The sequence below is a fragment of the Phocoena sinus genome, chromosome 15 (genome assembly GCF_008692025.1).
Source record: "Phocoena sinus isolate mPhoSin1 chromosome 15, mPhoSin1.pri, whole genome shotgun sequence".
Lineage (NCBI taxonomy): Eukaryota > Metazoa > Chordata > Mammalia > Artiodactyla > Phocoenidae > Phocoena > Phocoena sinus.
The window spans coordinates 25,700,593-25,772,681 of record NC_045777.1 but is presented as its reverse complement, the minus strand read 5'-3'; the positions used below and the strand labels follow the sequence as shown (position 1 = coordinate 25,772,681).

The 72,089-nt window shown below is 42.8% G+C and overlaps 2 protein-coding genes across 2 annotated transcripts in view; one reads left to right on the top strand and one right to left on the bottom strand.

The window, feature by feature from the left end:
- LOC116739657 overlaps nt 1–5,857 on the top strand; it is an 8,603-nt gene extending 2,746 nt beyond the window's left edge. Inside the window, 6 exon segments of the mRNA XM_032604195.1 lie at nt 3–219; nt 2,435–2,539; nt 3,571–3,702; nt 4,510–4,594; nt 4,708–4,771; nt 5,215–5,857. Coding sequence (XP_032460086.1) covers nt 3–219; nt 2,435–2,539; nt 3,571–3,702; nt 4,510–4,594; nt 4,708–4,771; nt 5,215–5,333 — 722 coding nt within the window. The 3' untranslated portion in view covers nt 5,334–5,857.
- Nucleotides 5,858–24,412: 18,555 nt separating this feature from the next.
- CDK5RAP1 (CDK5 regulatory subunit associated protein 1) lies at nt 24,413–67,995 on the bottom strand. Its single transcript, XM_032604192.1, is given in 14 exon segments — nt 24,413–24,678; nt 29,180–29,320; nt 42,793–42,942; nt 45,188–45,318; nt 51,122–51,177; nt 51,878–51,975; nt 53,245–53,475; nt 58,146–58,266; nt 60,075–60,285; nt 62,204–62,304; nt 63,332–63,366; nt 63,984–64,087; nt 66,774–66,888; nt 66,891–67,995. Coding segments are annotated over 14 exon segments (1,620 nt in total). The 5' UTR covers nt 66,936–67,995; the 3' UTR covers nt 24,413–24,597.
- Nucleotides 67,996–72,089: the final 4,094 nt, after the last annotated feature.

Below are 72,089 nucleotides of genomic sequence, written 5' to 3'. Positions count from 1 at the left end.
AGACATTTCAGGCCTGCTCTCGAAACACCATGTCCTGGACCGTGTGGCCAGGATCCCTGTGATGGGGGTCACAAGTGAAGGAGTCACCATCCTGGACCACCTGCCCTTCGTAAGAGAAGGCCTCTCCAAAGAGAGCAGTGGGCTTGATCTGTTGCTGGTCTGGGACCTGCTCTCGGGGCAGAGCTTCCCCCTGCTGGGGGAGCTGCTCCAGTTGGGTGGGTGAGTGGCCTTCTGGCTTTTCTTCCCCCTCAGAAACAGTGTTCTCACCTTGTTGGTGGGTAGGAGGCCCCAGCGTCGTTGGAGCTTTTCTCCAGCCTGGAAAGCCCTCAGCAAGTACATTTTTATTGTCCCTAAACCTCTTGAAGCCACTTGAAATCCTCCAAGGAACAAAGCAGAGTCTCAATCAGGGATCTTAGCCTGGCAGCCCTCCAACCCTCCACATTCAGCTTATACCTGGGTATTGCAAACTCCCATAGTATTTTTTTAATATTTTAGTGACTTGCCAATATATAAAAATCTGGAGTGTTTTAATAAAAATCCAGATTTTCTGATTGTATTAGTTCGCTAGGACTGCCATAACAAAATACCACAAACTGAGTGGCTTAAACAACAGAAATTCAGGAGACTAGAATTCTGAGATCAAGGCGTTTTCCATGTCTCTCCCCTAGCTTCTGGAGGGTTGCTGGCAGTCTGGTTTTCCTTGGCTTGTAGAATCATCACCTGATCTCTGCCTTCCTCTTCACTTGGCAATCTCCCTGGTTGTGTGTCTCTGTCTGTGTTCAAATTTCTCCTTTTTAGAAGGACACCAGTCACATTAGGCTAGGGGCCCACTCTACTCCAGTACGATCTCATCTTAACTACATCTGCAACAACCCTATTTCCAAATCAGTTCACATTATAAGGTGGGGATTAGGAACTCAATATATGAATTGGGGGACTTCCCTGGTGGTCCAGCGGGAAACACTCCATGCTCCCAGTGCAGGGGGCCTGGGTTCGATCCCTGGTCGGGAAACCAGATCCCGCATGTATGCTGCAACTAAGCAACTAAGAGTCTGCATGCTGCAACTAAAAAGCCTGCATGCCGCAACTAAAGACCCCGTGTGCCATAACTAAGACCCAATGTGGCCAAAATAAATAAATAAATATATATATATATATATATATATATATATATATATATATGAATTGGGGGGGTGGAAGGCAGACACAATTCAACCCCTAATAGCAACTCTCTCTATAACAAAGATCTGGCCACACCTGGCCTGACCTCCCACGTGGCAATCATTGGTGTAGGATCTGTAGTCCCTAAGTCAGTCCCCAGACACCCCCTCCTCCACTCCCTTTACGTTACCTGCTTTGCCCTGAAGGCAAATGAGTTGGAGACTTCTGGCAAAATAAGTACCAACATAAATGAATAATATTTATGTAGGTTGGGGCAGGGGTTCCTGCAAGGTCAACTGTGTAGCCACAGGTAGGCCTCCGAATCCATCCCCCAGAATGAGGAGGGAGAGCCAGATGGGTCCTAAGATGATAGAGTCCAGAAGAAGTTTTCTGACGGGGGTGAAATGAAATGAAAAGCTAGGGCCTGGGGTGGGTAGGGGTGCTTCCCAGAGAGGCCTGGGAGGAGGGTGCTGGGCCCACACCTGCCCCAGCCCATCCTAAGGCCTAGGACTAGCCACCACTCACCCCTGCCTGTGCATTTGCACCACCTCTACTCACCCATCCTGGCACAGGGCATCAGCTTGGGAGGGCCGTAGGAAAAACCCCACATGGTCCAAGTCATTCTTCAAAAACCTCTGGAAGGTGCCATGGTGGAGGCAGGCATACAGCCTTTGGGGAGCCCAACCCATCCAGGTCTTCCTCCAGCACTGGAACTTGTTGCTGCCCACTCCAGTGGGCACCAGGTAAGTCACCAGCTTGTATCTAATGTTCAAAAAGTACATAAAACTCTGGGTTCCTCTTAGCTCAGGGAGATGCGAGGACCTGAGGCCATCACGGGGAGCAGAAGTTTCATGTCCTCCTTCTTGGATGCTCAGCAGGGCAGGTGGTCCCTGAGTGGAAGGCGGTGGGATCACCAGCCGTCTTGCTCTCTCTGACTCCTGCCTGCTTGCGTCTTTTTTGCAGAACCCTTATATTTTAATTCAGACCTGTTTAATATGCATGGACAGGTCCTCCACTGTATTCTCCTCATTTTGTAGAGGGTGACACTGACGCCTGGAGAAGGAAAGGGACTTTCCCAGGTCTTCAAGGCTTAGAGGCTGTAACTAGAGCCCAGTGTTCTGCAGCTGGGCTGAAGGGTCAGGGAAGGGGTTGTCCCAAAGCAGCCCCCACCCCTCCTGGGGTCTGCCCCTATTCTAGCCAATACAGACACACTCCACAGAGATACAGGGGCCTTACCAGGCCATACAAACAACACCCCCCAACCCACTCACAGGTTGCTCACAGAAGATGCCAAAGGCCCTGATGTCACCCTACAAATCCTGAGTGACAGCTTGCTGCAAGTCACATTGCGAAGCAAACTGTACCTCTCGCTCTAGAGGTGAGTGTGTGCTCTGGGGGCTTCCTCTCCACCTCCCTCGGTTCCAGGCAGCCATGCAAGGCTAGCAAAATTCTGCTGCCTATGTCACCAAAAGGGTTACAATAATCCTTTCCACTTGGGCATGTTTCAAAGTCACTTTTTTGTGATGGGGAAACTGAAGCACCAAGTAGGAGAGGGACCTGCCCAGGATCACACAGTGAAATCTGCAGCAGAGGCTGAGATAAAACCCTCTGACTTCCATGTCTGGGGACATGTGCCCCATCTGAATAAAAGGCAGATACTTTCATGGGATGATCCAAGGAGGGTCTGGTTCAAGCTCACCTTGGGGTCCACCACGCCTGGACGCCAATCCCACTTACCATCCAGGCAACTTGAGTAAGGGTGTCTGTCCTCTGGGCCTCATCCACAAAGTGTTATGATCCAGTCCCCTACTGCCCTTGGCTGTTGTAAGAGTTCACTGCTAATCTAAGAGCTCAGACCGCTCACTAAACTGTGGAAGATGATGCCAACCTGGGGTTGTAAACACAACAGCCAATAAAGGGAGTGATTTGCACATGAAACAGGAATATTCTTACATGCCCCTTAGGAATATGCCCACTCTCTTTTTTTGTGTGTGTGAAAGATGGCATTCTTTGTCTAGCTTCCCTTTTTAATAGAAAATGAGCATAAAGAAATATTTTCTTCACCCGGATGTGGGCACAGAGAAATATTTCTCTGCTATACAATAAACATATCATCACCCTTATAATGATGTGCAGTAAAAATGCAGCTTGACCCCTGGCCTGGTGGGGACTGCAGCAAACAGGAGAGGATATGGCCCATCTCCAGGTCACATCAGCCGCCTGTGAGGATGCTGGCCGAGAGTTTCCAGATCTTTTAGGTTTTCCAAAGTTTGAACCCTGTATTTTTAATGAACTCTTCCAGTTTTTCATTTGAGCCCTCCAGACAACTGCAGGCCCCACCAGCCTGTGACTTCTGGACTCAGTCATGGGCTGCGGCTTGGAGCCTGCCCAGACATGCTGCCCCTACAGGATCCTGTGGTTCAAAGTCACCAAGAACATCTGCATCGGGGTACAGCTGGAGCAGACGGGGAACAAGACCAATGTGGCCTTTGAGGAGTGCCACACCCCACCAGGATACCTGAGCACTGAGGTTCTGGAGCAGTGAGTACCTATCCCCCACCACTCCTGCACCCAGCCCTTCACTGAGACTCTCCCCAGAGAGTCTCAGTCTTAGGCTGCCTCTCCCCAGCCTAAGCTGTCTAGAGTGACCAAGGGTGTCAGGGACAGGGTCATCTCCAAGACCACCAGCTGTACACACCACCCATCAGTATCTCCTGCCTTCACATTGAATGTTATGGCCAAAGTGTGCATCCACGCAGGTCAAATCTTGGCTTGGCTGCTTACTAACACCAGGAGCCCTGGTCAAGCTATTTGGCTTCCAGAAGCCTCAGTTTTCTCACCAATAAACAGGATCACAGAACTCAGCCAGCATGGGGTGGTTGTGGGGAAGAGATGAGCTAACTCCTGTGAGCTACTTAGCACAGAACCTGCCGCATAAAGTGGCCATTGCTTATGATTCTTAATATACCTAACAAAAAAGCCACCTCCTCCAGGAAGCCTTCCATTAACTTCCACTCTGGGATTTGAAAATCCCAGAGACCTTTATTAGAGAGAGAAATAAAGCAAGAGAGGCATAAAGGGACAATCAGGAAGAAATAAAGTGGAGGAGGACAAAGTCTAGAAGAGAGAAAGCAAGAAAGCAAGAATGGAAAACAACAGAAAAGGAAAGGGGAGAAAGAGGAGAGAGGAGAGGAGAGGGACACCAGGCGGGCAAGGAAGCAGCCACCCTGAGCTTCCCTGTTCACAGGTCCACTGGGGCTTTCCTCAGCCCTGCCCTGGACTCCCCTCTCTGGCCTCAGTCTCCCCTTCCATGGTGTCTCAGACCCCACCTGCTCTCCCCGCCTCTAGGATGGACCCCCTCTGGGTGAACAAAGCTCTGGGTTTAGTGACAGATGTCCTGGATGAGGCATTGCCCTTCCTCCTACAGAAGATAGTAAGTTGCTCATTCCCCCCGCCCCACCCCCTGAGAGAGGGGTGTGACCCCATGGGACAGCCCCTTGATCTTGCCCTGACCTCAACAATGACCCCCTCATGCCTTCCCTCCAGGGGTGTCCCCTGGCCACAGCCCTGCTCAACTCGCTGCTGGAAGACCTGTTACACATCACTCTGTGCTCGTAGCTCCCAGGCAAGGAAGGGGCTTATCTGCTGTCCCCCTACTGTGTGCCAGGAACTCTTCTAGGCTCTGGAAATATGATGGGAAATAAAACAGGCAAAGCTTTCCCTCGGGGAGCCTACTTCCTAGAGGAGGGGGAAAAGGGCATTATGCCTTATGACCTTGGTAAATCATTTCCCCCCCCGAGCCTCAGTTTCCCAGTCTGTAAAATGGAATTAATCACAGGCTCACAGAATGGACTGTAGTGATAATACATAAAACCTGGCACAGAGTTATGGCTCAATAAATGCTCATTGTTACAAGAAGCTGAGCCCCAGCCCACAATGAACTTAAAGCTAAGCAGAGAGGGAGAAGAAATTTCTCGCTGCTTCAGTGCCTCTCCATGCCCTTCCCTCCAACCCCCAGGGAGGCTGAGCCCCAGTTCCATTTCCTCATTGCAGCCCCAGCCATCTCCGGCCCGGAAGATTTCCAGCACTATGTCACCAGCACAGAATTCACGGAGGAGGCCATCCTGATGAAAGTCCAGGTGAGCAGCCCCTGGCCAGGGCAGACCCTCTGAGGATGTCCACTGGTCTGGGGGAGAATGGGCACAGAGGAAAATGAGGTGCGGCTTCTCTGGATAGGAGGCAGAGGAGAAGGACCAAGCAAAGGAAGTGGTGGGCAAAAGAGGAGGAGAGAGGGGAAGGGAGAAGAAAGGGCAGACCAGGCAGGCCCCACCCTCCGGAGCTCACACTGAGCCTGGGAAGTCCCGCTCAACCCTGGAAAGGTGGAGAGGCCACGGGGCTGTATGTCCCACAAGTGAAAATTAGGCTCCAACAAAAGGGCAGGTGGGGTGGCTCAGGAACGGCAGGACCGTGTGTAACACCCAGCTGGAAGGGACCCCTCAGATGGGGAAACCGAGGCCCAGAGAAGGGATGAGGCTGGCTGCCCCTCTCCTCCATGGGATGGTAGCAGGTGAGTCAGGAGGACAGGAGGATTTGAGTGGATAGGAAGGAGGCACTGTTAACAAAGTCACGGAGAAAAGAATGGGGTTACATGAGGGAGAAGCAAGGAAGCGTAGCTGATGGGTTCAAAACCCAGCTCCACCTCTTACCATGTATAGGCTCTTGAGAAAGTCACTTCACTCCTCTGGGCCTCAGCTTCCTTATCTATCAAATGGTTTCCATCTCATGGTGCTGTTGTGAGGTCAAAATGAGATTGTGCCTGTAAGTGTTCAGCGCTGTGTCTGGCACATACATAGTGAACCCTCCATAGGTTAGCTGTAACCAGTTTTTGCCTGAGGAGACTGTTCCCTCTGAATTTCTCCTACCTCCTTCATTTTTCTAAAGCTTATGACCCCTGCAGCCCAGGCCAGAGAGCCCCAAGGCCTGACCACCTAGCCCCCAAGCCCCTCCCAAAGTTAGCCCCGGGCAGCCTGGCAGACCTGGTCTTTTCACTGGAAACCTACAATGACATCCTGTCCTGCCTCTACACCAGCAAGGAGATACATGTGAACCTCCAGGACCCCACGGTGAGTGTTTGAGAAAAGGAAGTACATTACTGCTCTACTTTTCACATGAAACCAAGGCCCAGGTGGCATAAGTGCCTTCCTGGGTGGGCCTAGGTAAGTCACTTCCTCTCTCTGGACCTCACCTGGAGAACTCTTATTCAGCTTTCAGAACCCAGTATAGAAGTTCCTTCTTCTGGAAAGACTTCCTTGAACACCCCTTTGTTGTTCCTCTCTTCATAACATTTATGCTGCAAACATGTATTGAAGGCCTACTGTGTGCCATGCCCTGTGCACACAGGGTCCCTGCCCTTTCACAGATCAAAGTCTACTGGAGGAATAGAAACTGAACAAGAAAACAGATAAATAAAATAATGTATCTTATTTATAATAAGCAGAGCAATGGATCAGCAAGTGTGTGATGGAGGTGAGAGAGCTACCCTGGACACTGTAGTCAGTGAATACATCTCTGAGGAGATGGCCTGAATGGTGGCAAGGAGGCACACACACACACACAGACACACACACACACACAGAAGTCAACGGGAAGAGCAAGTTCCCAGAGTCGATGAGGGCATCACATGAAGGAGAAATACAGATAGATCACTGCTCAGAAGCCCCCAGCAGCTCCTCATCGTGCTCTGAATAAAGTCCAGTCTCCTCTCCGCAGCCCCAGGGCCTCGTGAGATCTGGCTCCTGCCCACCTCTCTAGCTCTGTCTCTTCACCCACTATGCTCCAGCCACACAGGATGGGCTGGTGCTCACCTCGGGACCTTTGCACATGCTGTCTCCCTGCCTGGAACACTCTTCTCTCCACTGTTGGTCTCTGTGCAAATGTCATCACCTCAGAGAGCTGCTCCCTGACCACCACATGTAAATATCTAAAGTAAGCTTTTTCTCTCTCCCTCACCCAAAACCCTCTCTCTCTTTTTACTCTGTTCCCTTCGAAATACTGATCTCACTGTGTATATGAGTATGAGTAAAGTTATATATGGGAAGTTGTATATATACATATACACACATATGTATATTTGTGTGTGTTCATTTATTTAACTTTGTGTGTTCACTGTCTCTCCAGTTTGGGGACGGGGACTATGAACAGTATACTCTCTGAAGGGTACACAGGGTGTGCTCAGTAAACATTGAAATATGAAATCCCAAGATCTATATCTGGAAGAGATCTAATGTTATTGCTCCATTATTAACATGGGGAAACCAAGGCCCAGATAGGGAAAGTGACTTTCCCAAGTCACCCAGCAGGTAGGATCAGGACTGGAGCCAGGGCTCCTGCCTCCCCATACTGTTCCCTCCTTTCCACACAGGTGTGGCAGCTCTGAGACTAGAAGTGAATCCTGTGATTTCATGTCTACAGAAATTCTTACACCAGTGGATGAGGGTACATGTGCAAGGGTGTTCTTTGCAGCTTCACTTGTTACAGGGTGAAAAATAAAGTTAACCTATGTGTCCATCAATAGGGAATTGGTAAAATAAGTCAGGTAATGGCTATATAAGGTGGAATTCTATGCTGCTGTTTAAAAGAAAGGGGTTGTTCTATATGTACTGATGTTGAGAGGAACAAACAAGGTGCAGGACCATCTGGTTAGAATGTTCCCATCTATTCATTCTTCTATGTGTGTAGAAAACAGTCTGTCAGGATATACTCCAAAATGTCAATAGTGGTTACCCCTGAGAATAGGATTTAGGAGAAAAGGGGAAGAAGTGTTGGGATGGACTTTCATTTTTACTGTATACATTTTATAGTGTCTTCTATAATAATTTACGACTTTCAAAAATCAATGGATTGGGGGCTTCCCTGGTGGCGCAGTGGTTGAGAGTCTGCCTGCCGATGCAGGGGACACGGGTTCATGCCCTGGTCCGGGAAGATCCCACATGCCACGGAGCGGCTGGGCCCGTGAGCCATGGCCACTGAGCCTGCGCGTCCGGAGCCTGTGCTCCGCAATGGGAGAGGCCACAACAGTGAGAGGCCCACGTACCGCAAAAAAAAAAAAAAAAAAAAAATCAATGGATTGGGGCTTCCCTGGTGGCGCAGTGGCTGAGAGTCCACCTGCCAATGCAGGGGACGCGGGTTCGTGCCCCGGTCTGGGAAGATCCCACATGCGGCAGAGCAGCTGGGCCCGTGAGCCATGGCCACTGAGCCTGCGCGTCCGGAGCCTGTGCTCCGCAACAGGAGAGGCCACGACAGTGAGAGGCCTGCGTACCGCCAAGAAAAAAAAAAAAACACCTATGAAAGGTCATAATCCTAATGCCAACCAAGACAACTGTGGCTCAGCTGGGCCTATTAAGACCTCTTCACACAGAGGTCATTAAGAATTCGTCCCTGCCTTATGACCTACAACTGTGATCCCAGCCAAGCCTTGGACAACCTTGAAAGGGCCCTCTCCTTCAAGAGTCAGCAGGTCAAATCACTTAGAGCTTGGGAACAAAAACTGTCCTTGTGCCCAGCCTGGGAAACCACATCTGCATGAAACACCTTCCCATGGATCCTGGATTAGCAGAATTCAAAGGCTGCCCCACCTCCTAAAGCTAAAGGACAGAGACACAAAGAACTGGGAGGTCCCAAGGGCCGTCAGAGGTTGCATCCCTGATGTGCCCCTTCCCGACCTCTGGAGTTGGGTTCATTCTCTGGGTCCAAAGAATCAATGGATGCACTGAAATCAAAGTTCACCCACCAACAGGTGTCACAAATTTCACCTAAAAGATGATTCCATTTCCCTCAAATGTCCAAGAAAAATAAGACCCAGGACAGCTGAGTTTTGTCTTCTGCTTATCATCATGTATAGGTTCTACTTAGGTTCTGCCCTCTGGAAAAGGTCAATGTCATTTGTTCTATGCATCTAACATTCCAGCCAATTCCAAAATGGGACCTTGGGCAACTGAAACTGTAGCTGAGGTTCACAGTATGAGAGCAATGAAGTTGGGGAGGGCCCTGCAGCAAAATGCTGAGCCTGAAGGCAGGGACCCAACCCAATCCCCACCCCAGCCCCTACACCCCCACTTCAGGCATTAACCATCCCATCAGTCAAAATCGCCTCCCTCTCCCACACTCTTGCATTGTAAAGCTGTGGGAATACCACAGCATGACCATAACAGGACGTACAAAATCACAAAACATAGAGTGGTAGGAACCTAACAGAGGACTGGGCATTCTCTAAATTATAGGAAAAACCTGAGGCCCAGAGAATAGGCTCTAGAATTTGGGGAGCCATTAAATGAGACAATAAGTGAGAAGGAGCCTGGGCTAGAGACTGGAAAATCCTGAATACAGATGAGCACCACAGCAGGCTACTGACACCATTCAAGCCTCATTCCTGAGGCAATTAGGGAAAGGAAAAGGGGCTGAACAAATCATGTAACAACCATGTTTAAAATCCCCCAGGCCTGCATTCATGCTCTTGCCTGCCTGAGACACTGTGTACTTTCCAATCCTCCTGCACCCATTTGGTTCCTTCATATCACACACATCTGATACAAAATGTCACTTGACATGGAGGCCATCCCTGAACACCCTGTCCAAAGGGACCCCATACCCTCTCCCTCAGATCCCCGCTCTAGTATTGGTCACTCAATGCTGAGTGCCAACTATGACCAAGGCATGACACGCACCACGGAGTGAATCTCCCAGGCTTCAACCATAACACCTAAAAGCCTGCCATAGGGGTCGGCCATGTATTCACTTCCATTAAGTCTAATGTACAATCCCTGTGAGGCATTACAACGATGACCATTTCTCGACCAGTAGGACGTGCCCAGCACAGGTCTAGACACTCAACGGACAATACATAAGAAAGCAGAAAGTACCGACTCACCCGCCCAGGGAATGCAAATCTAGGCCATGAGGAGAGGCAAGGTTTTGGACCCACTTCTGTGAATCCATCTGTATTAAACATCCTGAGTATAGATATATTTAAGTACAAAGAAATACAGATATTAATGATGGGGAAAGAAAAAAAAACTAGAAAAGAACAAAAAGGAAATATCTGAGTCAAGCATGAGATCATTAGAAAATTCTCAAAAAATGTAATGGTGTACAAAAATGCTTATGAAGGTACTGTTAATTTTTCAAAAGCAAAATAAAAATTACATTAGGTCTATGCAAACAAAAAAAAAAAATAAAGGAGAAATACCAGTGCCGTCACTCAGAATCTCTTTTCCCTTCTTCATACTTCTCTGAACTTTTCCTGCCATGTGGGGTCTGTATTTTATAAACAGAGAGCAAAATGCGTATGAAAGGAAGAGGAAATTATTCAATGGAGGCCAGAATTCCACAGATAAGATGAGCCTTGCTTGAGCTTGCTTGAGAAGAAAGTCATTCTAAGGTTGGGAGAACTGTGAGTTACGTACAAACATGCATACACACACATGTTACTTGAAGCACTACTTAAATGGAGGAATTCACCTGAAAAATTAAGATGTGTGGCTTCTCTTGGAAAATCAGAGGTCTGGGGGACCGAGCCGTCTGCTTCAGGGCTAATCAGCTGGAGAGAGCAGTGCTTCCTCCTCTCTAAGAGGCTCCTCTCTCCGTCTCCACAAACCCTGCCACTCCCCCACAGTCCTGCAACATGGAGGATGGGAGGTCAACTGCCCTTTGCCTTCATGCTCATTCACTGGGGTGCTCACATGGGGCCACCTCACTCCTCAACATCAGAGCCAGGCCTCCAAAGACACTGAAATTGATGGTAGTCTCACATGATAACAGGGATTTTTCTCTCGTTCTCTCTCTAGACCCACTTTAACCAAAATATATCCCCTGTGCCTGGAAGTCCCCTTCCTCCAGATCCTAAAAATGTCAACACTGCTATAATTTTGTCCCGAGAAATGCTCAAGGAAATCATCACTAAAAGTGCCAAGCAGAGCTCTGTCAAGGTAAGCCTTACCCACATGGCCCCTCCACTCTCCTCTTTGCTTAAGTCTAGTCTATCAACCTCTAAGTTTGAGAAGGTAGAAATACAAGTAGGTTCTGGAACATTCTTCCATAGATAAATATGAGGAAATGCTATGGGATACATATTTTCCCTTAATGGTCATATAAGTGGGTCCTTGTTTACACTGGGGAAAAGGAGAAAGCAGGGGCACAAGAGGACAAATGTTTTCTGAGTGTCTCCTATGTGCCAGGTACAAAGCCAGGTGTCTTTACATGATGTCATTTCGTCCTCACAACAGCACTGAGAGGTAGAGCTTCTTATTCCCACTTTACAGGTGACCAAAGTGAGAGAAGCAACTTACCAATAGTCAAAGCATGTGCCAAGGGGGTGGGTTTATCTACATATGAGGTATTCACTTGCCCCCTGCCCCGAAAGCGGTAGAAGGCAGTAGTTACAACAAAATACTAACCTTAAGTCCTCTCTGTGTCAGGCTCTATTTCAGCAATGTACAATGTTTCCTTACCAGAGTCTCCCAAAATCATCAAGTGCAGAACTATCTGCCACAAGAGCATAGAAAGAAACGGGCTTTAAACAGGATGAGGAGTAACAGAAAATGTGTCTGTGTTATATGCCCCACTGTCCTTCCGAGAAAGGAAATGAGATAAAAGGAAATGTCTGGAATTAGTGTCTGTGTGGTCATATCACCTGTACCAGCACCCAGCAAGGTGACCAATGCATACTGCAGGATCAATAAATATTTAAATAAAAAGAACCAAGCAATGCATGGATATCTTGCAATGCAACATCCTGCAGTCCTTCTTCCTCTCCACACTCTAAATGATGACTTCTTTACAACAGATGAGAAACCTAGGTGCAAAGATCACCAAAAGAGTCTACAACCACCTGTCAAGAAACAAAATCCACACCACCTACTGGGTTGACATGGAAAAGGATGGTGAGAAGTTTGCCACTGGGCAGACGGTGAGTGCTAAGTAACAAATCACGACTGAGCTGTGAGGAGGAACTAGCAGGAGCAGAGGTCACATGGAAAGAAGAATGTTCTGTAGGGGGAACTCGTACCAAAACCCTGGGGGCCACAGTGCCTGGGTGTCCCTAGGAGGAGGAGACCAACCAGGCTGGTAGGCTCAGCCTTGAGGGGAGACTAAACAGGTGGTCCCCTGAGACCCGGTCATCTACACTCCAGGCCTCACCTGTGACCTTGTTGGTCATATCACAATATGACATGTTTGCTGAGTAGCATGGTGAAGGTATTTTTTTAACTCATGTTTGTTTTATATTAATGCAGGATTTAATCATCTCCCATGTATGCAAGATTTCAAAAGACAAATTGATAGTGGACATCAAGATTGAGAGGTACTTGTCTGTAACTACAAACCCCTCAACATTCGTCAGCACAGGAAGCAATATCAAAAACCCAATTCAAATCACATGCGAAGAGTAATGGAGAAGGCCCTTGGGAAATACTTGGATGATCACAGGGAAATCAGAAGGAAGTTTTACTCATGTGCTCTTATTCACCTTAAATTTGCTCTCTCCCCTCTGTATTTAACATTTTAAGGGCATATGGGGATATATGTATACATATAGCTGATTCACTCTGTCATACAGCAGAAACTAACACAACATTGTAAAGCAATTATACTCCAATAAAGATGTTAAAAAATAAAAGTAAAAATAAAAATTTTTTAAATAAAAAATAAATTTTATAAGTGACTTTAAGAAGCAACTGAACTGGGACTTCCCTGGTGGCATGGTGATTAAGAATCTGCTTGCCAATTCAGGGGACACGGGTTTGATCCCTGGTCCGCGAAGATCCCACATGCCGTGGAGCAACTAAGCCCGTGCGCCACAACTACTGAGCCTGCACTCTAGAGCCCATGTGCCACAACTACTGAACCCGCATGCCACAACTATTGAGACCACATGCCACAACTACTGAAGCCCACGAGCCTAGAGCCCATGCTCCACAACAAAAGAAGCCACCGCAATGAGAAGCCCGCACACTGCAACAAAGACCCAACACAGCCAAAAACAAACAAATAAAATTTTAAAAAAGAAGCAACTGAATACCTAAACTCTACTTTAGAACTGGTTAATAATTTTTATTTAAAAATAATTTTTCCTTGTATTTTGTTTCCTGACAGCTCTCAATACAGAGTGACACCCTCTGAGGCTGTAAGTCGACTTGATTTTCAAAACATTTATCTATAATAGAGGAGAAGTTATTTTAAAGCCAGGCACTCAGTGAAATGGGGACTCTGCAAAGGAAAAGATCACACAGACTAGATCACAGGCACAATGTGGAGCAGGACTGCAGGCTCCAAACCTAGGTTCTCTCTGGGAAGCTCTTAAAACTTGGTTCCCCAAGCTCAGTACTGGAGTGCCACATTCAGTCAGTGACCTAAAGGAAGGCCTAGAGTCTGTGCTTTTTTTTTTTTTGAGTCTGTGCTGTTTTAGTGTTGGGTGATTCTCATACACCAAGAAGTCTTGGGAGGCCACTGGAAGGAAGAAAAGATGATCTAGATTCTAATTTTGCCTTGGCTCACAGGAGGATATCCAGCCTCCCACAGCTTCACACTTCCCACAGAGGTTTTCAGTCCTTGTTCTACAGAGCAAGCACATGGAGCCCCAGAGGAGACCTGGGAGGTAGGCAAGTGGGGAGAGCGAGGGTGGGACCCAGGGACCAGGCTCCAGAAAGAGATATGGAAACTTACAAAAGGTTCACCAACCACCTCCGCATTTAAGACATTTGATCTCCCACATGTTCACACTTTCATTCAACAAACATTTAGTGAGCATCACTACGTGTCCAGCCCTAAATCTATAACATGAAACGGTGATGAGGTCCCAGACTCCAGGAGTGACCCTCTAGTTTAAGCAGGAGGACAGGAACAGATTAAAACCATAAATAAATAAGCCACATCATTAAGAGTCTGGTAACCACACACTGGACGGAGGCACACAATGGGTACCCAGAGGTGAACAACCTTATGTCTATGTCCCATATGTCAGCCGTGAGATAGTGGGGAGTCATGTGAGAGGTAGACTCTGGGAGTCGGTGCAAGCCTGGGGTTGCTTCATCTTATCTGTACCGGGCAGCTATGTGTTAGGCCAAGCTCTGTGCCAGGGAAGGATCACAGAAGGCATGAACCCTGACCCCATATAACTACCCACCTGACAGGGAACACAGACACTCATGCAAATAGCTGTCAATTGAGCATGAAGAAGACAGAGTGGAGGAAGCATGAAATGGAAGGCAGACTGCGGGTTCACTGAGAAAATGATGCCTGAACTCGGCCCTGAAGAAGGAGCAGTTTACCAGAGGGCAAAAGTGTGTACCAGGTAGAGGGAACAGGATGTGCAAAGGGTAGGTCGCATGGACACATCGGCCTCTTGAGGGGAATGCAAAAGAAGGGAGGTAAACATAGCACCAGCGAGGACGACCAGATCAGGGAGGGACTCAGAATGGATCCAAAGGAGGTACCATCCATCCTCCCCAAAATACTGAATATTCACATTTGGCCTGAGGGCACGTGGCTGTACCACTGTGCCTACAGCAACGTCTGGAACATTAAAGGAGCCAAAAAAACACTGGTAAAGGAGCCACCCTTTGAAAATTCCCAAAGAATTAGAGCCCTGAGAGACAGATTAAGATCCACTTCCCCTCATAGCCTTGTTGAGTACCAGACTTCTTCCACCAGGAAAAAAGCCCATATATACAGAGGCACCTAAGACCACTTTCCCTGATGTGAGGACTACCTGGGGGACTAGCAGATATACTAACAAAAATGCTCTACCCATCTCTTTCAGATGGACGAGGTGCAAAATGTGATACCTGTGGTTCTGAAGAAATTACTGCTTGCCACTGTTGGTATGTGGAACTAATAATGTGAACACCTACAAGAGTCAGTGTCACAAGAAAGGTACAAAGATGGGAAACCACACTCCAGAACGTGACACAGCGTCTGATCACTGTGATTGAAAATCACTTTTTTGTTTTTAGATAGGGACTTCAGCATCTTGAGATGGCAAAACATGAAAAACAAATCAAAATGTCCCTTCTACACTTCCAAATGAAATCCAGCCCACTAGGTGTTTTCAGAACAACAGCATCATGACACTTAGAGGAAACAGGGACCAAGTCACCTAGTCACATAGATACTGGGGTTTGAGAAATGCAAGAGTGTGAGTTCATAACCCTTATAACCATCAAGAGATATGATGCAAAATGCCATCTGTACATATTTATGATGAACTCTAGGGGGTTCAATGTACTGCAAATGAACTCAAAATAGCAGGGCTTAATTCTTCTGTTTTCTCAAGGTAGGGAGGGGAGACATGCCGGCATATCTCTTGGTATCAACTCTCCGCACATATAATGCCCATCAGATTTCCAGTTAGTTCTAGGGTCCTTGAGAACTCACCCTCACACACACAAAAGACTGGGAGAGACTATGTCTTAACTCAAATCCCTCCGTTGAATGAGCAGGGGAGAGATTTCTCCTAGAGCCATACACTGCCCAAAGATATCCTCCAGCTGACTGTGGCTAAAACAACCCAGCCTAGTCATTGTTTCTTTCAACTCATATCATAAGATGCTCCTTCTTTATTTCAGAAAATTTAAATCAATGGAATATTCCACCAGGAGTAATCTCCAACTCACTAAACAATGCCAAGGTTCAAGTGCTTAAATCGGTAAGAAAAAGAAATATAAACATTTTCCTTTCACGCTAAAGCTCACTCTGAACTTCAGTCTTCAGAGTAACAAAGAGGGGCCAGTGGGCCCTGGCATCACAGTCTGTTCAGAGCTGTCCCACCAGCTCCCTCTGGTCTCCCCACTCTTTCCTAGGCAGATGTATTGCGTACTGCTCCTTCAGTTACCATGTAAGTCCTAACCCTGAGATTAGAAACACCCCCACTACATATGCCTAACTCATCTACACTGTCACCTTGTGACTATTGGAGTCTCTCATTCTCTGCCACCCTGACTCAAATTTCCCCTTCTTCCCATCTATCTAACCCTACACTCAGAGAAAACTGAAAAGAGAACTTGTTTTCTGAAAAACATTTAAAAGAACGGGAGTTTTCCATACACAAAAATAAACTCAAAATGGATTAAAGACCTAAATGTAAGGCCGGACACTATAAAACTCTTAGAGGAAAACATAGGCAGAACACTCTATGACATAAACCACAGCAAGATCCTTTTGACCCACCTCCTACAGAAATGGAAATAAAAATAAACAAATGGGACCTAATGAAACTTCAAAGCTTTTGCATAGCAAAGGAAACTAGAAACAAGACAAAAAGACAGCCCTCAGAACCGGAGAAAATATTTGCAAACGAAGCAACTGACAAAGGATTAATTTCCAAAATATACAAGCAGCTCATGCAGCTCAATATCAAAAAAACAAACAACCCAATCCAAAAATGGGCAGAAGACCTAAATAGACATTTCTCCAAAGAAGACATACAGACTGCCAACAAACACATGAAAGGATGCTCAACATCACTAATCATTAAAGAAATGCAAATCAAAACTACAATGAGGGGTTTCCCTGGTGGCGCAGTGGTTGAGAGTCCGCCTGCCGATGCAGGGGACACAGGTTCGTGCCCCAGTCTGGGAAGATCCCACATGCCGCGGAGCGACTAGGCCCGTGAGCCATGGCCGCTGAGCCTGTGCGTCCGGAGCCTGTGCTCCGCAACGGGAGAGGCCACGACAGTGAGAGGCTCGCGTACCACAAAAAAAAAAAAAAAAAACTACAATGAGGTATCACCTCACACCGGTCAGAACAGCCATCATCAAAAAATCTACAAACAATAAATGCTGGAGAGGGTGTGGAGAAAAGGGGACCCTCTTGAACTGTTGGTGGGAATGTAAACCGGTACAGCCACTATGGAGAACAGTATGGAGGTTCCTTAAAAAACTACAAATAGAACTACCAATCGACCCAACAATCCCACTACTGGGTATATACCCTGAGGAAACCATAATTCAAAAAGACACATGCACCCCAATGTTCATTGCAGCACTATTTACAATAGCCAGGTCATGGAAGCAACTTAATGCCCATCAACAGACGAATAGATAAAGAAGTTGTAGTACATATACACAATGGAATATTACTCAGCCATAAAAAGGAACGAAATTGAGTCATTTGCTGAGAAGTGGATTCATCTAGAGACTGTCATACAGAGTGAAGTAAGTCAGAAAGAGAAAAACAAGTATCGTATATTAACGCATGTATGCGGAACCTAGAAAAATGGTACAGATGAACCGGTTTGCAGGGCAGAAGTTGAGACACAGATGTAGAGAACAAATGTATGGACACCAAGGGGGGAAAACCGCAGTGGGGTGGGGATGGTGGTGTGCAGAATTGGGCGATTGGGATTGACATGTATACACTGATGTATATAAAATTGACAACTAATAAAACCAGCAGTATAAAAAAACAAACAGGGCTTCCCTGGTGGCGCAAGTGGTTGAGAGTCCACCTGCCGATGCAGGGGACACGGGTTTGTGCCCCGGTCTGGAAGATCCCACATGCCGCGGAGCGGCTAGGCCTGTGAACCATGGCCGCTGAGCCTGCGCGTCAGGAGCCTGTGCTCCACAATGGAGAGAGGCCACAGCAGTGAGAGGCCCGCGTACCTCAAAAAAACAAACAAACAAACAAAAAAAAACCAACTAATACTAAACTTTCTTAGGGTTATTGTATGGAAATATGTGTATATAAATGTTTCAGACATTACATGAAATTTCTAAAAATCTTATATGTTTTGATATAATGTTATAAGTCATAATTCTAGTTATTACTTTAAAATGCATATCTCAGAAATAACTAAATTTCCTTGTCAATTGCATTAACTTTCATCAACTGTTTAACTGTGGTCATTTTTAAGTCTTTTGTCATTTACAGACAGTTCTGGGTATACCCTGATGCTTTTGCAAATATGTTCCTATAAAAGGGTTTCATCTTCAAGGAATTCATGGAAAAGACTTTGACAAGTACAGGTTTCCGGTAACTGACTATACTGCTGAACTGAATGAATAAGCATTTTCAGAACTCTAATGGAAAACTGATGAATTCATAAAAGTGCTAACAAAAGATCAAGATGAAAAAAAATTAATTACATGGGACTGAGTGAACTGATGAGCTTGATTATAATTTTTGTGACTTTCTGTTTGAATAAAAAAAAATCCCACAAGGACTCAGGGGCAAAAAATATACAAATCAATTTTCACTGCAAAGTAAAGGAGCTGTTACAGTGGAGGATTACTGGACTGAATGTCAATAGTATGACATAGTGTGAGTGTGTTTCGTGTTTGGTAATTGCAATTGTTGCTTCTGTTGTGGTCATCCATTTACAATGCTTGATGTCAGTTTATTTAATCTCTTGTAAAAATAAAATACAGCATGTATGTGAAAAAATAAAATAAAATAAAAGATAAATGAGGTAATGCATGCAGGAAGCTTATCCCTGGTCCTAGCACATAGTGAGCACTAAATACGTATTACTTATTTTTGGAGATTAATATGAACTTTCTTGTAATGGGATGGAGGCCAGAAGAAGGCAAAATGTTTTGTGAACTTCATTCTCAGGAATAAAAGAACAAAAGTGCGTTGGGACATATATCCACCCTATGACCCAGCAATTTTAGTTCTGGTCATTCACCAATGAGAAATACAAAATATGTCCAAAATGGGCAAGGATTTTCCTCACAGCTTTATTCATAAAAGCCTAAAACTTGAAACAACTCAAATGTCCACCAACAGGTGAATGGACATACAAATTGTGATATTTTCATAAAATATTAATCAGTAATAAAAAGGAATGAACTGATGTGTACAACAACATGGATATATCTCAAAACATTATGTTAAGCAAAAGAAACCAGACACAAAAGTTGCTTATTGTATAGTCTGTATAGTCTGTAAATGAATTTCTGGAACTGACAAAACTAAGCTAATGTAATAGAAATTGGAGCAGTAGTTGCCTTAGCGGAAGGGTTGACTGGAGAGGTGCACTGGTAACTTTGTGGGGTGATGGGAAATATTCTATATCTTGATTGGGATGGTAGTTACAAAAGTGTATACATTGTCAAAACACATCAAAATGTACACTTAAAGTATGAGCATTTAATTTTACGTAAATTAAAATTCAATAAAAAATAACTCCCAAGAAAATGCAAAAATATATATATAAAAATCCTAGAAGATAACATAGGAGAAAATCTAGGTGACCTCGAGTTTGGCAGTTACTTTTTAGGCACAACACCAAGGGCACAATCTAAGAAAGAGGTCATTAAGAAGTTGGACTTCATTAAAATTAAAAACTTTGGCTCTGTGAAAGATGAAGTTAAGAGAATGAAAAGACCAGGCACAATCTGGGAGAAAATATTTGCAAAGCATATATCTAATAAAGGATTGGTATTCAAAATATACAAAGAAGAGACTTCCCTGGTGGCGCAGTGGTTAAGAATCTGCCTGCCAATGCAGGGGACACAGGTTTGAGCCCTGGTCCAGGAGGATCCCACATGCCATGGAGCAACTAAGCCCGTGCGCCACAACTACTGAGCCTGTGCTCTAGAGCCCGCGAGCCACAACTACTGAAGCCTGCAAGCCACAACTACTGAAGCATGCAAGCCACAACTACTGAGCCCGCATGCCTAGAGCCCTACTCTGCAACAAGAGAAGCCACCACAACGAGAAACCCTCACACTGAAATGAAGCATAGCCCCCACTCACCCTGCCAACTAGAGGAAGCCCATCATGAGCAGCAACGAAGACCCAACACAGCCAAAAATAAATAAATGTATATAAAATATACCAAAAAATGTATATAAAATATACAAAATGTATATAAAATATACCAAAAAAATTTTTTTTTGTACCACGCTGCGTGGAATGCCGGATCTTAGTTCCCCGACCAGGGATCAAACCCACATCCCCTGCAGTGGAAATGTGGAGTTTCAACCACTGGACCACCAGGGAAGTTCAAAATATACAAAGAACTCTTAAACTCCAACAATAAGAAAATTAACAACCTGATTAAAAAGCAGACAAAAGGGCTTCCCTGGTGGCGCAGTGGTTGAGAGTCTGTCTGCCGATGCAGGGGACACGGGTTCATGCTCCGGTCCGGGAAGACCCCACATGCCACAGAGCAGCTGGGCCCATGAGCCATGGCCGCTGAGCCTGCGTGTCCAGAGCCTGTGCTCTGCAACGGGAGAGGCCACAACAGTGAGAGGCCCGCGTACTGAAAAAAAAAAAAGCAGACAAAAGATCTAAACAGACATCTTACCAAAGAGACACAGATGGCAAAGAAGCATATGAAAAGATGCTCAACATATGTCATTAGGGAACTGCAAATAAAACAAGATACTACTACACATCTATTAGAATGGTTAAAATTCCAAACACTGACAACAACAAATGTTGATAAGGCAGGAACTCTCATTCACTGCTGGTGAAAATGCAAAATGGTGCAGCCACTTTGGAAGACAGTTTGGCAGTTTTTTATAAAACTAAACATACTCTTCACATATGACCCAGCAATCACGCTCCATGATATTTACCCAAATGAGTTGTAAACTTATGTCCACACAAATACTTGTCACAGATGTTTTATGGCAGCTTTATTCATAATTGCCAAAACTTGGAAGCAACCAAGATGACCTTCATTAGGTGAATGAATAAATACATTTATCCAGTGTAGTATATCCATACAATGGGATAATATTCAGCACTAAAAAGAAATGAGCTATAAAGCCATGAAAAGACACGGAGGAACTTTAAATGCATATTACTAACTGAAAGAAGCCAATCTGAAAAGGCCACATAATGTATGATTCCAACTATATAACATTCTGGAAAAGGCAAAATTATGGAGACAGTAGAAAATTCAGTGATTGCCAGAGGTTGGTAGGAGGGAGGGATGAAAAGAAGAATTTTAGAGCAAGGAAACTATTCAGTATGATACTATAATGATGGATACAAGTCTATAAATTTGTAAAACCCCACAGAATGTATAACATCAAGCGAGAACCCTAGTGTAAACTATGGACTTTTGATGATAATGGTAAGTCAATGTAGGTTCATCAATTGTAACAAATGTACCACACTGGCGTGGGATGTTGATAGTGAGAGAGGTTGTACATGGGCACGAGGCAGGAGGTATATGGGAATGCTCTGTGTTTTCTTGTTATTTCGCTGTAAACCTAAAACCGCTCTAGAAGAACAAAGTCTATTTTTAAAAGAAAAAGAAGATCTTGAATCAATAACCTACCTGCCACCATAAGCACTAGAGAAAGAAGAGCAAACTAAACCCAAAGCAAGCAAAACAAAAGAAATAAAAAGGATTACAAAAAAGTCCTATGAACAACTTATGCCAATAAATTAGATAACCTGGTTGAAATGGACAAATTGCTAGAAATACACAACCTACCAAATCTGACTCAAAAAGAAATAGAAAATATAAACAGATCTATAACTAGTAAGGAGACTGAATTAGTAATCAATACATTCTATTAACATGGAGTATTACCATTGATTGACATTATTCAACGATAAAAAAAGGAATGAAGGACTAACACATTACACAACATGGATGAACCTTGAAAACACTATGTTTAGTGAAAGAAACCAGACACAAAGGCCACATATTGTATTATTACATTTATATATTAAGAAAATGTCCAGAATAGGCAAATCCATAGAGACAGAAAGGATAGTAGTGTTTGCCAAGGGATGTTGGGGGGAGTGGAAAATGAGAACTGACCACTAACAGGCATGGGGTTTCTTTTTGGAGAGATGAAAATGTTCTGGAATTAGACAGTGGTAATGGTTGCATAACCTCATCAATTTACTAAAAACCACTGAACTACATACTTTAAAATGGTGAAATTAATGGTAGGTGAATTACATCTCAACGAAAAGGGAGAGGGAATCAGTCAAAGTGGCTATATAGGGTTATAGTAACATTAGACAATGTGGATTTCAAAGCAAAAAATATTACCAGGGGTAAAGAAGGTCATTTCATGTTGATAAAGGAATCAATTATCAAGGGAACATAAAAATCCTAAATGTTTATTCATGTATTAACATAGCTTCAAAATACATGAAGCAAAACATTGTAGAACTGCAAGAGGGAAAGAGACAAATCCATAATTATTTTCAAAAATTTCAATACCCCTCTCTCAGTACCTGATAGAACTTGATAGAGAGTAGGCAAGGATATTATAGGTTTAATGTGAACTGACTGACATTTACAGAACACTACACCCAACAACAGCAGAATACATATTCTTCTCCAGTGTACACCGAACATTTACAAAGACAGATCATACTCTGAGCCATTAAACAAGTCTCAATAAAATTCAAATGATTAAAGTCATACAAAGTATGTTCTCTAACCACAACGTAATTAAATTAGAAATCTAACACAAAGATCTCAGGAAAATCCCCAAACATGTAGAAATTAAATAACCCAGTTCTAAATAACCCATTGGTCAAAGAAAAAAATCAAAAGGGAAATTGGGAAGTATTAAACACAACATGTCAAAAGGCATGACAGGAAAATCCATGGTAGCTTGGGGATAGGGGATCAGAGGCGAGAGGGATTACAAAGGGACATGAGAAAAATTTCAGGGGTGATGAATATATTCACTATTTTGATTTGGTGATGGTTTATACATGGTTATATACATAGGTCAAAACTTACCAAACTATACACTTGAAATGTGTGCATATCAGTTGTATGTCAATTACACATACTTCAATAAAGCTGTTAGTAGTGTACATGGTGTATAACCATTTGTATGAAACAAATACACACACTAAACACCATATATACAGAGACTATATCTGAAAAGACATATTAGAAAATGATAAATGTGCTGGCTTTTTTTTGGGGGGGGTGGTCCACATCCTGAAGCATGTGGGCTCTTAGTTCCAACCAAGGATCAAATCCGTGTCCCCTGCAGTGGGAGCACGGAGTCTTAACCACTGGACCACCAGGGAAGTCCCAAGTCCTGGCTTTTTAAAAAGGAACTAGGGGATTAGAAAAAAGTGATGGGAAGGAAACGGACCAATTACAGATACCTACTGTATTGTTTGAATTATTTACCACATGTATGTTTCACTTTTTCATAAAAAGTAAAATAAAATTTCCAAAAAAGAATTTTTCACATATTTTGAATGAAGAACTGAGATGAAGAGCCATAATAAACGTTTCTTGAGTAGAAAATGGATCTTGAGGGCAGAAATCAACCCCCTCAAGCCATACCAACAGGTGAGGAAGATGTTCCTAGCCTGGGATTCCCAAAGGCTACTCTGCAGGTCAGTGGAAGGGGTCAAAGGAGATCATAGCCAGACACACAATAAAAGCCTCAGCATATCCTAATATACACAGTCTGTTTTAGAAGAAAAATCTTTCAATGATCACTCTCATTTGTTAAGATTTTACTATGGGGGCTTCCCTGGTGGCGCAGTGGTTAAGAATCCGCCTGCCAATGCAGGGGACATGGGTTCGAGCCCTGGCCCGGGAAGATCCCTCATGCCGCAGAGCAACTAAGCCCATGCGCCACAACTACTGAGCCTGAGCTCTAGAGTCCACGAGCCACAACTACTGAAGCCCATGCGCCTAGAGCCCGTGGTCCGCAACAAGAGAAGCCACTGCAAGCCCACGCACCACAACGAAGAGTAGCCCCCGCTCGCCGCAACTAGAGAAAGCCCACGCACAGCAACGAGGACTCAACACAGCCAAAAATAAAGTAAATAAACTAAAAAAAAAAAAACAAAAAAAGATTTTACTATGTTCCATAGACAGTGCTAAATTCTTTACAATAATAATCTCACCGAACTCCATATGAGATAAGCATTTTATTATTATCCCCATGTCACAAGAGAAAATCAAGGCACACAAGAATAATAAAGTAGCTACTCAAGTTCACACAACTCTGAAGCAATGGAGTGGGGAATTCAATGAAAAGAATAAAGTGAGGAGACAGGCAGCTAAGTCAATGTTATCAAACCAAAATGTTAGAAAGATCTAGAGCAGTTTTTGCTAAGCAAATGGTTCTCTCCACCTTCGCCTCCCCTTCAGTCTCTAATTCCTAGGGTACATGGGAGAAAACCAGAGAGGTTTTCTGGTAGAAATCGGGCTGGGAAACACTTAATCCAGAAACTATAGGGAAAATCTCAGAGACAATAACCAAGGCAAAAATGAAGTAAAAGTAGATAAAAAGGGACCACTTTAGTTTAGGTAAGTTTAATGACTGTAAAAGCTGTTCACAAAGGAGCAAAGAAATGCATTTTCCATTTCATAGAAAGTTGCTTCACCCCTTACAGCTTGTCTCCAAAGCTTCGTTACCTCTTTCATTAGTGACCAGTCATATCTCTCTTCCTGCTGGGAAGGAATGAGGCCAACCACTCAGGTCAGCAATATGCTGCAGAGTCCTTCAGAGTGGTCCTGCAGAGAACATGTCCTTTAAGTGTCTGAGAGCTGGCTGAGGTGATCTGAAAGAAAACCAGTCAGAAGGCGGCAAGGTAACCAGGACTGAACTAGAGGGACTTAATGTGAATCATCCAGAGGAGAGGCCACCAAAAGGAATCTAATGGAGATAACAGGCCAGCAGAGACTGCATGGTTCCTCTGTGCCTCCAATGCTTAGAGGAAGAGATGTTTGATACAATGCTAATGCATATAAGTTAAGAAGTCCAAAATAGGTCATTCCCAAACAGCCACGTCTCCCTTTTCTCTTGGGAGATGGCTTCTTCCCAGAGGCAACCATAAGGTTCAGGTGTGAGCTGCCTATCACAGACCCTACCCCTCCTAATCCCAGAGGTAAGCTGTGATCCAGCCTGTACCAGTCAAATTCCTCCTTAAGATATTTATGGCCAATATTTGGTGAGAAAGGCTCTCTTTTTTCTCTAATTGAGAGCTGAAAGCATGTGACCCCCAAAATTACCAGAGGCCTCATTTCTGACCATAAGAATGAGTCAGTCCATTAGTAAATATTTATTTAGTGCCTATCGTGTTCTAGGAATTGTCCTACGTGCTAGAGATATCAAGAAGAACAAAACAGACGTTGTTCCTACCCTCAAAAGAGCTTTCAAGAGAAGACAGACAATATATAAACAAACGAAAATTATTTCAGGCACTAAAAAGTGCTATGAAGATAAAATGGGCTAATGTAAACAGTGAAAAAAGCAAGGCAGAGGGAAGCTGCTTTCAGCACTACAGTGGGCCTCTCAAGGAGATGACATTTAAGAGAACTTGAAGGTTTAAAAGAAGGCAGCCAGGCAAAAATCAAGAGCCTCCTAAGCAACACAGCATGTGCACAGTCCCTGACACTAGAACTAGGTCTGAGGGGCAAAAAGGAGGTCACCAAGACTAGAGGAAAGAGAATAAAAAGAGTACAGGGCATATGAGGTTGGAAAGGTGGCTGGGGAAGATCACAAAAGGCCATGGACACCCTGCATTTTATGCTGGCTCCAATGAGAAATCACTGTGGGGCTTAAGCAGATGAGTGAGTGATCTGATTTAGAAAGGTCACACTGACTTCTATGGGGCCGAACGACTAGAGGGCAAGAATGGAAACAGGAATATGAAGCCTCTGAAATTCTCAGGTACTGTTGGTGGGAGTGTAAACTGGTACAACCATTTTGGCTATTTCTATTATACACACCCTGTTACACAGCAATTCCAAACCATATACCCTATAGAAATGAATATATACTTGCACTAAAACACAGGCATAGTCGTAGCAATTCTATTCATAATAGGTCCAAACTGGAAACAACCAAAATGACCAATATATAAATTGTGGTATATTCATATAATATGGATAAATATAATCATGGATGAACTGCACAATATCCATGCATCAAAAATATACACTGTATTAGAGCAATTATACTCCAATAAAGATGTTTATATATATATATATATATATATATATATATATATATATATACACTGTACGATTCAATTTTATATCAAAAACAAGCAAAACTGAACTATGGTATTAGAAATTAGGACGCAAGGAAAAAGAGTAACTGGTAGGAACATGACAGGGGTTTGGGGAGTTCTGAAAATATTTTGTTTCTTAATTCAGGTGGTATTCACATGGGTAGGGTCACTTTGTGATGATTCATCAAGTAGTACACTTGTGAGCAATTTTCTACATTTAGGATGTGCTTCAATAAATAATTCATTTTCAAAATACAGAAACAGAAAACCTGTGAGGAGGCTGCTCTAATCTCCCAACCAAGAAATAATGATGGCTTAGAGAAGGAAAGAAACAGTCAGGTCCCAGATACATTCCACAGGTAGAGCTGAAACAGATGAACTACTGATGGGGAGTACAGGAAAGTAAGTATCTAGGATGATTCCTGTATTTTTGGTTTGAGCAACTGAGTGGTGCCACTTGCTGAGATGGAGGAGACTTGAAAAGAAGAAAACTGCAGGAAAGTGGGAAGAATTCATTCTATTTTGGCCACATTAAGTTTAGGATGCAAGAAAGAATGGAGACAAATGCAAATCTGGAGGGGAAGTGAATGGATGGAAGCAAAAGCACAAGGAGCAGCGTGACAGAAGACGCAGACACTTCCTACACAGTCTCACATGAGCAGATAGTGTGGACAGGTGGAGATGTGAGTGAGCTGGTGGAAATAATGATGAGACAATGAGATTTCACCTGACTGTATCGATTTTCTCTATGAAATATGAGGCAAAGACATCAGCTGAGACTAGGATTTAGATAAGTGAGCGAAGATTTAGGGAGAATGAGAGTGGAAAAGTTACTTTACTGGGGAAATACAGTAGGATTAGGATTTCAGCGCCATTCATTTGAGTTTTGTGGCATGAATGTGAACTGAGTGCAGCTGGTTTATGTGAAGAGACTGTTATTTGTCCCCCAACAGTTCTCCTGTTCTTCCTCAGTTACTCCTCAGAACTCCCAATTTTTAACTGGGCACATCATCATTCAGAATGAAGACCACACTTCTCAGCTTCTTTGCAGCCTGGCGTGGTGTGTTACCATGGTGGAAACAGTATGTGCAACTTCTGCAAACTGTCCTAAAAGGAAGAGGGCAAGCCCTTCACCTTTCTTCTTCCTGCTTGCTACTAGCTAGGACATGGCTGCTGGAACAGCCAACCTGAATCATAAGGTAACCTTGAGAATGGAGGCCACACACAGCAGAGCAAAAGACAGAAGGAGCCTAGACCCTTGGTGATCATGGAGCCATCACAATCACCAGTCCTGGACCTTCTATATCTAGATTTTTATGACAAAGAAAACTCCTACCTTATTTAAGCCACCGTATTTTGAGTTTTCAATCCCCATCATCTGACCTAATCTATGTAATAAAGATTAACTGTGTGCTCTTCCCAACAATGTTCAGCTGCTAGGGTGCGGCTGCAGAGTAAGCAGATAACCACTTTCACCAAGGTTGGAGTTTAGCCAAATAAGCACCATAGAAGAAAGGGAGATAAGAAAATGAAATTTATGAGGAAATGGTTCTAGCACAGCCTGGGGACTCTTAAGTAGAGAAAGATGAGAAAAGTGACAGAAAAATCCAACAGACCCCTGGTTCCACATCTTCTCCTTCATTCTGATCCTTTCACTATATCTCACTTGTGGGGTTTGTCACTTCGCATCAAAAAAGAGTCCCAAGTAACATAAGTACCGGAACAAAAAAAGAGTCCCAAGTATCACCTTTCTGTCTTTCTTGACAAATGGAATATTTCCATTTTACAAAAGAATATCATACTAACATTACAACCCATACCAGCAAACTCATCTTGCAAATAACCCTTATCTATAGTAGAAAGAGAATAGGAAGAGGTATAAAAAAGTAACTGAAAATCAAAGCAGCAAACATTCAGAAGACAAAGAAGAAAACAAGACAGTGTCAAAAAGAAAGAATGAACAAATAGAAAAGCCTATGAGAGACTGTTTCCAGATCAATCACGTTGTTGCCTAGTAGGAATTACTTCATTTAGGAAATCTCTAGGTAATGCTGAAAGTAAGACAATCCCCAGTCAGGACAAGGCCAGAAAGGAAGGGGATCATCAAGTCCCCAACATGAAAATCATTGTTTTTGTTAGATGGACAGAACAGAAAAGTTCTGAGCGCTGGTAAAATTTCCAGGCCAATCTACAGAAGTTACATGCCAGGGGAATGAGCCTCCCTCAGCTGCACACCATGAACCATGGCTCCCATGACTCCAGAGGGAGGTGATGAAGAGCAAGGACAGAAAGCAGAGGAGAGGGTAAGGCACTAAGGAACAGGGTGGAGGACATAACACTGAACACATCAGCAGAAGCATCACCCTCTCGCCACCTCTCTCTTTGCAGATGCTTCAAAGTTCAGTGTTGGAAAAGTGGTCTTACTCCTGCCCACCTCATCAGTACGTGTCCTGCCAGTCTCTGGCTCTGGGGCAAAGTGAACATGAGGAAAAAAAGGAAGATGGCAGTAGCAGACCTGTGGTAGTGTAGGAAGAAAAAGAAGAAGGAAGAAACTCATGAAGGAGGGAAGAAATGAGGAATATCCTCAGTGAAATGGGGAGCGGGAGAAAGGGAAAATCCCACAGCCATTCAACTAGACCTGTTAGTCCAGGGAAGGGATGCAGGAAACTGGAGCACACGTAAGTTAGGGATGCCTGCAGCATCAGAGACCTTGAAGGGCATGCTGATCTCTGACAGAGAGAACTATCAACTCACTTAAAATCACTTATACTTCCTGGCCTCTCTGCAGCAGGAAACTACTTGCCACTATGTATCCCAACCTCACCAAATTCCCAGAAAGAACCCTTTCAGGGCAGGAGAGAAGAAAAACAGAAAGCCTAGTTTGGAGCAGGCTAAAATTCAATTCAAGTGCCCTTCCATTGGTCAGGTTGAGAAGAGATTTTTATTTTACTAAAGAATTTCTCCATAAAAAAATTTCATTCCCCCAAATTATCCAATCCAATACCCACTTCACAGTGTAAGTCAACAGTGCAAAAGGACACCTTACCTTCACCAGCACATAGTCCCCAGGCTGGGCTTGGACCCTAAGCCCAGGGTTAGTGACATCCTCCATCGCTACATCAGGAAAGATCACCTTAAGGTTTCCATCATTCCGGCCATACAGGTCAGTGGCAGAGCGTTTACTGAGCTGCAAAAGAACAGAGGAGAGGCCATGAGTCTGTCACAGTCATCAGTTCTTGGTCTGTCTCAGATCCCCAGGGGTCTGACCCATAGAGCATTTCTTTTTTTTTTTTTTAAGTATGGTACCTCTTTTTTTTTTTTTTTAATTATTTAGTTATTTATTTTTGGCTGCATTGGGTCTTTGCTGCTACGTGCGGGCTTTCTCTAGTTGTAGCAAGTGGGGGCTACTCTTCGTTGCAGTGGGCTTCTCATTGCGGTGGCTTCTCTTGCTTCAGAGCACGGGCTCTAGGCACACGGGGCTTCAGTAGTTGTGCCTCGCGGGCTCTAGAGTGCAGGCTCAGTAGTTGTGGTGCACGGGCTTAGCTGCTCTGCAGCATGTGGGATCTTCCCGGACCAGAGCTCGAACCCCTGTCCCCTGCATTGGCAGGCAGATTCTTAACACTGTGCCACCAGGGAAGTCCCCATAGAGCATTTCTTAACCAAGGAATCACAAGACTAAGTGCTTTACTGCTGCTTCACCAACAAGGGCAGTAAATAGCACACAACAGAAGCTCAATAAAATTTTCTGACAATATATGATTCAATCAATGAGTCTTTGATTACAAAATTACCTTTAGCGGGAATGGACCTCCAACAGGCCTGATGCCAAGGACATAGGGGTGATACACTTGGCAAAAGGACTCTCACTTCACAGAGTCTCATAGTCTCAGACTCTCATAGTCTCAGGAATGTTCTGGGGTTGTCTGGCCTGGGTTACTTGTCCCAGTGAATAGGCAGACTGGAAGCCAGAGTCTCCATCACAACATGCAAAAGACTGGGCCAGGAGAATACTAAAACCAGTATGATGGTATTAATTTCCAGAACATACCCAAGTCTTTCTGCTCCAATCATGATGAAGTGACAAAAACCAAATTTATCCTCAGGCCTTAAATAACCAGGAAACTGGACAAAATATATGAGACATCTATTTTCAGATATTGGACAATTGATTTGCAAAACTATGATTCCCAAGAGAAGGAAAACAAATGGGGCAAGCCCTTCAATCACCCCTGCATTCTACCGGAAGACATGTGCCAGACCAGAGAATGCAAAGCAGGGAGGGAGATCTCAAGGCAGAGCATGGTGGTTCTCTCTGAAATGAGGAAAGTTGGATCAAAGTCCAGGGAGCCTGCAATAGCTGGAAATTGTGGAGCAAGTGTGAGAGAGGAGGGAGCTAAGCAGAAAAAGAGCTGTAGAAATGTGCATAGCGGCCCTCTGAGTCTTTGCTGAATAATAATACGTCCCTGTGTGGAGCAAAAATCCATGATGTCAGACAAAGAAAGTAACCTGGGAACTGCCAGCTGGTTAGCTCCCAGATCTCACAAAGGGCTAGGAATCATCTGACCTACCACCAAATAGTCCTCACTGATTCCTTGGGACATGCAGTAACAACTCTAGAAGAGCCATAAGTAGTACTAAGACTAAACTATCCCTAGAATAAAAAAACTTTTCTAGCAAAGATTAAAAACAAGACTTGGGGCTTCCCTGGTGGCGCAGTGGTTGAGAGTCCCCCTGCCGATGCAAGGGACGCAGGTTCGTGCCCCGGTCTGGGAAGATCCCACATGCCGCGGAGCGGCTGGGCCCGTGAGCCATGGCCGCTGAGCCTGCGCGTCCGGAGCCTGTGCTCCGCAGTGGGAGAGGCCACAACAGTGAGAGGCCCGCGTACCGCAAAAAAAAAAAAAAAAAAAAAAAAAAAAACAAGACTTGATGGCCATTCTGACTGGCGTGATGTGTGGAATCTAGAAAAATGGTACAGATGAACCTATCTGCAGGGCAGGAACAGAGCGGCAGACATAGAGAATGGACATGTGGACACAGGGGGGAAGGGGAGGGTGAGATGAATTGGGAGATTAGCATTGATATATACACTACCATGTGTAAAACAGATAGCTAGTGGGAACCTGCTGTATAGCACAGGGAGCTCAGCTCAGTGCTCTGTGATAACCTAGATGGGTGGGATAGGGGTGGGCAGTAGGAGAGAAGTCCAAGAGGGAGAGGATATATGTATACATATAGCTGATTCACTTCGTTGTACAACAGAAACTAACAACATTGTAAAGCAACTATACCCCAATTAAAAAAAAAAACCTTGAAAGGATCAAACAAAACTACAAACGACAAGTAACAAAACTGCTTATCAGAACAAAGCCCAACACAAAACCCAGACAATCAAAGATAATGTCTGACAACATAATGTCCAACATCCAATCAAAAATCACTAGATATGCCTAGAAGCAGAAAAATGTGACTCATAATCAAGAGAAAAGTCAGTCAGTAGGAGCTTCCCTGGTGGCACAGTGGTTGAGAGTCCGCCTGCCAATGCAGGGGACACGGGTTCATGCCCTGGTCCAGGACGATCCCACATGCCACAGCATGGCTAGGCCCGTGAGCCATGGCCGCTGAGCCTGCACATCCGGAGCCTGTGCTCCGCAACGGGAGAGGCCACAACAGTGAGAGGCCCGCGTACCACAAAGAAAAAGAAAAAAAAAAAGTCAGTCGATAGAAACAGACCTAGAAATGATAGCAGTGATGGAATTATCACAAAGAAATTAAACCAGCTATTATAATTAGGCTCAAATACTAAGTTTCAAAAGAAAACAAGAACACAGAAGAGAAGCAGAAGATATTTTTAAAAAACCAAATGTAACTTACAGAGATGAAAAATATATGATCTAAAATTTTTAATTCAATACATAATAGCAAATGAGACACTGCCAAAGAAAAGAATAATGAAGCTGAAGACAGAAAAATAGAAACTATTTAAAATGAAGCACAGATATAAAAAAGAGAAAAAAAACTGAACAGCCTCAGTGTCCTATGACACAATATCAAGTAGTTGGACATATAGGTGACTGGAGAAGGAGAGAAGAAACGGGGGGCAGGCGATGGGTGGCAGGAAGGAGGAGTACAGAAAAAATATCTGAAAAATAGTAAATGAAAATTTTCCAAATTTGATGAAAATTATAAACTCACAAACTAAATAGCCTCAACATATCCCAAACAAAACACAAAGAAAGTCATGCCAAGACACATCAAATTTCTAAAAAGTGATAAAATGACAACTAACACAACATGTAATACTAAACTAAATCTTTTTCTTATAAATGACAGTTCTGAGCCAAGCGGAGAATTTAAATGGGGGTCTAAGGACTGGATGGTAGTAATCTAACAAGCTTAATTTTCTGATTCTGATGGTTGTACTACAGTTGTACAGGAGAATGCTCCTGTTTGCACAAAATACACACTGCAGTATTTGGGGAATTGGGGGCACCAGGGCAACTTACTCTCAAAAGCTTCAAAGAAAAAAGTACTATACTGCTACTTTTCTACAAGTTTGCGATTGTTTTACAATAAATTTTTTAAAAGAGAGAGTGTTCATGTTCCGTGATTTGAACAAACCAACCATAAAAGAACATTTATAAGACAGAGGGAAACTGGAACATCAACTACATATTTGATAATATTAAGAAACTACTGTCAATTATTTCAAATACGATAGTCACATTATGTCTATTTTAAAAAAGAGTCATCTTTTAGAGATATATACTGAAATAATTACTGACAAAATAATATATGTCTTGTACTTGCTTCAAAACAACTCAGTGGGAGCAGTAGAGGTGAAACAAGATCAGCCATGATTAACACTGTATTAACAAATTGTTGAGGCTGGTTAATGGGTACGTGGGCATTCACTATCCTCTCTATACCTTTTTTTTTTTTTTAGATTCTCCATAATTTGAAAAGGCGGGGGGTACTTATACGCTACAGAATGAGACAGATGTGGGTCAAATTCTGGCTCTGCCACACTAGCTGTGTGACCTTGGGGAAGTTATTCCTACTTCTCTGAGTCTCCTTTCTTCATCTACAAAAGTGAGGTAATAACAGCACTACCCCCAAGGACTGTGGTGGGACTCAACGTGCTGATGACTGTAAAGTACAGTTTCTGGCACATAGTAAATGCTCAGTATACAGACGTTATCATCTTCTCTGATGCTGAATACAGCAACCCAGTGTTTTAAGCTGGCCATGGGACTTCCCTGGTGGTCCAGTGCTCAAGACTCCACATTTCCACTGCAAGGGGCACAGGTTCGATCCCTGGTTGGGGAACTAAGATCCCACATGCTGCCCAGCGCAGCCAAAATAAATGAATGAACTGGCCATGACTGGAGGAAAGAAAGTCTCCCCTAAGAAAAAGTGAAGGAGGGAGAAGGGGAATATGGCGGGAGGGAGAGGGGGAAGATGGCAGAAGAGTAAGACGTGGAGATCACATTCCTCCCCACAGATACATCAGAAATACATCTATACGTGGAACAACAACTACAGAACACCTACTGAACGCTGGCAGAAGACCTCAGACTGCCCAAAAGGCAAGAAACTCCTCACGTACCTGGGTAGGGCAAAAGAAAAAAGAATAAACAGAGACAAAAGAATAGGGACGGGACCTGCACCAGTGAGAGGGAGCCGTGAAGGAGGAAAGGTTTCCACACACTAGAAGCCCCTTAGCGGGCAGAGACTGCAGGTGGCGGAGGGGGGAAGCTTCAGAGCCGCGGAAGAGAGCGCAGCAACAAGGGCGCAGAGGGCAAAACGGAGAGATTTCCGCGCAGGGGATCAGTGCCGACCTGCACTCACCAGCCCGAGAGGCTTGTCAGCTCACCTGCCGGGGGCGGGCGGAACTGGGAGCTGAGGCTTGGGCTTCCCTCCGAGTGTGAACACAGCCTGAAGGGGTTAGTGCACCACGGCTACCCGGGACGGAGTCCGGGAAAAAGTCTGGACCTGCCGAAGAGGCAAAAGACTTTTTCTTCCCTCTTTGTTTACTGGTGCGCGAGGAGAGGGGATTAAGAGCGCTGCTTAAAGGAGCTCCAGAGACGGGCGCGAGCCGTGGATAACAGTGCGGACCCCAGAGACGGGCATGAGACGCTAAGGCCGCTGCTGCCGCCACAAAGAAGCCTGTGTGCGAGCACAGGTCACTCTCCACATCTCGCTTCAGGGGAGCCTGTGCAGCCCGCCACTGTCAGGGTCCCGGGATCCAGGGACAACTTCCCCGAGAGAATGCACGGCGCGCCTCAGGCTGGTGCAACGTCACGCCGTCCTCTGCCGCCGCAGGCTCGCCCCACACTCCGTACCCCTCCTTCCCCCCGGCCTGAGTGAGCCAGAGCCCCCGAATCAGCGGCTCCTTTAACCTCGTCCGGTCTGAGCGAAGAACAGACGCCCTCCGGCGACCTACATGCAGAGGCAGGGACAAATCCAAAGCTGAACCTCGGGAGCTGTGCGAACAAAGAAGAGAAAGGGAAATCTCTCCCAGCAGCCTCAGGAACAGCGGATTAAATCTCCACAATCAACTTGATGTGCCCTGCATCTGTGGAATACCTGAATAGACAACGAATCATCCCAAATTGAGGAGGTGGACTTTGAGAGCAAGATTTATTATTTTTTCCCCTTTTCCTCTTTTTATGAGTGTGTATGTGTATGCTTCTGTGTGAGATTTTGTCTGTATAGCTTTGCTTTCACCATTTGTCCTAGGGTTCTATCTATCTGTTTTTGTTTTTAATTTTTAAAAAAATTTTTTCTCAATAATTATTTATTTTAATAACTTTTATTTTACCTTACTTTATTTTATTTTATCCTCTTTCTTTCTTTCTACGTTTTCTCCCTTTTATTCTGAGCCGTGTGGAAGAAAGGCTCTTGGTGCTGCAGCCAGGAGTCAGTGCTGTGCCTCTGAGGTGGGAGAGCCAACTTCAGGACACCGGTCCACAAGAGACCTCCCAGCTCCACGTAATATCAAACAGCGAAAATCTCCCAGAGATCTCCATCTCAACACCAACACCCAGCTTCACTCAACGACCAGCAAGCTACAGTGCTGGACACCCTATGCCAAACAACTAGCAAGACAGGAACACAACCCCACCCATTGCAGAGAGGCTGCCTAAAATCATAATAAGTCCACAGACACCCCAAAACACACCACCAGACGTGGACCTGCCCACCAGAAAGACAAGATCCAGCCTCATCCACCAGAACACAGGCACTAGTCCCCTCCACCAGGAAGCCTACACAACCCACTGAACCACCTTTAGCCACTGGGGACAGACACCAAAAACAACGTAAACTACAAACCTGCAGCCTGCAAAAAGGAGACCCCAAACACAGTAAGATAAGCAAAATGAGAAGACAGAAAAACACACAGCAGATGAAGGAGCAAGAAAAAAACCCACCAGATCTAACAAATGAAGAGGAAATAGGCAGTCTACCTGAAAAAGAATTCAGAATAATGATAGTAAAGATGATCCAAAATCTTGGAAATAGAATAGAGAAAATGCAAGAAACATTTAACAATGACCTAGAGGAACTATAGATAAAAACAAGCAATGATGAACAACACAATAAATGAAATTAAAAATACTCAAGAAGGGATCAATAGCAGAATAACTGAGGCAGAAGAATGGATAAGTGACCTGGAAGATAAAATAGTGGAAATAACCACTGCAGAGCAGAATAAAGAAAAAAGAATGAAAAGAACTGAGGACAGTCTCAGAGACCTCTGGGACAACATTAAATGCACCAACATTCGAATTATAGGGGTTCCAGAAGACGAAGAGAAAAAGAAAGGGACTGAGAAAATATTTGAAGAGATTATAGTTGAAAACTTCCCTAATGTCGGAAAGGAAATAGTTAACCAAGTCCAGGAAGCACAGAGAGTCCCATACAGGATAAATCCAAGGAGAAACACACCAAGACACATATCAATCAAACTGTCAAAAATTAAATACAAAGAAAACATATTAAAAGCAGCAAGGGAAAAACAACAAATAACACACAAGGGAATCCCCATAAGGTTAACAGCTGATCTTTCAGCAGAAACTCTGCAAGCGAGAAGGGACTGGCAGGACATATTTAAAGTGATGAAGGAGAAAAACCTACAACAAGATTACTCTACCCAGCAAGGATCTCATTCAGATTTGATGGAAAGGTTAAAACCTTTACAGACAAGCAAAAGCTGAGAGAGTTCAGCACCACCACACCAGCTTTACAACAAAGGCTAAAGGATCTTCTCTAGGCAAGAAACACAAGAGAAGGAAAAGACCTACAATAACAAACCCAAAACAACTAAGAAGATGGGAATAGGAACATACATATCGATAACTACCTTAAATGTAAATGGATTAAATGCTCCCACCAAAAGACACAGACTGGCTCAATGGATACAAAAAAAAGACCCAGGGCTTCCCTGGTGGCGCACTGGTTGAGAGTCTGCCTGCCGATGCAGGGGACATGGGTTCGTGCCCTGGTCTGGGAAGATCCCACATGCCGCGGAGCGGCTGGGCCCGTGAGCAATGGCCGCTGAGTCTGCGCATCCAGAGCCTATGCTCTGCAACGGGAGAGGCCACAGCAGTGAGAGGCCCGCGTACTGAAAAAAAAAAAAAAAAAAACAAGACCCATATATATGCTGTCTACAAGAGACCCACTTCAGACCTAGAGACACATACACACTGAAAGTGAGGGGATGGATAAAGATATTCCATGCAAACGGAAACCAAAAGAAAGCTGGAGTAGCAATTCTCATATCAGACAAAATAGACTTTAAAATAAAGACTATTAGAAGAGACAAAGAAGGACACTACATAATGATCAAGGGATCGATCCAAGAAGAAGATATAACAACTGTAAATATTTACGCACCCAACATAGGAGCACCTCAGTACATAAGGCAAATACTAACAGCCATAAAACGGGAAATCGACAGTAACACATTCATAGTAGGGAACTTTAACACCCCACTTTCACCAGTGGACAGATCATCCAAAATGAAAATAGATAAGGAAACACAAGCTTTAAATGATACATTAAACAATATGGACTTAATTGATATTTATAGGACATTCCATCCAAAAACAACAGAATACACATTTTTCTCAAGTGCTCATGGAACATTCTCCAGGATAGATCATATCTTGGGTCACAGATCAAGCCTTGGTAAATTTAAGACAATTGAAATTGTATCAAGTATCTTTTCCGACCACACGCTAGATATCAATTACAGGAAAAGATCTGTAAAAAATACAAACACATGGAGGCTAAACAATACACTATTTAATAACGAAGTGATCACTGAAGAAATCAAAGAGGAAATCAAAAAATAACTAGAAACAAATAACAATGGAGACATGACGACCCAAAACCTATAGGATGCAGCAAAAGCAGTTCTAAGAGGGAAGTTTATAGCCATACAATCCTACATTAAGAAACAGGAAACATCTCAAATAAACAACCTAACCTTGCACCTAAAGCAATTAGAGAAAGAAGAATTAAAAAAACCCCAAAGTTAGCAGAAAGAAAGAAATCATAAAGATCAGATCAGAAATAAATGAAAAAGAAGGAAACGATAGCAAAGATCAATAAAACTAAAAGCTGGTTCTTTGAGGAGATAAACAAAATTGATAAACCATTAGCCAGACTCATCAAGAAAAAAAGGGAGAAGACTCAAATCAATAGAACTAGAAATGAAAAAGAAGTAACAACTGACACTGCAGAAATACAAAAGATCATGAGAGGTTACTACAAGCAACTCTATACCAATAAAATGGACAACCTGGAAGAAATGGACAAATTCTTAGAAATGCACAACCTGCCAAGACTGAATCAGGAATAAATAGAAAATATGAACAGACCAATCATAAGCACTGAAATTGAAACTGTGATTAAAAATCTTCCGGGCTTCCCTGGTGGCGCAGTGGTTGGGAGTCCGCCTGCCGATGCAGGGGACACGGGTTCGTGCCCCGGTCTGGGAAGATCCCACATGCCGCGGAGCGGCTGGGCCCGTGAGCCATGGCCGCTGAGCCTGCGCGTCCGGAGCCTGTCCTCCGCAACGGGAGAGGCCACAACAGTGAGAGGCCCGCGTAACGCATAAAAAAAAAAAAAAAAAAAAAAAAAAAATCTTCCAACAAACAAAAGCCCAGGACCAGACAGCTTCACAGATGAATTCTATCAAACATTTAGAGAAGAGCTAACACCTATCCTTCGCAAACTCTTCCAAAATATAGCAGAGGGAGGAACACTCCCCAACTCATTCTACGAGGCCACCATCACCCTGACACCAAAACCAGACAAGGATGTCACAAAGAAAGAAAACTACAGGCCAATATCACTGATGAACATAGACGCAAAAATCCTCTCAACAAAATACTAGCAAACAGAATGCAACAACACATTAAAAGGATCATACACCATGATCAAGTGGGGTTTATTCCAGGAATGCAAGGATTCTTCAATATATGTAAATCAATCAATGTGATACACCATATTAACAAATTGAAGGAGAAAAACCATATGGTCATCTCAATAGATGCAGAGAAAGCTTTCGACAAAATTCAACACCTATTTATGATAAAAACCCTCCAGAAAGTAGGCACAGAGGGAACTTTCCTCAACGTAATAAAGGCCATGTATGACAAACCCACAGCCAACATCGTCCTCAATGGTGAAAAACTGAAAGCATTTCCACTAAGATCAGGAACAAGACAAGGTTGCCCACTCTCACCACTCTTATTCAACACAGCTTTGGAAGTTTTAGCCACAGCAATCAGAGAAGAAAAGGAAATAAAAGGAATCCAAATCAGAAAAGAAGAAGTAAAGCTGTCACTGTTTGCAGATGACATGATACTATACATAGAGAATCCTAAAGATGCTACCAGAAAACTACTAGAGCTAATCAATGAATTTGGTAAAGTAGCAGGATACAAAATTAATGCACAGAAATCTCTGGCATTCCTATACACTAATGATGAAAAATGTGAAAGTGAAATCAAGAAAACACTCCCATTTACCATTGCAACAAAAAGAATAAAATATCTAGGAATAAACCTACCTAAGGAGACAAAAGACCTGTATGCAGAAAATTATAAGACACTGATGAAAGAAATTAAAGATGATACAAATAGATGGAGAGATATACCATGTTCTTGGATTGGAAGAATCAACATTGTGAAAATGACTCTACTACCCAAAGCAATCTACAGATTCAATGCAATCCCTATTCAAACTGCCATTGGCATTTTTCACAGAACTAGAACAAAAAATTTCACAATTTGTATGGAAACACAAAAGACCCCGAAGAGCCAAAGCAATCTTGAGAACGAAAAACGAAGCTGCAGGAATCAGGCTACCTGACTTCAGACCATACTACAAAGCTACAGTAATCAAGACAGTATGGTACTAACACAAAAAAACAGAAATATAGATCAATGGAACAGGATAGAAAGCCCAGAGATAAACCCACACACATATGGTCATCTTATCTTTGATAAAGGAGGCAGGAATGTACAGTGGAGAAAGGACAGCCTCTTCAATAAGTGGTGCTGGGAAAACTAGACAGGTACATGTAAAAGTATGAGATTAGATCACTCCCTAACACCATACACAAAAATAAGCTCAAAATGGATTAAAGACCTAAATGTAAGGCCAGAAACTATCAAACTCTTAGAGGAAAACATAGGCAGAACACTCTATGACATAAATCACAGCAAGATCCTTTTTGACCCACCTCCTAGAGAAATGGAAATAAAAATAAACAAATGGGACCTAATGAAACTTCAAAGCTTTTGCACAGCAAAGGAAACCATAAACAAGACCAAAAGACAACCCTCAGAATGGGAGGAAATATTTGCAAATGAAGCAACTGACAAAGGATTAATCTCCAAAATTTACAAGCAGCTCATGCAGCTCAATAACAAAAAAACAAACAACCCAATCCAAAAATGGGCAGAAGATCTAAATAGACATTTCTCCAAAGAAGATATACAGACTGCCAACAAACACATGAAAGAATGCTCAACATCATTAATCATTAGAGAAATGCAAATCAAAACTACAATGAGATATCATCTTACACCCGTCAGAAAGGCCATCATCAAAAAATCTAGAAACAATAAATGCTGGAGAGGGTGTGGAGAAAAGGGAACACTCTTGCACTGCTGGTGGGAATGTGAATTGGTACAGCCACTATGGAGAACAGTATGGAGGTTCCTTAAAAAACTACAAATAGAACTATCATATGACCCAGCAATGCCACTACTGGGCATATACCCTGAGAAAACCATAATTCAAAAAGAGTCATGTACCAAAATGTTCATTGCAGCTCTATTTACAATAGCCAGGAGATGGAAACAACCTAAGTGTCCATCATCGGATGAATGGATAAAGAAGATGTGGCATATATATACAATGGAATATTACTCAGCCATAGAAAGAAACGAAATTGAGCTATTTGTAATGACGTGGATGGACCTACAGTCTGTCATACAGAGTGAAGTAAGTCAGAAAGAGAAAGACAAATACCGTATGCTAACACATATATATGGAATTTAAGAAAGAAAAAAAAAAGTCATGAAGAACCTAGGGGTAAGACAGGAATAAAGACACAGACCTACTAGAGAATGGACCTGAGGATATGGGGAGGGGGAAGGGTAAGCTGTGACAAAGTGAGAGTCACATGGACATATATACACTACCAAATGTAAAACAGATAGCTAGTGGGAAGCAGCTGCATAGCACAGGGAGATCAGCTCGGTGCTTTGTGACCACCTAGAAGGGTGGGATAAGGAGGGTGGGAGGGAGGGAGACGCAAGAGGGAAGAGATATGGGAACATATGTATATGTATAACTGATTCACTTTGTTATAAAGCAGAAACTAACACACCATTGTAAAGCAATTATACTCCAATAAAGATGTAAAAAAGAAAAAAAAAGTGAAGACTCCAATGCTGGCCTTGAAAAATTCATTTATTCTCTAGCCCCAGGTGAGTACTGGCTTATGCTGGATTTGTTTTAAAAAAAAAAAAAAAGAAGCCTTGTTTTGGTTCATTTAATTACCATGGGCTCTCTGTGGGGTTGATGAAGTGTTGGACAAAAATTAGTAACCTTTGAGTACTTATTCATTCAATCAAAAGACAGGTACACTATTCTGTACCAGACCCTGTGTGAGGAGAGCTGGGCATATAATGACCTAATTCCTACTGGATAAAATGTGGATTACTAATAGACATATCCATGTACAGGTCTCCAGAATCGCAGTGACACCCTAAATAACAAAGCATTTATCGAGGCAAACACTTTTGAGGTATTTCACCAGCTCAGCATCACCAACCATCAGCAGCTACTAGACCAGACCACAGGAAGATTCCTAACCCAAGCTGAGGTGATCAGACTCCCTCTCCTGGAAATCTGAATTGGAGCTGAAAGACACAACTTTGGTCTGTGAAAAACTGGAACTACACCATGAAACACAGGAACTATAGGGCTGCTGTACTCTACCACACAGATGAAGAATCAGGAAAAGCTGGTCTGAGGAGAAGAGAAGAAAGTCTGAGCCTCAAGGGCTTCCCAGACTGGGTACAGTCCCTTCCAGACACCTGGCAGTATTCTTGCCTTTGGGCTCCACAAAACACTCCTGAAGTCTTATACAACACAGAATTATTTTTGGCTTAGACTGAATGGCTTGAACAAGTTTCCCACTGTTACTCACTACCAGAGAGTTCTAACAAACACAAATACCAAGCAATTGCTGATTTTGACACTGCCATATCCTAAGGCATGGAGCAGGACTCTCCTTTCTCAAACCTGGACTTGTGAGGAGTCACAGAAAGAGCCCTATCTCTCTCTTTCCTCTCCTCTTCAATAGCCGAAGAATGCAGCTTCACAGAAGGTTAGGTTCCCTAACTCACCCCTTATCCCATCTGTTTAGTGCTGTAAATGATGACCAGGTTCCCAAGCTTGACCACAGAAGACTACAGAACTCCAAACTTCCAAAACGCAGTACATTTCTAAGAAAGTGTGATTTTTAAAAGGACTGAAAACAAACAGTAAAATTGTTTCTAAAAATACACATATAACAGTGTTTCCAAAAAGGTGGAGCAGAAATACTTTTCACTAATCCTTTCACTAAATACAAAAATATCCTTCAGGAATGAAGAAGAAATCAAAACACTCTAAGATGAAGGAAAACAAAGAGAATGTGCTGCCAGAGTGTCTAAAGGGAGTTCTCTAAGCAAAAAGTAAACAAAAAAGAAGGAACCCTGGAACAACAGGAAGAAAGAAAAACAGACATGGTAACTTGCAAAGAAAATCCCAAGCAACCTACCCAAAAAACTCCTAGAAGTATTTAGTTCAGCGAGATCAGAGGATACAAGATAGAAATACAAAAACCAATTATTTCTACATACTAACAGTGAACATATGGACACCCAAAATAAAAATATAGTTGCAATTACAATAGCTAAAAAGAAGAAAAAAATGGGTGTAAATCTAAGAAAACATGTACAGGATCTAGATGCTGAAAACTGCTAAAAGAAATCAAAGATCTAAATAAAGGGAAATATACTGTGCTCTAAAAAACAAAAAACAAAACAAAACAAAAATATATATACATACATACACACATAGCCTCACCCCCTCCACCAGCACCAGCTGGGTACAACCCACAAAGGTCTTGTTGGCTTTTGTTGCTTCTTCTCGGAAGACAGTGATAAGTTCCTCCAAACGCCTTAATTTTACCTCTTCTGGGATATCATCCTTCAGCCTGTGATATGCCCGTGTCTTCTATTAAAAAAAAAAAAAAAAAAGAGAGATGGAGGTCACCACGGACTTGTAGAATCCGTTCTTCAAACACGGAGGCAGACATGCTCATCCAATTTGCAATTTACAGACACATGTATAGGAACACAAGCCACACCACAAGGGTTCTCTAACTCTTGGGCCTTCTAAGAGAAAAAGGTAACTATACAGTGGAGCCACATTTTTACAAGGGTTAAATTCTAAATTTAGCACATGAAAATCATAGACTCAAAATTGTTCTTGATATTTTTATAGGACACAGACACTAAATAATTCATATACCAGGTTACTCAGCAGCAGTGTTTATAAAGACACAAGACGCAAAACATAGTAAAAGTTTATCAATAGGGAACCAGTAGGGTCTTCCCTGGTGGTGCAGTGGGTAAGACTCTGCGCTCCCAATTCAGGGGGCCCAGGTTCGATCCCTGGTCAGGGAACTAGATCCCATATGCATGCCGCAACTAAGAGTCCGCATGGTGCAACTAAGAAGTCTGCATGCTGCAACTAAAAGATCCCACATGCCACAACTAAAGATCCCAGGTGCCACAACTAAGAGCCGGTGCAGCCAAATAAATAAATAAATATATTTTTTAAATTTATTTAAAAAAATAGGGAACCAGTAAAACAAATTATGGTTTATCTACACAATGGAATATTACACAGTTGTGACAAAGAATGAGATAGCTATGTATACAGATATGATTGCTCTCCAAAATATACTCTGAACAGAAATAAGCAAGGCACAGATCAACATGTATAGTAACTTTGATGTAGAAAGTATACAAATGAATATATTTATAAATACATGAAATGTCTCTGGAAGGTTAAAGAAGTAGTTGCTAAGAGCAGTTGCCTTCAGGGAAGGAACTGAAAAACTAGGCAACCCAGGAAGAAAAAACAACTGCTTTGCACTGCATACTATTTTGACCTTTTGAATTTTATACCACACTCAGGTTTTACCCAGTCAAAAAAAAAAAGAAAAGAAAATGTATCCTTGAAAACCTTTTAAATCATCCAAAATCATAGTGTACATACATGTTTATATATACAAACACACACACTTTATATATATCTTTAGGTACACAAGCTCATAATGGAGCTGGAGAACCACTGAGCTAGACAAAAGTGGAAAGTCTATACACCAAAGTCTAGACATTCAAACCAATCTGCCTTTAAGAGAACTACCATATCCAGAGGGAAATGAAGAATGGGTAGAGAATTTTAAAACAGATTCTCTTACAGGATTTACTCTATTCTGTCTTATTAACAACTAACCTCTACTGTGCACTTAACTATTATAAAACACTATTTTAAGTGCTTTATATATATTATCTTAAATCTCAAAATAACCTGACGAGGTTGGTATTTATGTTATCCCTTTTCACAGATAAAGAAAGCAAAAACTTTTCCCAAGGTCACACATTATTAAATGGGAAAGGCACAATGTGAGTGCTTGTTCTCATCCACTATGCTACTTGATTAAGCCTCTAGGACCTTAACCCTAATCTAGGAATTAGACTCCAAGTAAACACTCACCTTCAATGCCCATAGGATATGCTTCCACCTCACACTGAAAACTCACTTCCCAACTCTAGCATTAAAAAGAATTTCTCGGGCTTCCCTGGTGGCGCAGTGGTTGAGAGTCCGCCTGCCGATGCAGGGGACACGGGTTCGTGCCCCGGTCTGGGAAGATCCCACATGCCGTGGAGCGGCTGGGCCCATGAGCCATGGCCACTGAGCCTGCGCGTCCGGAGCCTGTGCTCCGCAACGGGAGAGGCCACAACAGTGAGAGGTCCGCGTATCGAGAAAAAAAAAAAAAAAGGCTGAGGATGGCTAGGAGGGCAACAAGGAGCCTCTGTAAAACAAATCACATCTGTTGGCCAAAAAAGAAGTTCTGCATATTAATGAAAGATTTTCGGTTTCTTTTAAAGAGAACAGTGCCCTTCCCTCCACTTTCAAATTCTGAACAACCTAAACATAATTTTAAATATTCTAATGAAGAGGAATATTAGCACAATTGTTTTTCATCTCAAATTGCTGAACTGTATAAAAGGGTAGACAGGTTTATTAGAAAAAATAAAGAAATGAATGGTAAGATCCTTGTGGTTTCTCAAGGACAGCCTCGCTGCCACTTTCTTTTCTTCCCAGCTGTCCACAATCAACCAGAAACTGGTCAGGAATGGTGTCAGTCTCAGCATAGAAGTAGCTCCTCCCCCAGCCCAGGACTCACCTGTCTCATGCTATAGGCAAAGAGGAAGCCCGTGTTGTACTGAACTTCCTGAAGCAAAGACACTGTCTGGAGGTGATCTTCCTCCGTCTCACCACAAAAGCCAGCGATGAAATCGCTGCTGAGGCTCACACCTGTGACACACAACAAAAGACAGCATGTCACTGCTGCTTACCTTTAAGAGAAGCCTTTGGTACCTGTGGATTACGGAGGGAAGGATAGAGACTGTAAGGCCTTCCCTGGAGCTAGCTAACCCGTGTGCAAGTAAAACGGAACAGTTATTATAGAGCAAGGAGGTAAAGGCCTGCTCATCAACAAGGTTCCCATGCCAGAGCCTGGCTTCTCAGTCTACATTCCCCTCAGTGCTAGAAAAGGTATTTTTCACTTCAAATATTGGATTTAGGGACACAGTAGGAGTCCGTATTTTCAAATTTGTCCTGCTTTAACTTTTTTTAATTTAATTTTTATCTTATATTGGGGTATATTTGATTTACAATGTTGCGTTAGTTTCAGGTGCACAGCAAAGTGATTCAGTTTTACATATACATATATCCATTCTTTTTCAGATTCTTTTCCCATATATTTAGGTATTACAGAATATTGAGTAGAGTTCCCTGTGCTATACAGTAGGTCCTTGTTGATTATCTGTTTTATGAATTCCACTTATAATTGACATCATATGTTATTTGTCTTTGTCTGACTTACTGCACTTAGTATGATAAACTCTTGGTCCATCCACACTGCTGCAAATGGCATTATTTCATTCTTTTTTATGGCTGAGTAATATTCCATTGTATATATGTACCACACCTTCTTTATCCATTCCTGTCGATGGACATTTAGGTTGCTTCCATGTCTTGGATACTGTAAATAATGCTGCAATGAACACTGGGTGCATGCATCTTTTCGAATTATGGTTTTCTTGGGATATATGCCCAGGAGTAAGATTACTGGATCATATGGAAGCTCTATATATAGTTTTTTAAGGAACATCCAAACTGGTTGTACCAATATGGAGGTTGCCTCCATAGTGGTTGTCTCCATATGGTTGTCTCCACAGTAGCTGTACCAATTTACATTATCATCAACAGTGTAGGAGGGTTCCCTTTTCTCCACACTCTCTCCAGCATTTATTGTCGGAAGATTTTTTGATGATGGCCATTCTGACCAGTGTAAGGTGATACCTTATTGTAGTTTTGATTTGCATTTCTCTGACAATTAGCAATGTTGAGCAGCTTTTCATGAGCTCTTTGGCCATCTGTATGTCTTCTATGGAGAAATGTCTATTTAAGTCTTCTGCCCATTTTTGGATTGGGCTGTTTGTTTTTTGATACTAAGCTGCACGAGCTGTTTGTCTGTCTTGGAGATTAATCCCTTGTCGGTCGCTTCGTTTGCAAATATTTTCTCCCATTCTGTGGCTTGTCTTTTCGTTTACGGTTTCCTTTGCTGTACAAAAGCTTTTTAAGTTGAATTAGCTCCCATTTGTTTATTTTTGTTTTTATCTTCATTACTTTAGGAAGTGGATCCAAAAAAGATATTGCTGCAGGAATTCCCTGGTGGTCCAGTGGTTAGGACTTGGCGCTTTCACTGCCATAGCCTGGGTTCAATCCTTGGTTGGGGAACTAAGATCTCTCAAGCCATGTGGCATGGCCAAAAAAAAAGATACTGCTGCCATGTATGTCAAAGAGTGTCCTGTCTATGTTTTCCTCTAAGAGTTTTATAGTATCCAGTCTTACATTTGGGTCTTTAAACCATTTTGAGTTTATTTTTGTGTATGGTGTTAGAGAATGTTCTAAATTCATTCTTTTACATGTAGCTGTCCAGTTTTCCCAGCACCACTTACTGAAGAGACTGTCTTTTCTCCACTGTATATTCTTACCTCCTTTGTCATAGATTAATTGACCATAGATGTGTGCGTTTATTTCTGGGCTTTCTATCCTGTTCCAATGATCTATATTTCTGTTTTTGTGCCAGTACCATACTGTTTTGATGACTGTAAGTTTTTGTATAGTCTGAAGTCAGGGAGCTTGATTCCTCCAGCTCCATTTTTCTTTCTCAGGATTGCTTTGGATATTCGGCATCTTTTATGTTTCCATATAAATTTTAAAATTGCTTGTTCTAGTTCTGTGAAAAACGCCATTGGTAATTTGATAGGGATTGCACTGAATCTGTAGATTGCCTTGGGTAGTATAATCATTTTGACAATATTGATTCTTCCAATCCAAGAACGCAGTATATCTTTCCATCTGTTTGTGTCATCTTCAATTTCTTTGATCTTATAGTTTCTTAACTTTCGTCTGATAGTGTTTTATAGTTTTCAGAGTACAGGTCTTTTGCCCATTAGGTAGGTTTATTCCTAGGTATTTTATTCTTTTTGATGCAATGGTAAATGGGATTGTTTAATTTCTCTTTCTGATCTTTTGTTGCTAGTGTATAGAAATGCAACAGATTTCTGTACATTAATTTTGTACCCAGCAACTTTACCACATTCATTGATGAGCTCTAGTAGTTTTCTGGTAGCATCTTTAGGATTTTCTGTGTATAGCATCATGTCATCTGCAAACAGTGACAGTTTTACTTCTTCTTTTCCAATCTGGATTCCTTTTATTTCTTTTTCTTCTCTGATTGCCATGGCTAGGACTTCCAAAACTGTGCTGAATAAAAGTGTCTTGTTCCTTGGGGTTCCCTGGTGGCGCAGTGGTTGAGAGTCCGCCTGCCGATGCAGGGGACACGGGTTCGTGCCCCGGTCTGGGAAGATTCCACATGCCACAGAGCGGCTGGGCCCGTGAGCCATGGCTGCTGAACCTGTGCGTCCGGAGCCTGTGCTCCGCAACAGGAGAGGCCACAACAGTGAGAGGCCCACGTACTGCAAAAAAAAAAAAAAATTAAAAAAAAAAAAAAAGTGTCTTGTTCCTGATCTTAGAGGAAATGCTTTCAGCTTTTCACCCTTAAGTATGATGTTAGCTGTGGGTTTGTCATATATAGCCTTTATTATGTTGTTAGGTTCCCTCTATGCCCACTTTCTGGAGAGTTTTTATCACAAATGGGTGTAGAATTTTGTCAAAAGCTTTTTCTGCATCTACTGAGATGATCACATGGTTTGTACTCTTCGGTTTCTTTTTTTTTTTTTTTTTTTTTTTTTGTGGTACACGGGCCTCTCACTGTTGTGGCCTCTCCCGTTGTGGAGCACAGGCTCCAGACGCGCAGGCTCAGCGGCCATGGCTCACGAGGCCAGCCACTCCGCGGCATGTGGGATCTTCCCAGACCGGGGCACGAACCCATGTCCCCTGCATTGGCAGGCGGACTCTCAACCACTGCGCCACCAGGAAAGCCCCTACTCTTCAGTTTCTTAATGTGGTATATCACACTGATTTGTGGATATTGAAAAAAATCCTTACATCCCTGGGATAAATCCCACTTGATCATGGTATATGATCCTTTCAATGTACTGTTGGATTCAGTTTGCTAGTATTTTGTTGAGGATTTTTGCATCTATGTTCATCAGTGATATTGGCCTGTAATTTTCTTTTTGTGGTATCTTTGGTTTTGGAATCAGGGTGATGGTGGCCTCACAGGATGAGTTTGGGAGTGTTCCTTCCTCTGCAATTTTTTGGAATAGTTTCAGAAGGATAAGTGTTAACTCTTCTCTAAATGTTTGACACAATTTGCCTGTGAAGCCAGCTTGTCCTGGATTTTTGTTTGTTGGAAGTTTGGGGGGTGGGTTTGTCTGTCTATCTATCTATCTATTTATTTATTGCTGCGTTGGGTCTTCGTTGTTGTGTGCAGGCTTTCTCCAGTTGTGGCAAGCAGGGGCTACTCTTCGTTGCAGTGTGCAGGCTTCTCATCGCAGTGCCCTCTTCCGTTGTGGAGCACAGGCTCTAGGCACGTGGGCTTCAGCAGTTATGGCATATGGGCTCAGCAGTTGTGGCCCACGGGCTCTAGAGCACAGGCTCAGTAGATGTGGCACACGGGCTTAGCTGCTCCAGGGCATGTGGGATCTTCCCGGACCAGGGCTCAAACCCCCATCCCCTGCTTTGGCATGTGGATTCTTAACCACTGTGCCACCAGGGAAGTCCCTTGTTGGAAGTTTTTTAATCACAGTTTCAATTTCAGTACTTGCAATTGGACTGTTCATATTTTACTTCTTCCTGGTTCAGACTTGGAAGATTTTACCTTTCTAAGAACTCATCCATTTCTTCTAGGTTGTCCATTTTATTGGCAAATAGTTGCTTGTAGTAGTCTCTTATGATCCTTTGTATTTCTGTGGTATCAGTTGTAACTTCTTCATTTTCATTTCTTTTTTTTTTTGGCTGTGCTACATGGCATATGGAATCTTAGGGATCTTAGTTCCCCAACCAGGAACAAACCCTTGCCCCCTGCAGGGGAATCAAGGAGTTCTAACCACCGGATTGCCAGGGAATTCCCTCATTTCTGATTTTATTGATTTGAGCCCTTTCCCTTATATTCTTATATATAAGCCAAAGGTTTATCAATTTTGTTTATCTTTTCAAAGAACCAGGTTTAGTTTATCTTTTCTGTTGTTTTCTTCATCTCTATTTCATTTATTTCTGCTCTGATCTTTAAGATTTCTTTCCTTCTGCTAACTATGGGTTTTGTTTGTTCTCCTTTCTCTAGTTGCTTCTGGTGTAAGGTTAGGTGGCTTGAGGTTTTTCTTGTCTCCTAAGGTAAGATTATATTGCTATAAACTTCCTTCTTAGGGACTTCCCTGGTGCCGCAGTGGTTAGGACTCTGCGCTCCCAATGCTGGGGGCCCGGGTTCGATCACTGGTCAGGGAGCTATATCCCACACACATGCCACAACTAAGAGTTCACATGCCACAACTAAGGAGCCCGTGTGCTCCAACTAAGGAGCCAGTGAACCGCAACTAAGGAGCCCACCTGCCACAACTAAGCCCTGGCACAACCAAATAAAAATAAATAAATAAATTTTAAATAAATAAATAAATAAATAAACTTCCCTCTTAGAACTGCTTTTGCTGTGTCCCAAAAGTTTTAGATCATCATGTTTTCATTTTCATTTGTATCTAGGAATTTTTTGATTTCCTCTTTGATTTCTTCAGCAATCCATTTTTTAGCCTCCATGTGTTTGTGTTTTTTACAGTTTTTTTCTTGTAGTTGATTTCTAATCTCACAATGTTGTGGCTAGAAAAGGTGCTTGATATGACTTCAGTTTCCTTAAATTTCCCATGGTTTGCATGACCCAGCATGCAATCTATCATGAAGAATGTTTCAGTACCTCATCCAAACATATACTTTTGAAGTTAAACACAATGTTCCAACACACTTTAATTTATTTAATTATCCCAACAATCCAATAAGGTGAGTACTATTAACTCCATGTTACAGATGAGAAAACTGCAGCCCAGAGAACCTCCACACTATCCTGTCCCATCCAAATGAAAGTATTGGTACAGAACACAAGTTACAATAATTAGAAATTTGTAAAACAATGTAGACATTGTCAACAAATCTAAACTAAAAGACTTACAGAGTAATTTTATTCGGAGGAAGGGAAAAGAGAAAGGGGAGTAAGGGTTACGATAACAAGAAAGGAATTACCTCTAAGTACACATTTTTAAAGATATCAATTGCTCCCAAATCAGAACTAATTTAGACTATAACTTTGCCAGCTAACGAGCTGGAACGAGGTTTCTCTCATGTGTTCAGAAACACAAAGACTATAGAAAAGGAATCCCTTTAGTACCTGAGGCCACAAGCTAATCCACACCTCTGAGTATATCTAGCAAGACCAAGATATTAAAAAATCGGAAAGAAGAGAAAGAGAGAAAGGAAAAGGAGCAAAGGAAGTGAGAAAGTTGACACAATGTACTACCACAGGTGTTGCCTGTATCTGACCAAGAAGACTGGGGTCACTGGTAGAGTAATGTGCTAAGCAAAATATGTTTCTTAAACATACCTGGGATAGACTCTCTGATATGATGAATTAATTCCACATAAGCTTCTCTTGAATATCTGCAATAAAGTACAAAAAGAAAACGCTTAGATGAACCAATCTTCTTTAAATGAATGCTATAATGAACTAATCACATGTAATTACTTCTCATTCACATAGGACAGTACAAGAGTAAGTATCCAGAAGAGTCCTTTTGATCCAAATCCTGTACTATAACCTAATCCAAAGCCTATAAAATTTTAATTCAAGAACATAAATTACTCTAAATAGATGTTTTTATTTAACTAAGAAATGAAGATAAATTAACATTTAATATCTCTAAAACTCTTTGCCAATGTGGAATACAAGGAAATTACTAGTTCCATACAGCTTGCCATTTGTCACATGATCCTTTCAGTCTTATCTTTGCTATACTTACTATTCCCAAAGTGAGTGAATACATGGAGCTATATTTAAATTCTAAGACCTAAAAACCTTTAATGTTAAAAGCTAAAGGATTAAAATCTCAGTGTGCCACACAGTAGGTGCTTAATAAAACACATGCTAAACAAATGAAATGAGTGATCTAGTCCTCGGTCTATACTTATAGAATGAACAGAAGCAAGTTATAATGTCCATGGGTTTACTCATGTAATAAATATTTAGTGAGCAGCTACTGTGTGCCACACACTACACTAGGTTCTTAGACACTGCTTGGTCCTTAAGGAAACATGGAAAGGTATGGGGTGCCCCCCCCCCCACCCCGCAAGCAAGTCTGACCCCCTCCGCATGGCCTCCAATACACGGCTGCTTCCACTCTGGGCTGGTAGGTGGATCTGTTTACAGATATTGTCCCTCTCGTGAATCAGTTGCAGAACCTGATCAAATAGAACACATTAAAGGTCATCAAAGTCACACCAAAGAATCTTGCAGAAAGGAATACCACCCCCCACTGTTTCTCCACCAAGGTTAATTTTTGAGAATTAAGAGGCTGACTAAACCAAACATATAAATTACCGAAAATCTTTACTTTTGCTCAATCCACGTTCTGTCTGTCCCAGACATTTCACCTGATAGCACCTCTGCTTTCAAAGAGTGAAGAAAGTAAGCAGAGGTCAGATTCAAGCCATGGGGCTATACAGGGGTAGTGCCAACAGAGGCAAGAAAGGAAAAACAGCATTTGTTTCATCCAGCTTACAAACTAATTAGCCACTTTAAAAGATACCATCAAGAAACTAAAACTAGGGCTTCCCTGGTGGCCCAGTGGTTGAGAGTCCGCCTGCCGATGCAGGGGACACGGGTTCGTGCCCCGGTCCGGGAAGATCCCACATGCCACGGAGCGGCTGGGCCCATGAGCCATGGCCACTGAGCCTGCGCATCCGGAGCCTGTGCTCCGCAATGGGAGAGGCCATGACAGTGAGAGGCCTCACTCTCTTTGTATTACAAAGTGGCCTCACTTTGTAATACAAAATACTGACATGATTTGTATTAAGAATACATAAAGAAAAAAAAAAAAAAAAAAAAGAATACATAAAGAACTTTCACAACTCAATAAGACAAATAACACAGAGGGGAAAAAGTAGGGGTGGGGCCAAAAGACAAACATTTCACCAACACAAAAAACCTTCCAAAAAAAGGTTTCACACGTGAGCTACATACTACATGCCAAGCACATTGCCGAGTACGTTCTACCTGTTATATCTATTTCTCAATAACCCAAAGCAGGAAGTGATTATTAACCATTTTACAAACAAAAATGACAAGTTGAAAAGGTCACCCCTACTGGTAAAGCAGTGGAAGAGCCAGGACTGAACTCAGCTCTGAGGCCAAAGTCTAGACTGTTTCACACTGCATCACACTGCCCCCCCACCTGCCCTTCCCACAACATCCTGTAATAAAACCTCTCTCCACACAGCCCTCATGGTCCCACTGGTGGTCTTAGTATCAGTCCTTTACTTGCCCCCACCTCGGGAGACTTCAAATCTTTCCAAAGGATGGGTAGATTCAGAGGGCAATATATAGTAATACACCACAGGATCCCCTGATCCTCTGAGGACGGATGTCTCTGCTGCATGCTACTGGCTGCAGCCTTTGGCATGCTTAAGGATACTGATGTCAGTTCGACACACTAAACTCTCAATACTCACCTCATCAGGAAAGTCCTTGGGGTGGGGAGAGGTGAAACGAATCCTCATTTCAGGATCTATTCTGGAGACCTGATCCAGAAGGTAAGCAAAACGAAGGCCCCCTTGCTTGGCTTTATAGTTGGTAGAAAAGCCACGGCTAAGGTTGGTGGACACTGCATTGTTGAACTGGACCTCTGAATTGTCCCGAAAACTATTAACATTCTGACCAAGGAGTGTCACTTCTTTCAGCCCCTGAAAAACGGAAAATAAATATACTGGAAGCAATTTTAAAACATGTTTGGCAGCTTCATACCAAATCTCTAAGTAAAATTAGCTAAACCTACCAAGAGCCATCCATAAATGTACTCTGTCTTTAACCCAATAATTTCATGCTTGGGCACCTTGTCTGAAGAAATGAACTTCAGAATAAAACCTTATGTAAAAAATCTTCAAAGCATTTTTTAGAATAGCAAAAAAGCTGGATTCAAGCCCCATGTTCAATAATAATGGCTAATTGATAACACCCAAAATCAAGTTATGACACCATTCTGTCCACTGAATGTTATATAACCATCACCTATGAAGTATTCTTGCCAAAAACATTTAGTCTAAATCCCATCAAGCTTTTACACCTAACTTCCAGTTTACCAGAATTCAGGGCAATATTTTAAATGACAACATGAGGAAGCAATCAGCCAAACCCAGACATGTCTAATGCATCATTTAAGACACACAACAAAAAAGTGAAAGGGGGGCTTCCCTGGTGGCACAGTGGTTGAGAGTCCACCTGCCGATTCAGGGGACACGGGTTCATGCCCTGGTCTGGGAAGATCCCACATGCAGCAGGGCAGCTGGGCTCGTGAGCCATGGCTGCTGAGCCTGCGTGTCCGGAGCCTGTGCTCCGCAACGGGAGAGGCCACAACAGTGAGAGGCCCGTGTACCGCAAAAAACAAACAAACAAACAAACAAAAAAAAAAAAAGTGAAAGGACTGTTTTAGATTAAGAGAGTTTGAAGAAATATTACAATACAATCAAACAAAACTGTACAAATCTTGATAGGATCTTGGTTTGAAAACAGAACAGTAACAAGATATTTTTGGATAAATTAATAAATTTTGAATATGGGCTGTGTGTTAGAGAATATTAGTTAATTGTTAAATTTCCTACAAATGATAATGGTATTATGGTTATGAAGGGGAAAATTCTTTATTCTGAGAAGATACATACTGACGGATGCAGGGCAAAGTGGCCTGATGACTACCACTTACTTTCAAATGGTTCAGAAAAAATATATTTATAGGGCTTCCCTGGTGGCGCAGTGGTTGAGAGTCCGCCTGCCGATGCAGGGGACACGGGTTCATGCCCTGGTCCGGGGGGATCCCACACGCCGCGGAGCGGCTGGGCCCGTGAGCCATGGCCGCTGAGCCTGCGCGTCCGGAGCCTGTGCTCCGCAATGGGAGAGGCCACAACAGTGAGAGACCCGCATAACGCAAAAAAAAAAAAAAAAAAAAAAAATATATATATATATTTATATATCTACAGAGGTAGGCAGATAAAGGACATATGACAAAATATTAATAATCATGTTTATTAGACTAGTCTTTCAACCTGTCTGTTTGAAAATTTGCATTGTAAAAGTTCAGAAAGAAGAATAATGGTTTCTATAAAGACTATTTTTTATAATTTTATTTTGACATAACTTCAAACTTATAGAAAAATTGCAATGGTGTAAAAAACTACCAGGACTTCCCTGGTGGTCCAGTGGTTAAGAATCCGCTTTCCAATGCTAGGGAAGCAGGTTCAATCCCTGGTCAGGGAATTAAGATGCCACATGCTGTGGGGCAACTAAGCCCGCGCTGCAACTACTGAGCTTGCGCACTCTGGAGCCCATGCACCACAACTGGAGAGCCCACGTGCCATAACTAATGAGCCCAAGTGCTCTGGAGCCCGCGTGCCACAACTAGAGAGAAACTTGCACACCGCAACAAAGAGCCCATGCGCCACAATGAAAAGATCCCACATGCCACATCTAAGACCCAACACAGCCAAATAAATAAATTATTTATTTTTAATTAAAAAAAAAAAAAAACTCCCATATACTATTTGCCCAGATTCAATAACTGTTAACATTGTGTCCTATTTCTTTATTATTCACATTCACACCTCATGTATATACTTTGTCTCTCTACACACACACGCAAGCACACATTTTTCTAAGTCTTCTGAGAATAAGTTGCAAACATCATACTCTTTTACTTCTAAATATTTCAACATATAGGAATATTTTCTTATATAACAGTAGTCACAGGACAATTATCAAAATCAGAAATATTGATAATATTATCTAATCCACATTCCATAAGCCAAATTTTCACCAACTGTCCTATGTCCTTTATAACTTTTTTTCTTAATCTTTATTCAGCAACGGCATGTCTAGAAATTTATCTTATAGATATAACTATTAAGATGGACAAAGATTAATGCATAGAGATGTACTTCTACACAGCACTGTTTTAACAGAGGAAGAACTGAAAGCAAATCGAAAGCTGCTGTCCTACAAGTAAATCATAGTGCATCCATACCAAGGAAGGCCACACAACTACAAAAATAAATTAAAAGCTGTTAATGACATGAGAAAATGTTCACACCATCACAGACAGGATACAACCTTGCTTAGGCAATGACATCACAATCACATTAAAATATGTAATTTTTTTTTTTTTTTGCAGTACGTGAGCCTCTCACTGCTCTGGCCTCTCCCGTTGCGGAGCACAGGCTCCGGATGCGCAGGCTCAGCGGCCATGGCTCACGGGCCCAGCCGCTCCGCGGCATATGGTATCTTCCCGGACCGGGGCACGAACCCGTGTCCCCTGCATCGGCAGGCGGACTCTCAACCACTGCGCCACCAGGGAAGCCACATATGTAATTTTTTTAAACATTTTTTTCCCCTGATTAGAATCCCACTCCAGGACCATGCAATACATTTAACTGTCAAAACCCGAGTCTCCATAAAGACTATTTATTTTTACAAGTTGTGACATAATGTTAGCTTAAAAAAACAGGGTATACTAAATGCAACATGGATCCTGGACTGGATCCAGAAAGAAGACATTAGTGGGGAAACTGGCAAAATCAGAATAAAGTCTGAAGTTAGTTAACGATAATATACCAATACTAATCTTTTAGTTGTAAGAAATGTACCAAAGTTAAGTGAGATGTTAACATTAGAGGTAACTATCTTTGCAACTTTTCTTACAGAAAAGTTTGAAGTTATTCCAAACCAGAAATTTTTTTTAAAAGATAGTGATATAAAACTAAGTAAAACACACACATATAAAGAGATGTAATGACCAAATGCAAAAAGAGTTATGGGACAATTGGGAAAATTTGAATATGCGTGGACTAAAATGAAAAGATATTTAGCATTTTTTGTTAATCCTCTTAGAGGAATTAATGGTATTGAAAATATCCTTATTTTTTTTTAGGGATGCACAATCCCTTAAGGGTGAAATGTCATGCTGTACTCTGAGATACTTAACAACAAAAAAAATAAAGTAAATATAGCAAAATGTAACGATTATTAAATTTCAGGGACTTCCCGGGCAGTCCAGTGGGTGGGACTCCACGCTTCCACTGCAGGGGACACAGGTTCAATCCCTGGTCAGGGAACTAAGATCCCACATGCTGCGGGGCAACTAAGCCCACGCGCTGCAACAAAAGATCCTGCATCCCACAACGAAGGTCCCAAGTGCCACAACTAAGACACGATGCAGCCAAATTAATTAATTAATTTTTAAAAACACACACACACAATGCAGAATCTTAATTTTTCATAAGTCAGTGTCTTTGAATTCACTAAGATTCACTTTAATGTTATTAAGTTCCTTCTTTTATATGCAAATACCCTAGAAAAGTTAGGGGGTTTTTGTCATCACCTCAGTCTATTTAAACAGAATATCTCCTTACCAAAGGAGTGAGTTTTGGTACTACTGGGGAGCTGGAAGGGGAGAGGAAGGAGACCACTTTAGACCACTTTGGATAGCACTGGGTGAGGTAAGGTATGAAGAATACTCACAGTGCCTGTAAGCAGCCAGAGACCGAATCAGGGAACTGAGAATCTGGGGATGGGAGAAGAGAAGAGAGCGTGCCCGAGTGCACAAAGGCAAACTGTTGACTTAGAACTGGAGCAGGGGCTAGCCTCCCATGGTTCCTAAGCCAAGCAAGTAAGAAAACACAGAGACTCAAGTGGAAGAAAAGCTCTGTATTCCCACCTATTGTCCTCTTTTTCAGGGCTGGAATATTAGGGCCTAGAGTTAGGGAGAGACCTCAAGGGCTGAGGGACCAGCTCCCAATAGGAGGAAGGCAGGAGATATCTCCCCTCTGGCCTCTGATCTGATTCACTACCCTCACCTAAACTCTATCCCCCAACCAGTGAGCTGGCTCAGTGATAAAATGAACAAGAGATTTGGGAATAGCCTAGAATACAAAGACAGACTAATAAATCATTCTCTGAAAACTTACTAAGTGCCAGTAACAACTGTCCTTCCAGTAACAGTCCTTCCAATAACCTAGCAAAGAAGGTATCTACCCTCTTTTCATAGATGGGGAAACCGTGTTTTGAAGAAGATAGTTAAGTGACCTATGCCAGGGCATCAAGCCAGAGAATGGTGGAGCCAGAATTCACACTCATCTGACTCACGCTCTCTCCATTCTACTGTGCTGCCGCCCAAGCAAACCTCTCAGTGGATCTGCCTATAATTCCTGGGCAGCAAACCCAAGATGTATACCCAGGTATTTCCTTCTGGCCAGGTATGGTTCTAAACTTGTACAGCTTAGAGACAGCACAGGCTGCAAAACTAGAAAGGTTGTCCTCATCCTCCCACAAACACGCTCACAGTAAGAAGGGCTGGAGAATTTTTCACCTGCTCAGAAAGCTTCCTCACTTCCTCTAGAATGGAGGCAACAGGCCGACTCCTCTCCCGGCCACGTGTGAAAGGAACAACGCAGTAGCTGCACATGTTGTCACAGCCTCGCATGATAGACCTGGGGAGGAAAGCACCAGAACTTAGTAACAGGAGCAGGATGGCCTGGTCCAACCCAAGGAGCAGCTCCCTTGGCATTATCCTTTGGCTCTGAATTCTCTTGGCAACAGGCTCACACTGGACCAATCGGAGATCTAAGAAGCAATAAAGCAGACATTTTTTATCTTTAAAAACTATTATGAGGAGTTCCCTGGTGGCCTAGTGGTTAGGATTCCAGGCTTTCACTGCCACGGCCTGGGTTCGATCCCTGGTCGGGGAAATGAGATCCCACAAGTTGCAAAACACGGCCAAAAAAAAAATTATTATGTGTTAATCATACAGATATAAACCAAACTGTAACTGGTGGATGCAGTGGTTACCCTAAGGGACCGCAGTGGCGAATGAATGGGTTGCAGACGTACCGCACCTGGACTTTCTACTGTTTATATTTACATATTTTTGAACTCTTTAAATCTAGACCAGAAAAAAATAAATACTATAAAGAGTGTATTAGGGGGCTTCCCTGGTGGCACAGTGGTTGAGTCTGCCTGCCGATGCAGGGGACACGGGTTCGTGCCCAGGTCCGGGAAGATCCCACATGCCATGGAGTGGCCGGGCCCGTAAGCCATGGCCGCTGAGCCTGCGCGTCCGGAGCCTGTGCTCCGCAACAGAAGAGGCCACAACTGTGAGAGGCCCGCGTACCACAAAAAAAAAAAAAAAAAAAGAGTGTATTAGGAATGGAGACCTTGGATTTAAAACACAAGGTTCTGCATCTCTCACTCATTCCTGATCCAAATGCTAAGTATCTAAGTTACATCACCCTCTTTCATTGCATCATGTATATGAAAGCCTAAATTTATCTTAAGGAAATAATGATGGATAGATGTATAGTAAAGATGTTCACTGAAGGACTGTTAAATAAATGTTAGCTATTAATTTTTATAAAGCATTCCAACAACAGTATTGGACAGCCATTAAAATGAGAGGTTGGCAAACTTTTTCCGTAAAAAAACAGATGGTAAATATTTGAGGTTTTGCAGACTATACAGTAGAGACTCATCCTCCTCACAACTACTCAATTCTGATATTGTAGTGGCAAAAGCAGCCACAGATAATATATAAACAAATGGGTATGGCTGTATTACAATAAAACTTTATTTACAAAAATAGGCTATAAGCCTATTTGCCAATCTGTTAGAGAAAATTTCATGACATAACAAATGTACATTATTTTAAATATGAAAAGGTTATAAAACCAAGTACACCAAGAGCCAATTTTTATAAATAAATATACACAAAGCATACACATACAAACACAGAAGAAAGAACAGAGTGATACACACCAAACTGATAATAGTGTTTTATCATTAGCTGGTAGGAGTATAGGTAATTCTTACTCTCTTCTTTATGTTTTTCTATCTTTCCACATATTCTTCAACAAACATGAACTATTTTGTCATCAGATCTTCTTTTTTTAACTTAAAAGATCAGAGGAGGGCACAAAAAGATCCTGAAAGCTCTAGATATTTTAAGTGAAAAAAATAATAAGAGTATAGAAGGGAGGGTAGGAAAGATTCCATATTATATACATGAATGCATGTGCAAAGAATACCTCTGAAAGGATTATATAAGAAACTCCTAACATGGCTGCCTCTGAGAGGGAGCCTAGGAGACTGAGGATGACAGGTGTGAGGGAGTCTTACTATGCCATCTTTTGTTTTCAGTTTTTTGTACTATGTGCATTAATTTTTTTAATGTAATAAAATTAACATGTTATTTTAAAAGTAAGAAAGGAGAAGCTGACTCCCCATCTCTTGGTCAGTGACTCACACAAAAGCAGAAGTGGCACTGGGGCTCATCTGGACTGGCAAGACATCAGCATAGGTCTCATCCATAGAGAGCAGAACATTGGCAGCTTTCTGGCCTGACTCGGCAACAGCAAGCAGCCGAGGAAGGTCCCTGTAGGCATCTGGACCAGCCAAAATATCCACCGTTTTCTCTCTGTTGAGGATCTCCTCCTTCAATCTCTCAGCCATGCAGCCTGGGAGGGAAAAGAAATAAGCTAAGACCTGTTCCCAAATTCATCTCGTCTCACTTCTTTTTAGTACACATTCTCTCCAGCTGGATGAGAGACCAGGTCACAGAAACTTCTCTAAGAGTTTAGCAGCATCCCTCAAATTTGCCCAACACTTCTATACCTCTGGAACCTGCATATTCCTATATAAGAAAACCACAGGAAAAGAGCTCTATAGCAATTCAATTAAATGCCTGGAAAAAATGAAACCACCATCCAAAAACCTTTCTAGACATGAACCACCTCTTTTTTCAATTGAAAATTACTTGGTGCTACAAATAAAAACTATTTTGTGTCAGGAACTTGATTTATTAAAATAAAACTTATTTATATACATCTGCACTTACACACTTTATCCCTCTTGTTGCCCATAATACTTATTAAAACCTATAAGAAATGAGTTATCCATCTACGCTGGTATCTTCCATAATCAAGAATACCACTATTAGTAAAACTATACAATTTAAAAACCCATTATTAAAAAAAAAACCTTTAAAAACACTGGTTTAAGAACTATTCTTGGCTGTACAACCGTGTATAGCAGCATCATTCACAATAGCCAAAAAGTGGAAGCAATCTGAGCGTCCATAAACAGATGTGATATATACATACAATGGAATATTATTCAGCCTTAAAAAGGAAGGAAAGTCTGACACAAGCTACAGCCTGGATGAACCTTGAGGGTATTATGCTAAGTGAAAAAAGCCAGTCACCAAAATGTTGTATGATTCCATTTATACGAAGTACCCAGAGCAGTAAAATTCACAGAGGCAGAGAGTAGAATGGTGGTTGCCAGGGACTGAAGTGAGGGAGGAATGGGGAGTCATTACTTAATTGGTGTGGAGTTTCAGTTTGGGAAGATGAAAAAGATCCTGAAATGGACGGAGGTGATGGCTGCACAACTATGTGAATGTACTTAATACCACTGGACTGTTCATCTAAAAGGGTCCGAACGGTAAACTTTATGTTACATATACTTTACCACAATTAAAAAAAAAAAACTATTTGGGGGATTTCTGACATTCCTAACAGATATATACCCAGGGGCTTCTATAATGAAGGAACTGGAATGGAACAAAACATTCTAGCTAATCTTTCCATCCTCCTGCATCACTGAGTACATTAATCTGTGTAATAAAGGATATGCTCCAACCTGTGTTTCGACCCATCATCACCAAGAATTAATTTAACTATTCCACAATGGACACAGTCTATTTTAAGGTTAAGTATATTGACTAAATTCTGGGACCATGAGGGTACAGAATATTTATTTTTGAAATATTCCTCCCAGCTATCTATACCAGAGCTGTCCAATAGAACTTTCTAAGACAATGGTAATGTGCTGTATCTACACTGTTCAAACTGGTAGCACTAGTCAAGTGTGGCTACTGAGCAGTCGATATGTGGCTAGTGAGACTGAAGAAGTGAATTTTTAATATTATTTAAGTGTAATTAAATTTAAATGACCACATGTGACTAGTGGCTATTATACTGGTCAGTGAATAATTAGATCTTCACTTGGGCATGCTTCAGGAGTCAAGATAAAAGGTGCCTACGTGGTAAATTCAAGCGGCCCCTTCAGACTCCAAACTCTCTCCTATCCACTACTCTGCACCACCATGAGCCCCATCAGCCTAGTGAGGACAGATCACTTTCTGAGTACAGTACCTATTACTTTAAGGCACTAAGAAAAGCCCTCTTATGAGCTTTATCTCATTTAATCCTACAGCCTCTGACATTAAGTATAAGAGTTGAACGGCATGTATAAGATTGTATAAGATTTCTTCACCACTGGGAATCCAGCCTCTAAGGGAAATCCTAGCATATAAAGCTACATGGAGCCCAAGTCTCACAAAACTCACAAAATCTGCAAATTACCAGATACCTAGAATCCCAATCCTCAGAGGCACTCGGGAGCGGAGCCGTTTTGACTTCAAGGATTTGAGCTGATGTAAACGATTCCAGATGGTCTGTTCAGCCTTCTCCCTGCAGAGGTCAAAAAAGGTAGACCTGAACCTGAAAATAAACTACAAAGCAATCTAAAAGAGCAAGAAAATGGGAAGAATGGGAATTCCCTGGCAGTATAGTGGTTAGGACTCCACGCTTTCACTGCAAAGACACAGGTTCAATCCCTGGTTGGGGAACTAAGATCCTGAAAGCCATGCGGTGTGGCCAAAACTATTCCTAGAATGATGCCCTCCCTGAACATCTCCAAATCCTGACAAGCCTTTAAGCCAAAATCAAAAACAATCTACTCCACAAAGCCCTCCCCAACTCTCCTCTGTTGGAGAGTTTGTTCTCCTGTCACTTTAACTATTCTATTCCCTGTACTCAGCAATTTCTTTTTACTGTTTGATTTTTTTACCTAGTGCTTTCTGCCAGATGTTAGAGCTATTTGTGTATGTGTCTTAGTTCCCATATCAGACCAGACTCCTTAAAGTCAGGCTCCATGGAGGAAGGGTTCATTTCGGAATCTCTCAAAGAACCTAGTCCAATGTCTTGCAGCCAAGACCCTCAGGACAAAAATGCTGGATTAATTAATTGACAGTATAGCCAGCTGAGGAAACATAACACCAACATGCCTTGTACACAGAGACAAAGTCATGAACAGGGTATGTTCACTTCTGATGGATGCCACCCATCTCTGTTCAGAAGAACTCTGTCCCTGACCACGGACGGTACCTAGCCCTTATGATGTGAGGTACATCACGAACATGTGCCATTGGCTGCAAGAAAAACCCAAGGAAAAGCTGGGCAACTCAGCACACTCTCAGTTTCCTCATCAATAAAATGAGTTTGATAACAGCACCTACCTCATAGGGTTGTTGTGAGAATTAGTTAGTGCACGTATAGTACTCAGTACAAGACCTGACATGCTACCATTACTATCTCCACTGGTGTAAAACTGCAAATCCACTGGCTCATCTCCATAGGTAGGGCCAGCCTGGCACCGTTGGCTCTGGCATTATTATACAAGATATATTCACTCTCTAGGTAAAGAACAAATTCCCACCTGATAGAACATGTGACAAGGAGGACCACATCAGCCTGGGTGGAGAGCAAGGAAAAAAAAGAAAATTATGATCTTTGAAATTAACCTTTTAGAATCACTGCCCACAGCCCTTTTTTTTTTTTCAGATTGTGGTGAAACACACATAACAGAAAATTTACCATTTTAACCATTTTTAAGTGTACAGTTCAGTAGCATTATGTACATTCACACTGCTGTGCAGCTATCACCACCATCAACCTCCACAACTACTTCAACTTCCCCAACTAAAACCTGTACCCATTAATTGTGGCCTCTCCCGTCGCGGAGCACAGGCTCCGGACGCGCAGGCCCAGCCGCTCCGCGGCATGTGGGATCTTCCTGGACCGGGGCACGAACCCATGTCCCCTGCATTGGCAGGCGGACTCTCAACCACTGCGCCACCAGGGAAGCCCATCACAGCCCATTTTTAACCTAGTTCTTTGCCTGAAGATGAGCACTACCTTAAAAGTTTCAAAAATAACTGCAACAAAAGTACAGCTCAGTCCCACACTGCACTTTCCTCAAGGGAACTCACTCTCACTAGGCCACAGCCTGCTCATGAAACTCCACCCAAGAACTGGCACACATGCAGAATCTCGCCCAGGAAACAAGGGGAAGCAGGAAATGTGTGTACCTCCTGAAGGTTACTGGTCCGGAGGTAGCCACTCTTCTGTAAGATGGACCAGGCTATCTCTGTGTCATTCACATTCATCTGGCAGCCATAGGTCTCAAGGTAGACTGCAATGAGAGGGCAATTCCACTGTAGGCAGATGAAAAGGGACCGCATGTCTCAAAAGGGCGCCTCCCCAAATGCCCCAGAAACACCTGAGGCAACTGGTTAGCCGCTAAGTCCCCTGTTGCCTCAATTCTAAGGCATCATTAATTGCCAGATGTACCCCCAAATTAATGACAGCCTTTCAGAACAAAAGAAATACTACATTATATACACACACCAATTACAAGCCGTATCATTTTAAAATGGAGAAAACATGCACCTGAGAATCAGGAAATATGGTTATAAAAACAATTAGAAAGGGGAGAACTAGTTGACAATAATTATCAACCTGGGGGAAATAAATTTAAATCCATGTTAGAGCTTCCCTGGTGGCGCAGTGGTTAAGAATCCGCCTGCCAATGCAGGGGACATGGGTTCGAGCCCTGGTCCGGGAAGATCCTATATGCTGCGGAGCAACTAAGCCCGTGAGCCACAACTACTGAGCCTGTGCTCTAGAGCCCACGAGCCACAACTACTGAGCCTATGCTCTAGAGCTTGCAAGCCACAACTACTGAAGCCCGTGTGCCTAGAGCCCGTGCTCCGCAACAAGAGGAGCCACTGTAATGAGAAGCCCATGCATAGCAACGAAGACCCAATGCAGCCAAAAGTAATAAATAAACAAAACAAATAAATTTATTTTTTAAAAAATCCATATGTTACACTCCTCCTTCTCAAAATGAGGTTCTCCAGACTCTGGAGGGAGCAGCAGTGGCCAGAGGGTACATAAAGCCACAAAATAAAAATGAGGCAACTTCCTACAGTAACTTCAAACGTCTTAAGTGAAAGCAAGCATGGCTAACATGACATAAAACACATTTGCACCAAGTTACAAGAACCTCAATTTCACACCGTAGTAAGACCCTTCAAACTAAATTCCTATTTCAACCCCTGTGTCCACCAACGCACTTTAATCTACAAACCCAAATAAATTCTAAATGGAGTTAGAAGTTGAAGGATAATCACATGAAAACCAATAGAAAAGATCAGTAATTTTTAAAAAAAAGAAACAATCAGGATTTTTTTTTAAACCTTCCTTGGCTCACTTCCCTTGTATAAAAAAAGAAAACACCAAACTTATGTCAGGGAGACACTGAAGGGAACAACAAATGTTAAAGGACTACAAAATACTGAGCAGGAGTCACAAGGTATACAGACTCCTTGATTTACCAATTCAACTCCTAGAAATTTATTCCAGAATAAAATTTTTAAAGAAGCTATCTATATATGCATGTATCTGTATACATATATATGAGGCACTTATTATAGTGTTATTTATAATATAAAAATTTTTGAGACAACCTAATGTCCCAACAATTGGAAAACATCATGGTACAGCATGTGATATTTTGCACCAATGTTTTTAAATTTAATTATTAAGACTAGTATTTGAAAAAAAAAAAAAAGACTAGTATTTGGAAGAATATTAAATGAAAATAGCACATTACAAATAATTTGCACCATATGACTGCAACCAAATCATTAAGAATTATAAAGGGAAATTTTTTTTTTGAAACAGTGCAAAAGGGGAGAGATCTGGTTGTCTCTTAATGTCTCTTCAACCTTTTTTTTTTTGGCTGTATTGGGTCTTCATTGCTGTGTGCGGGCTTCCTCTAGTTGCGGTGAGCGGGGGCTACTCTTCGTTGTGGTCTGCAGGCTTCTCATTGTCGTGGCTTCTCTTGCTGCGGAGCACGGGCTCTAGGCACGCAGGCTTCAGTAGCTGTGGCATGCAGGCTCAGTAGTTGTGGCTCATGGGCTCTAGAGCGCAGGCTCAGTAGTAGTGGCGCATGGGCTTAGTTGCTCCACGGCATGTGGGATCTTCCCAGGCCAGGGCTCAAACCCGTGTCCCTTGCATTGGCAGGTGGATACTTAACCACTGTGCCACTAGGGAAGCCCTCAAACGTTTTTTTTAAGGCATTTTTACTGAGTGCATTATGTTTCTCAGAAAACCTCTGCCTAAGCATACTGATTTTCTACAGCACCAATTATGAAACCTACCTTATAACTTAGGATGATCTAAAAATCAGAATAGAGATCATAAGGGTTTCCAAAGGTAACTAAAAAGAGGACTACCCAGGACTTCTACCCACAAGTTGCGTGTACCAAAACTATAAGTTCCTTTATATTATTGTTACTTGGTAGAGTCTGACAATTCCATAACTTAGCAGCCTTCCCACTCTGTTAACCCTCCAAAGCCACGTCTGTAATAAAAGACCTGTTAAGAATCAGACTATCGGACGTCCCTGGTGGCACCGTGGTTAAGAATCTGCCTGCCAACCCAGGGGACATGGGTTCGAGCTCTGGTCCAGGAAGATCCCACGTGCCATGGAGAAACTAAGCCCATGCGTCACAACTACTGAAGCCTGCGTGCCCTGGAGCCCTCACGATGCAACTACTGAGCCCACGCACCACAACTACTGAAGCCCGCGTGCTGCAACTACTGAAGTCCACATGCCTAGAGCCCGTGCTCTGCAACTAAGAGAAGCCGCTGCAATCAGAAGCCCGCACCCCGCAGTCAAGAGTAGCCCAGAAAGCCCGCGTGCAGAAATGAATACCCAACGTAGCCAAAAAAATAAAGAAAGAAAGAATCAGACTACAGATACTGGAAAGGAGTAAAGCAGGAAGTCCAAAGAGAAGTAAAGTAAAACCAACCTTTTCTCTGTCTTCCTAAAAGATCATCCACTGTGAGATATGGGGGTGGGTCCTCCACATCTGGAGTAGACGGTTTCTCTTGAGGAACTGAAGCACTTCTTAAAAAATGCTGAAAAGTCGGTCCAGTGGCCAGCCTGGAGCTGAAATCCTTCCAAACTCCATCCTCCTGCCGCCTCTCTGGACTGGGACCTGCAGAGCTGCGGACACCACTGTGTGCCCTGCAGGTCCTAAGCAGCAGCCAGGACACAGAGGTCAAGGGCCCCCACCTCAGACATCTCTGTGCTTGGAGGACACACTGTAAAGGATGCATGGCACTAAAACAGCCCAAAGACTGCAAGAGAATGACAGACATCACCAACGTTTATTGAACACTATATACAGGGCACTGCTCTAAGCACTTCCAAGTGTATTAATACATTTAATCCTCACAAAAACCCAAGAAGGTACTCTTAATAATATTGTCCCCTTAATAATATTTTACAGGTGAAAAAAACTGAGGCAACTTGCCGAATATCACACAAAGAAGTGCCAGAGATGAGACGCAAATCCAGGTAGTCTGTTTTCAAAACAAAGGGGTGGTAGAGATGAAATGAGAAGCCCTGACAAAATAACAAAGTAGCACCTTGTGCCAGGAACAGTTCCAAGGGCTTTAAGTGTATCAGCTCTTTAAACCTTCACAGCATCCTGGGTAACATAGGCAACAGACACTATTATTATCCCCATTCAGAAAGGAGGAAATAGACAGAAAGGCTGAGGGACTTACCTAAGCTCCCACAGCCAGTAAGCAGCAGAGTCGGGATTCAAATAAAGGTCTCTATTACAACAAAGCCTGTGTCCCTAGCCACCTTGCTACACCGCCTCCCCACACTGTGAAAACCATTTACTGAGGGCATCTTCTTTGGGGTTCCTTCAAAAGTAAAGTATCTAACATGGGGGCACCATATGCCTGATCGGTGACTACTTTCGACCTCCAAGAGTCTCAGATTACTGCCCTTCAAACTTCCCACCCAGACTCTCTCACATATGGCTGGGGGAGAGAGATGGAAAATGGCACAACCTTTACAGAGAGCAATTTGCCACCTTCCATCAAAATTACAAACACACAAACCCTAGATAACTAATAAGAACCTACTGTATAGCACAGGGAACTCTACTCAGTACTCTGTAATGACCTACATGGGAAAAGAACCTAAAAAAGAGTGAATATATGTATACATATAACTGATTCACTTTGCTGTACAGCAGAAACTAACACAATACTGTAAGTCAACTATACTCCAATAAAAATTAATTTAAAATAACACACACACACAAAAACCCTTTGACCAAGCAGTTCCATTCCTAGGTATTTATCCTACAGATAGACTCATGTGCAAAATAACCTATGCATAAGGATATTTGATGCAGCAGTGTTTCTAATAGCAAAGAAACGGGAAAGATCTAAATGTCACCCATAGGGGACTAGTTAAATAAGTCACATTACATCCATACAATGGAATAAGATCCAACCGTTAGAAAGTGAGGTTGAAGCTATACATGACAAGAAAGCAAAGAAGCAAAGTGCTATACTAGATATAGCGGGCCATCCACAAATCTGTGCAGGAAAGAAGACATGAATATTCAGGTACATATTTGTAAATGCACACAATATCTCTAGAATGCATAAGAAACAGTGGGTGCCTCCCAGGAAGGAACCTAGGTGATTCAAAGTACAAAAGGCGGAGACTTACTTTCCACCACATATTCTTAATGGACCCCACACCTCCAGCCTGACTACCTCACTCCAGCCATACCAGACATCTTTGTACTGATCTTCACTAGCTTCTAGGCTTTTACACATGCTGTTTTCTAGGGCTGATGTATCTTTGCTCAACTGATGTGGCCAACTCCTACACTACTTTTAGGTCTCTGCTTCCTCCTGGAAGCCTTTCCTGGCCACCACCGCCAAAGTCTAGGGGTCCTCCCCTAGGTTCCCAAAGCCTCCTTATAACTATCACAAGACTCATCACACTTTGCTGTTAATTACTGCTTATCCCTTGTAAGCCAGAGGTCTCTGAAAGCAGGGAACAAATCTCATTCATTTCTATATTCTTAGTATCTCCCATTCTAGTAACATGGCAGGTGCTATACATATAAAATGAGCAGATGTGGCCTGTTACTTCTCCAACGCGATCACCTGCTGTACATGCCACCAGCACTTTAGGCAGGAGCAATGCCAACCTACTTTCAAGTGACAGAGAACAGCAGACTTTTAGTGTGAACTTTAAAGTCACCCGTTTCTGCCCCTTACTTGTTGTGTGACCTCAGGAAAGTCAAATTCCTACCTCTGAGCAACCAATTCCACATCTGTAAAATAAGGATAAAAATAATACCCACCTCTCAGAGGTGTTGCGAGAATTAAAGATGTTAAAACCTAACTTGGCATACAGTAAGTCTTCAGTAGCTGCACAATTGCAGCCCACACCTCCTTTGATGGTGGATATAGAGCATTGTGGTTAAGACGCGAGAGACAGAGTCTGACCCAACTGCTGCCTCGCCAGGTAACTTTGGGCACGTGGAAGCGTCTTAAGTTCTGGGAGCTTCCATTTCCTCATGTGTAAAATGGGAATAATAGTACCTATTACAGCACCTATCTCCATGTCTGCTGTGAGGATCAAATGTGACAATACGAGAAAAATGCTTGCATAGCACAATGTAGGGGGCCTCGGTGGGGGCCCACATTAATTAGTCGACAATTACGATGAGACAATAGCCTCATCTCAACATAAGCAATAAAGCATCCCACTTCATTGGCGATTACAATGTGTCAGGCGTGGTGCTAAGCGCTTTTCATGGATTACCGTATTTAATCCTCACAGCAACTGTGAGGCAGGTTCTACTATCATCCTCACTTCACAGGTGATAAAGCTAAGGCTCGGAGGAAAGAGGGCTGACTTGTCCAAGGTCGTAAACGAGTAGGAAGCGGGGCTGGAGTGCGAACCCCGACAGCCTAACTCCAGGGTCCGCGCTGTAACCACCGCGCCAACCTCCCCTTGAACACCGCGCATTCCCGGGTCACCGCCGCCCCTCCAGTCCCAGACGTGGGGTGTGGCCGAGGGCGCAAGCGACCTCCGCCGGCGCTCCGTTCACCTACCGCTGCCCGAGAGCCTGGCGTCCAGCCGCGGAAGCTCCTCTCAGTAGGGAAGCTCCCGGCTCGGCTGTCTGCGGCTGCGCACGCACACGCGCAACTTCCGTTCCGCCTCCAATTTCCGTCCGGGGCGCTCCGTCCGGCGGAAGTGCGTCTTCTCTACTGTCCGGGTGGGTCCAAGCTCCTGGCTTTGAAAACCCTCCACTGGTGAGCTGAACCAAGCGGTAACCCCTAGCCGGCAGGTGGCAACTGAGCGCTTGAAATGTGGCGAGTGCGAGTTAAATGTGTTCTAAATGTAAAATACACACCGGATGTCGAAGAAAGAATGCCAGCTATCTCCTCGATAATTTTTATATTGACTACGTGCTGAGATAATATTTGGGATTTATTGGTTTAAATGAGTATATTATTTAAGTTAGTTTCATCTGTTTCTTTTTACTTTTTTCATGTGGCTACTGGGAAAATTTTAATTATTTACGTGGCTCGCTTTCTATTTCTATTGGACAGTGCTGCGTTATAGGTTAAAGATTTCCCAATTCACGTTTCCAGCATAGAACCCCCCTCCCAACCCCTGGAGTCACAGACACATAGTTCCACTGTCTATGGGGCACCTCCCCTTGGGTACCTATCGACCGTCTGTAACTCAATACAGAACTCTTCATTTCTTCGTACACATCCTAACCCAAAACCTGTGTCTGCCCAGTCTTGCCCATCTCAGTAAATGACCCAAGCATCCTCCCAGTTGCACTAGGAGAAACTGAGTCATTTTTTTGTTTCCTCTCCCTCAATCTCCACACTCAGTCTATCAGCAAAGTTTTGTCAGCTCTAACTCCAAAATGTCTTAAATCTATCCACTTCCCATTCTCCCGTTCTTCTTCTGCTGCAACTCTAGCCCAGGCCACCATCATCTCATCAGAAAGGACAGCAATAGCCTGCTAACTGGCCTCCTTGCTTTTGCCCTTAACCTAGTCTCCTACCAACTAACTATTTCCCACACAGAGCCTAAGAGAGTTTGTTTTCTTAACTCAGATCATGGGAATTCCCTGGCGGTCCAGTGGTTAGGACTCCGCACTTTCACTGAGGTGGGCCCGGATTCAATCTCCATCCTTGGTTGGGGAACTAAGATCCTGAAAGCTGTGCAGTGCAGCAGGAAGAAAGCAAAACAAAACAAACAAAAAAACAAGACAACTCAGATCACATCATTCCTCTGCTGAAAACTCCCAGTGGCTTGCCATTGCCTTTGCAATAAAATCCAGATTTCCTACTGTGTCCTAGGACCTGCATGATCTGGCTACTGCTTACTTTTTACTTCTCCAACCTACTTATTTATTGCTTACTATTTACTTCTCCTAGCATGTTCTCTCTAATTAACTATATTTCAACTACACAATTTTATTTTGCTCCTTCAATACCCCAAGCACATGTTTATCTCAGAGCCTTTGTACTTTGAACATTCTCTCTGGAATGTTCCCCCAAATTGTTTCAAGGCTGGTGCCTTCTCATCCTTCAGCTCTCCAGAGAGGCCCTCTCTGACTACCCCATGTAAAAGGCTCCCATCACTATCACATCATTTTCTTCTCAGTATTTGTCACTATCCAAAATGATAGCATTTTTTGTTTATTTGCCATTGCCTATTTCCTAGATATTCAGCTCCCTGAGAGGAGCAACACATTCTGTCATGTTCACGGCAATATCCCCAGGACGTAGCACAGAGTCTGATTCATAGGAGGCCTTAATAAATACTTGTTGAATGAACAAATGACTGCTTTATGTATTAGTTTGGGTTCCCCAGAAGCAGACCTTGAAAAAAGGACTTGAGTGCAGGCAGGTGATCACAGGAGACGCTGATAAGGTAACTCAGGGAATGAGACAGGGGAGACAGCCAATAAGGAGGGTGTTATCAAGCCAGGTGGGCATCTGGGTCTTCATTCTGTTGGGGAGCTCTAAGAAACAGTGTAAGACACAGACCTCAGAATTATTTCACCCAAATGGAGAGGAAGCTGGGGTAGTTATATACTACCAGCCATGGTGGAAGTATACTCCTACATGTGTTAATTCCTCAGTGCTTCTACTCTGCCTATGCAGGGAAGGCTGTGGTTTGGGAGAAAGCCCTCTATCAATAAAATGCAGCCACTGACTCCAGCATTCTGAATTACCAAGGCTCTGGGCGGCCTGACAACCCCTGCTAC